This window comes from Procambarus clarkii, chromosome 80, assembly GCF_040958095.1.
Source record: "Procambarus clarkii isolate CNS0578487 chromosome 80, FALCON_Pclarkii_2.0, whole genome shotgun sequence".
NCBI classification, from domain to species: domain Eukaryota; kingdom Metazoa; phylum Arthropoda; class Malacostraca; order Decapoda; family Cambaridae; genus Procambarus; species Procambarus clarkii.
This window is the reverse complement of record NC_091229.1, coordinates 17,043,141-17,115,229: the sequence shown is the minus strand read 5'-3', so window position 1 is coordinate 17,115,229 and position 72,089 is coordinate 17,043,141. Positions and strand designations below refer to the sequence as shown.

The 72,089-nt window shown below is 39.9% G+C and overlaps 7 protein-coding genes across 7 annotated transcripts in view; 1 reads left to right on the top strand and 6 right to left on the bottom strand.

The window, feature by feature from the left end:
- Positions 1-2,264: 2,264 nt before the first annotated feature.
- LOC138357770 (ctenidin-3-like) lies at positions 2,265-3,979 on the bottom strand. The gene is made up of 2 exons (XM_069314816.1): positions 3,954-3,979; positions 2,265-2,918 (listed from the first exon to the last, which is right to left on the bottom strand). The coding sequence occupies exons 1-2, from the start codon at positions 3,963-3,965 to the stop codon at positions 2,343-2,345; spliced, it is 588 nt and encodes a 195-aa protein (XP_069170917.1). The 5' UTR covers positions 3,966-3,979; the 3' UTR covers positions 2,265-2,342.
- Positions 3,980-15,840: 11,861 nt separating this feature from the next.
- On the bottom strand, positions 15,841-18,622 carry LOC123746378 (pupal cuticle protein Edg-91-like). The gene is made up of 2 exons (XM_045727883.2): positions 18,589-18,622; positions 15,841-16,665 (listed from the first exon to the last, which is right to left on the bottom strand). The coding sequence occupies exons 1-2, from the start codon at positions 18,598-18,600 to the stop codon at positions 15,919-15,921; spliced, it is 759 nt and encodes a 252-aa protein (XP_045583839.2). The 5' UTR covers positions 18,601-18,622; the 3' UTR covers positions 15,841-15,918.
- An 11,753-nt stretch (positions 18,623-30,375) lies between these two features.
- LOC123746185 (shematrin-like protein 2) lies at positions 30,376-31,716 on the top strand. The gene is made up of 2 exons (XM_045727507.2): positions 30,376-30,771; positions 31,049-31,716. Exons 1-2 carry the CDS (start codon positions 30,760-30,762, stop codon positions 31,631-31,633), a joined length of 597 nt encoding a protein of 198 aa, XP_045583463.2. The 5' UTR covers positions 30,376-30,759; the 3' UTR covers positions 31,634-31,716.
- Positions 31,717-35,782: 4,066 nt separating this feature from the next.
- Positions 35,783-44,832, bottom strand: LOC123746391 (collagen alpha-1(IV) chain-like). The gene is made up of 6 exons (XM_069315063.1): positions 44,691-44,832; positions 42,532-43,566; positions 41,828-41,844; positions 40,937-41,123; positions 39,982-40,138; positions 35,783-36,348 (listed from the first exon to the last, which is right to left on the bottom strand). Exons 1-6 carry the CDS (start codon positions 44,700-44,702, stop codon positions 35,903-35,905), a joined length of 1,854 nt encoding a protein of 617 aa, XP_069171164.1. The 5' UTR covers positions 44,703-44,832; the 3' UTR covers positions 35,783-35,902.
- Positions 44,833-56,159: 11,327 nt separating this feature from the next.
- LOC138357778 (pupal cuticle protein Edg-91-like) lies at positions 56,160-57,023 on the bottom strand. Its single transcript, XM_069314829.1, has 2 exons — positions 56,969-57,023; positions 56,160-56,549 (listed from the first exon to the last, which is right to left on the bottom strand). Exons 1-2 carry the CDS (start codon positions 56,978-56,980, stop codon positions 56,247-56,249), a joined length of 315 nt encoding a protein of 104 aa, XP_069170930.1. The 5' UTR covers positions 56,981-57,023; the 3' UTR covers positions 56,160-56,246.
- Positions 57,024-61,766: 4,743 nt separating this feature from the next.
- LOC138357777 (keratin, type II cytoskeletal 68 kDa, component IB-like) lies at positions 61,767-62,622 on the bottom strand. The gene is made up of 2 exons (XM_069314828.1): positions 62,586-62,622; positions 61,767-62,167 (listed from the first exon to the last, which is right to left on the bottom strand). The coding sequence occupies exons 1-2, from the start codon at positions 62,595-62,597 to the stop codon at positions 61,853-61,855; spliced, it is 327 nt and encodes a 108-aa protein (XP_069170929.1). The 5' UTR covers positions 62,598-62,622; the 3' UTR covers positions 61,767-61,852.
- Positions 62,623-71,819: 9,197 nt separating this feature from the next.
- The window catches only part of LOC138357893 (probable H/ACA ribonucleoprotein complex subunit 1-like protein), a 306-nt gene continuing 36 nt past the window's right edge, over positions 71,820-72,089 (bottom strand). Inside the window, exon 1 of the mRNA XM_069315062.1 lies at positions 71,820-72,089. This exon is cut by the window's right edge and continues 36 nt beyond it. Coding sequence (XP_069171163.1) covers positions 71,820-72,089 — 270 coding nt within the window.

Genomic DNA, 72,089 nt, shown 5'->3' with positions numbered 1-72,089 from the left:
ACACATGATAATCTCCACGCCTGCAGTAATGTTGATCTCCACGCCTGCAGTAATGTTTATAATCTCCTTGCCTGAAATCATTTGATAATCTCCACGGCTGCAGTAATGTTTATAATCTCCAAGTCTGCAGATATGTTCACAATCTACAAGTCTGTAGACATGTTGATAATTTCCAATTAATTTCGTGGTTAAGTGGAAATTAATGTCAGCATTTATCACTTAAGCATTGGTTCTCCATTGTCATAAACAAGGAAGCCTGTTTGGTTTATGAAGCTCGCTGTAGACCAACTTCTGATCTTCCTCTGTAGGCAACCAACAACAGTTGTCTAACTCCCTGATACCTGTTTGCTGTTAGGGGGAACAGAGGCATCAAGCGAAGAGAAACGTTACCCAAACTCTTTTCTCTTGCAGTGCAAATTGAACCTGTAACCTCACGTCTGTGGTCCAATTTTACTTACTACTGTGCCATATTACTTATTAATACTATTTTATTAAGATATCTGGCGACATTGATGTGATATTTTTATCGATATATATTTTCGTTCGTATTTCAGTTATCATAACACCAATTGCAATGTTCATCTCCAATGTACACATGGGAGATACTTATATTTGGATTGGTTCTGTTAAGTTAAGTTAGGTTAGCTTGGATTTGGCCAGTTCAGGTTAGGTTTAGTTTCGCTAGGTTCGATTAAATTAGATTATGCTTGGTTAGGTTAAGTTAGATTATGCTTGGTTAGGTTAAGTTAGATTATGCTTGGTTAGGTTAAGTTAGGTTTGAGAATTACTCAGCTCGACCTGTTTAAATTGCGTAATACTGGGATATGGGAGTCTAGCTTAGGCTAGGTTAGGTTAGAATTAAATAATATAAGCTCATCCTTCTTATATTATGTAATGTTTTAGATATACTAAGTTAGGCTAGGTTATGCTATGTTTGGTCAGGTTTAAGAAAGATTAAGTTTTTCCTGCAGAAGTTATGTAATATTAGACTAGGCTTAAGGTAAGCTAGGTTAGGTTACGTTAAGATAACTTAATTTTAAGAAAAGCTTAGCGCGTCCTGCTTAAGTCTTTTTAAGCTAGGATAATTTAGGTTCGTCTTGGATATGTTAAACATTTAAAACTATTCATTGTGTATCAAACTTCACATCTAGTTCCAAGAAAGTGACTTAGCAAAGTAAAGTTTTCCATCTGTATCTACATGATTTTGTTGTGACCCAAATGGATGTGAAGAAATTAGGATCTCACTCAACGTATGAGGCCTGCTAAAGCATTTCTCGGTGTATAAATAGGCTGAGTACATGTTGGCTTCTTGGTATGTATCATCTGTCTACCATTCCCGCTTCCATACCCAGCTCATTCATATACAATTCTCAGGTTCAATACGTATACCATATAATGTTAAACTTGTTATCATTAAACACGGCAGCGACTAACGGGCCTGTAAACAAAAAAAGATTAAAGGAACCTGTTAACCAAATTGCAAAGAATCTCAATCCCAAGACTGAATCAACTCTGATTGTCAAAGTTTGTACGGAATTTTATCCAGAAATGAGAACTTGGAGAGGAGGGTTTTAGCAGAAGTGTGAAGGAAAAGGAAGAGGGGGAGGGAGTCAGAAAGATGGAGGGGGTAGCAGAAGGGGGAGAAGTGAAAAAGGGGGAGGAAATTGGGGGAAAGGGTTGAGAGGGGAGGACAGGAGGGAGGGGACAATGTGTGTGAGAGGAGAAAGGTGGAGAGACTGGAGACAGAAAGAGTAGAGGAAAGGGGAAGAGGAGAATGTTGGGGGGGAGGGAGAAACGAGGAGAAAGGGAGAGGGGGAAGAAGGATGAGAGAGGGCGGAAGGAGTAGAGAGATGAGAGAGAAGAGAGAGAGACCCAGACAAAGCGGAGTGCCCCATAATATTAATTCATGTTAATGTTTATCAGTGGTAGATTTCCTTATCAACTTATACATAACACAATGACACATTTTATAATGATATACCACCAATAGCACTGATTACGTGTTGAGGTTTACACAAGTCAATCCACTAACTTGGGAGTCATATAAACAAGATTAGATAGTAGCCTGACAGATTTTGGCCATAAATCTATAATAAGTTCGTCTGGTCGTGTAGAATTAAATAATTTTTATTGTATACAACTTCTTAATTGATTGTGGATTATGTAAGTAAAAGAACAGTTACATACTATTTCTGCAATACTGTCAATGAAATATATATTTTCACCGGAAATACGCAATGGAGTACCGAAAGAAAATCATGGGAGAAATTTGTCGTCTTTTAATTTATATATTTTACATTTTAAATCTCAATCATAATAAGTCAGCAGACAGTTGCTGATGTTCAGCCATAGTATCCATAGCCCCCATAGCCTCCGTACCCTCCATAGCCCCCTCCAAAACCTCTGCCAAAGCCTCCAATTCCGCCTAGGTAACCAGGCTCAGCGCTCCTCTTTCCACGATAGAAGCCTCCGTATCCTCCATAACCTCCACCATAGCCTCCATATCCTCCCCCGAAGCCTCCAAAGCCTCTGAAGCCGCCTAGGTAACCAGGCTCAGCTTCAGGCTCAGCGCTCCTCTTTCCACGATAGAAGCCTCCGTATCCTCCATAACCTCCACCATAGCCTCCATAACCTCCACCATAGCCTCCATATCCTCCTCCAAAGCCTCTGAAGCCTCCTAGGTAACCGGGCTCAGCTTCAGGCTCAGCAACAGGCTCAGCGCTCCTCTTTCCACGATAGAAGCCTCCGTATCCTCCATAACCTCCACCGAAGCCGCCGTATCCTCCCCCAAAGCCTCCGAAACCACGACCGAATCCCCCTAAGTAGCCAGGCTCAGCAACTGGGGAAGGCTTAGCAACTGGGGAAGGCTCAGCGCTTGTGGCCACCAAGCAGAAAGCGGCCAAGGCGGCAACAATCACCTGTTAGATCAACACAAACATTACTTCAATGTGATTACACGTAAATTGAGGGAAGCTTAAAATATTTTCAGTTACAACAAGTAGAATTTTATATTCAGTAATTATATATAATTCAAACAACTAAACGATTGCCTTCAAAATCAATAGCGAAAAGATAACTAAACACAGGAAACAAGAGATGGGTATTCCTATATATACCTAACTAAACTTCACATTAAACGCTCCAGCTATGCCCCGTCTGTTATGTTTTCCGGAAATATGTTCCATAAATCAAGAATCCCTATTTCCGAACCAATGTTTACCGGAGAAGCGTTGGAGGCAGCACTTCTGGACCATTGCCATAGTGCTTGGGGGGCAATGCGTGAAACCCAGATTGGGCTTCAGCGGAAGCCTCAGGACATCTAGAGGATTCAGTTGAATCCCACATTGCACGGTTTTTGTCAGTGTCGTGGTGTAGTGGTCTATGGCGGGTGCTATGCGGTCTAGTGCATAGGGGTTTAGAGGAGTTTCAAGTGTACGGGTGGCATATTACTGACTCTTCCTGTAATGAATTCTGATCTACTTTCTTGTAATATTTTAAACATTATTACATCGATTTCTTAGCTTAAAAATCCAAACTAATCATGACTCCCAGATGTCTACTCATTCAGATTTGGCAATATCAACACTGTTCAGTTGGTATCTGGTAACTAACTTATCGTTGTCCATGTCTATAACCCTAAAATACTGTGACTAGATGTACTGGTAAGGATATATTTATAAATACAATCAGCAAATAGCATGTAAGAGAACAATATAACTTTTAATAGTAAATGTATGATACTACGTCTAAGAGGCTTAAGAAGAAGAAAGTGTTGTGCCATAGACATTATTACCTCTGGAGGGTAGTTAAGGTCACGACAATAGCTTTAACAACATAGCAACTATTTGCTCAACATTGTCCATGACCAAAGTAAGCTCTCAGTGTATGTATAACGAGGAGCAGGGTACACTTGTCGGTGTAAATGTATCTCGTAGGACGGGTGTATAACTCACCAGGGACGTCATGACTGTGGGGTGACTGTCGGCTGACTGTGTCCAGCTGGAGCCAACGCGTCCTTTTATACCGCTCAGTGAAGGCCAACAGTTTCCAGTGTGATTGTTCCAAAATTAAACATTTATTTATATTCCATACGGAAGCCTCACTTTACCTACAGTACTCACATGCTCGTTCATCTACACCCAGCATCACCCACAGTGCTCACCCGCCCACTCACATGCAGCGTCATACACATACTAACACCCAGCGTCACCCACAGTACTCATCTACCCACACCCAACGTCGCCCACCGTTCTCACTCACCCACAACCAGCGTCACCCACAGAACTCATCCATCCACACCCAGCGCCACCCACAATACTCACTAACCTACATTAATCACCCATCCACTTATTCACGCCATTCTTCTTCCACCCACTCATATACACACTAAATCACTCGCAGTTCTCACCCACCGTCACTTAAAGCACTCATTCATCCACACCCAGAGTACTCACCCACGCCCTGCTTCACCCACAGTTCTCATCGACTCATGGTACTCGCCCACTCTTACATCCACATCCAGTGTTTCCCCTAAAATAATAGAATAGAGGATAGACAACATTTTCAGTAAATATAACTTTACCAAAATAATTAGAATTCATAACAGAAGTGATTAAAAGAAAAATAACAATTATGAAATATGTATTGTAATGTTAATTCCAAAGTAATTTCCCATATATTATTAAACCGAAGTCAAGAGAAAATGTAGCAGAAAATGAAGAATAAATAAGTGGTATCTGGAATATACAGTCCTATTTATTTGAAAGGTCCCAAGTGTAATTGTACAACTTCACAAGTGGTTCAGGTACAATCTACCAGTACAGCATACCAAGAGACCATGTCTAGCAGTATAGCGTCCCAATTGATATATCTATCTGTAAAACGTACCGAGTGTCTGTATCTAGCAGCATAACTTCCCAAGTTTCTGTAGCCAGCAGCATAACGTACTTAGTGCCTATATTTAGCAGCATAACGTCCCGAGCTCATGTATTCAGCAATACAGCGTCCTAAGTGTCAGTATCCAACAATACAGCGTCCCAAGATTTTGAGAAAATAAATTAATGAATAAATGTTTGAAATAAGGGTGATAATAAAAAAAAAAATGAAGAAGTGTTAGTATTAACACATCTACAGTTTTTCTTCAGGTTTACTAGGTAACCTCATTTGGTATGTAATTCAATTTCAGGCACCGTATTAGAGAATGGACATATTCTTTACGAAGTTTACAGAGAACGGCGACAAAGTTAATCTCGGACCAGTAAAACTCCTTTATGAGAGAGATGTGAAAGCTTACATTATCTGGAAATACAAAAATTAACAGGTGACATGACTGACGTATGCAAATGGATAAAGGAACATAACCGGGGAACCTTAGGAATAATTTATAAATTGTCAAGTTTAGATTAAAAAAAAACTGGGTGTGGAAATATAATTTGAATCCCTAGAATGGTTCAAACGAAGGTTGGACCTAACTGACATAGCTAATATTCCTTTTACAGCTTCGTTTACTTCTATGTTCTTATCGATTTATCTTAATGATATCATTGAGATAAATACTTATTTGTTTGTCCTATATATAACATCTTTACAAATCTACTTCCTATAATTGATCGATTTAAGCCACATTAAATTTAAGCACACTCTAATAGAAGTAATTTTTGTGTTTATCCAATAAGTGAGTGTTGCCCCCATACTGCTTTGTGTACACAAGCGCTGAGCCTTCCTTACTTGCTGAGCTTTCCCCAGTTGCTAAACCTAGTTACTTAGGTGGATTCGGAGGCTTTAGGGGAGAATATGGAGGCTTTGGTCGTGGCATGGTTTTGTGGAGGCTACTTCCGCGGAAAGAGAAGCCTGAAGCTATTCCAGGTTATCTAAGCGGTTTAGAGGCCTCAGTCAAGGTTTTGGAGGGTTTTGGAGATGGTATAGAAGCTATGGAGGTTTCAGGGAGGATATGAAGGCTTCTATCCTGGAAAGAGGAGCTCTGAACATAAAGCTAATCCAGGTTACCTAGGCGGTTTTGGAGGCTTCGGCCGAGGCTTTGGATTAGGATATGGAGGCTTTGGAGGTTGTAGATACATTGGTTGAATATCAACAATTGTCAGCTGACTTTATTTTTTATTTACTATAACAGAAATTTAATTGTGCAAAACTATACGTATCCGTAGCACACAAACTTCCACCCGTGATTTTCCTTTCGACCCTCAGTGTATTTTCGCTAAAATACATTATATGGATCACTAAATTATATTATGGAACCACTAATTCACTGAAAGTTTTGAAATTCGATGTAGGATTTGTCCGTTTTTCTAATACATAAACAATTTAAAAAATTGCATTCAGTTAAAATAATTCATTTATATGCAACCATAATTTATTTATATGCAACCAGACGACTATATCTTGGTATAGATTTATGACTTTTTTTCACCCAGAGTACTGTACTTTTACCTGAATGGCTTCACGGCCAAGAGAAGTTATTTTGTATGAACATTAATACGACTCTGGCACTGTTGGTGAGTATCGTTTGTAAAATATAGGTCATTGTACTGTTTATAAAATGATTATATCTTTCAAAGTTAAAGTAAGCCTAGAATAACATATCTTTTGTTAATCTTCACTCTGGTAGTAATGTTGGTAATCTCTACGCCTGTAGTCATCTGATAATCTTCACGCCTCCAGTAATTTTAATATTCTCCACGCCTCCAGTAATTTTAATATTCTCCACGCCTGCAGTAATGTTGATAATCTCTACCCCTGCAGTAATGTTGATAATCTCCACGCCTGCAGTAATGTTGATAATCTCTACGCCTGCAGTAATGTTGATAATCTCCACAAATGCAGTAATGTTCATAATCTCCACGCCTGCAGTAAAGTTCATAACCTCCACGCCTGCATTCATTTGATAACCTACACGCCAAGAGTTATTGAATAATCTTCACGTCTGCATTCATTTGATAATCTCTACGCCAGGAGTCATTTCATCATTTCCACACCACCAGTCATTTAATAATCTCCACACCTGCAGTAATGTTGATAATCTCCATGGTTGCAGTAATGTTTATAATCTCCATGCTTGCAGTAATGTTGATAATCTACACGTCTGCAGGCATGTCGATAATCTCTAATTAATCTCGTGGGTATGTGGAGATTAACGTCATTATTTATATAATAAACATTGGTTCTCCGTTGTCGTAAACAAGGAAGCTTGCTTGGTTTATGAAGCTCTCAGTTGACCAACTTCTGATCTTTCCCCGGACGCAACCAACAACAGTTACTTAACTCCCTGATATCTGTTTACTGTTAGGGGGAACAGTGGCATCAGGCGAAGAGAAACGTTACCCAAACTGTTTTCTCCTGCAATGCAAATTGAACCCGCAACCTCTCGTGTGTGGTCCATTTAAACTTACTACTATGCCACATTAGAGATCATTATTATTATATTAAGATGTCTGGCGACATTACTGTGATATTTTAATCGATATATTTTCGTTCGTAGTTCAGTTATCATAGCACCAAGTGAAATGTTCATCTCCACTGTTCACGTAGGAGTTACTTATATATGGATAGGTTGTGTTATGTTATGTTAGGTTAGCTTGTGTTAGGTCAGGTTAGGTTAGGTTTAGTTTCGTTAGGTTCAGTTAAGTTAGATTATGTGTGGCTAGGTCAAGTTAGTTTTGAAAATGAGTCATCTCACATCTCAATGAGTCACATTATGTCTGGGAGCCGGTCGGCCGAGCGGACAGCACACTGGACTTGTGATCTTGGGTTCGATCCCAGGCGCCGGCAAGAAACAATGGGCAAAAGTTTCTTTCACCCTATGCCCCTGTTTCCTAGCAGTAAAAATAGGTACCTGGGTGTTAGTCAGCTGTTACGGGCTGCTTCGTTGGGGTGGAGGCCTGGTCGAGGACCGGGCCGCGGGGACACTAAAAAGCCCCGAAATCATCTCAAGAATCTCAAGATCTCGTCCTGTTTAAATTGTGTAATGCTTGGATAGGGAAGTCTAGCTTAGGCTAGGCTAGGATAGGTTAAGGTAGGTTAGGTTACGGAAATATAAGCTCATCCTTCTTAAGTTATGTAATGTTAAGATATTCTAAGCAAGGATAGGTTATGCTAATTTTGTTTAGGTTTTAGAAAGATTAAGCTTTTCCTGCTTAAGTTATGTAATATTAGAACAGGTGTAAGGTAAGCAAGGTCAGATTATTTTAAGATAAATTAATTTTAAGGAAGACATAGCTCGTCCAACCTAAGTCATTAAGTTAGGATAATCTAGGTTCGTCTTGGTTATATTAGACATTTAAAACTATTCAGCTGTATACCGAACTTCACATTTATTTCCAAGAAAGTGACTTAGCAAAGTAAAGTTTTCCATCTGTATCAAATTCACTTTGTTGTGTCCCAAATGGATGTGAATAAATATGGATCTCTCCCAAAGTATGAGCCCGGTTGAAGCGTTTCTCGGTGTGTATGAATAGGCTGAGTACATGATGGTGTCACATTATGTCTCATCTGTCTACCATTCCCGCTTCCAAACCCAGCCCATTTATACACAATTCTCAGGTTCAGTAAGTATACCTTATAACGACACACTTGTCTGCATTAAACACAGCAGAGACGCACGAGCCTGAATAAAAATCGAACTATTAAAGGAACCTGTTAACCAAGTTGCTAGGAATCCCAACCCAAGATTTCACCAATTCTGTCAAATTTAGTTCAGAATTTTATCCAGAAATGAGAACTTGGAGAGGGTGGCTTTAGTAGAAGTGGGAAGGAAAAAAAGGGGGGTTAAATTGGAGGGGTTCAATAAGAAGGAGAAGTGAAAGAGGTGTGGAAAATTGGTGGAAAAGGGTTGAGAGGGGAGGACAGGAGGGAGGGTGCAGAGGGGGCGAGAGGAGAAAGGTGGAGAGAGGGGAGGAAAGGGGAAGACGATGATGGGGAGGGGGGGGGGTTAACGAGAAGAAGGTGAGAGGGTGAAGAGGGATGAGAGATGGGGGGGGGGTAGGAGTAGAGAGATGAGAAAGAAGAGCGGAGAGCGACCCAGGCAATGCCGAGTGCCCCTTAATAATTCATGTTTAGTTTTCCACCGGTAAATTTCCTTATCAACAATATTCATAGCATAATGACCAATATTTTATAGTGATATACCACCAATAGCACAGGAGTCCTTTTGAGGTTTACATAAGTCAACCCACTAATTTGTAGTCATACAAGCAAGACTAAACAATCCTTTGACAGATTTTGGCCATAAATCTATACTGAGTTCGTATGGTCGTGTAGAAATAATTTTTACAGGATACAACTTTTTAATTGATGGTGGATTACCTAAGTAATAGAACAGGGGCAAACTATTTCTGCAATGCTATCAACGATAAATATATCTTAACCGGAAATACGCAATTGAGTATCGAAATAAAATTCATGGTAGAAAATTTGTCGTCTTTTGATATATATATTTTACCTTTTAAATGTCAATCATCTACATCTACGTTAAATCTACAAGTACACTATCCCAAGAGTCTATATCTAGCAGTATAACGTCCCAATTAATATATCTGTCTGTAAAAAGCACCGAGCGCCTTTATCCAGCAGCATAACATCCCAAGTTTCTATATCCAACAGTACAGCGTACCAAGAGTCTGAATCCAAGAGTACAGCGTCCTAAATATCTGTATTCACCGGTACAGCGTCCCATGATTTTGGGAAAATAAACCAATGTATAAATGTTTGAAATAAGGCTAATAATGCAAAATTATAACAAGATGCTTCCTGGGGGTGGAGGCCTGGTCGAGGACCGGGCCGCGGGGACACTAAAGCCCCGAAATCATCTCAAGATAACCTCAAGATAGATGTGTAAGTATTAACACATGTACAATTTTTATTCAGGTTTACTAGGTTTATTCCTTATTTTGTATGTAGTTTAATTTCACGCACCGTATTATAGAATGGACATTCTTCACAAAGATCGGCGACGTACGTAATCCCGGAACTGTAACACTCTTATGAGAGAGATTTGAAAGCTTATATTCCCGAGAGAGGCAAAAAGTAACAGGTGACGTGGCTGACGTATGTAAATACATACGTCAGCCACAACTGAAGGAACATAAAAGGGGGAACCTTAGTAATGACATATAAGTTGTGCAACTTTAAATTGAAAAAAGACCTGGGTTTGGGAATTGAATTTGGAACCCTTGAATGGTTCAAGCGTAGGTTGGACGTGACTGGCATGGGCTAATAGGCCTTCTGCAGTTTCATTTACTTCTATGTCCTTATCGTTTTATCTTAAATATATCATTGAGATGAATAATTATTTGTTTGACCTATATATAACTTCTTTATTTATAAATCTACTTCATATAATTGATCGATTTTAAGCCATTAAATTCAAGCATACTCTCATAGAAGTAATTTTTGTGTTTATCCAATAGGTGATTGTTATCGCTTACTGCTTGGTGTACACAAGAGTTGAGACTTCCACACTTGCTGAGCCTTTTCCAGTTGCTAAGCCTAGTTACTTAGGTGGATTCGGAAGTCTTAGGGGAGGATCTGGAGGTTTTGATGGTGGATATGGAGGTTGCGGAGACTATTACCGAGTAAAAAGGAGCCTGAAGCTAATCCAAGTTATGTACGTGGTTTCGGAGGCTTCGGTAGAGGTTATGGAAGCGTTAGAGGTTTCTGGGGACGGTATTGCGGCTTCGGAGGTGGATATGGAGGCCTCAGGGGCTTCTATCATGGAAAGACGAGCGTTGAGCCTGAAGATAATCCAGGTTATCTAGGCGACTTTGGCCGAAGCTTTGGATTAGGATATGGAGGCTTCGGAGGTTATAGATACTATGGTTGAACATCAGGAATTGTCAGCTGACTGTCCTTTTTATTTACTATAACAGAGATTTAATCATGCAAAATTATATATATTCATTGCACATAAATTTCACCCGTGATTTTTCTTTGTTCACCTCTGTGTATTTTCGCTAAAAGTATATATTATATTATATTGATCACTCAATTATATTATGGAACCACTAATCTACTGAAAGTTTTAAAATTTGATATAAGATTTCTCAGTTTTTTCTAATACATGAACAATTTAAAAAATTGCATTCAGTGAAAAAGATTCATATATATGTAACCATAGGTTCTTATCTTGGTATAGATTTATGAAAAAAATTGTCACTCAGAGTATTTTGCTCTTTCCTGAATGGCTTTAAGGCCAGAAGAAGTTATTTTGTATGAACCTCAATACGACTCTGGCACTGTTGGTGGGTATCGTTATATAATATAGGTCATTGTACTGTTTATATGAGTTTCATATCCTGCAAAGTTAAAGTAAGCTTAAATTAACATATCTTTTGCTAATCTTCACACCTGTAGTAATGTTAGTAATCTCCACGCCTGCAGCAATGGTGATAATCTCCACGCCTTCAATAAAGTTAATAATCTCCAAGCCTGCAGTAATCTTGATATTTTCCACCCATGTAGACACATGATAATCTCCACGCCTGCAGTAATGTTGATCTCCACGCCTGCAGTAATGTTTATAATCTCCTTGCCTGAAATCATTTGATAATCTCCACGGCTGCAGTAATGTTTATAATCTCCAAGTCTGCAGTCATGTTCACAATCTACAAGTCTGTAGACATGTTGATAATTTCCAATTAATTTCGTGGTTAAGTGGAAATTAATGTCAGCATTTATCACTTAAGCATTGGTTCTCCATTGTCATAAACAAGGAAGCCTGTTTGGTTTATGAAGCTCGCTGTAGACCAACTTCTGATCTTCCTCTGTAGGCAACCAACAACAGTTGTCTAACTCCCTGATACCTGTTTGCTGTTAGGGGGAACAGAGGCATCAAGCGAAGAGAAACTTTACCCAAACTCTTTTCTCTTGCAGTGCAAATTGAACCTGTAACCTCACGTCTGTGGTCCAATTTTACTTACTACTGTGCCATATTACTTATTAATACTATTTTATTAAGATATCTGGCGACATTGATGTGATATTTTTATCGATATATATTTTCGTTCGTATTTCAGTTATCATAACACCAATTGCAATGTTCATCTCCAATGTACACATGGGAGATACTTATATATGGATTGGTTGTGTTAAGTTAAGTTAGGTTAGCTTGGATTTGGCCAGTTCAGGTTAGGTTTAGTTTCGCTAGGTTCGGTTAAGTTAGATTATGCTTGGTTAGGTTAAGTTAGATTATGCTTGGTTAGGTTAAGTTAGGTTTGAGAATTACTCAGCTCGACCTGTTTAAATTGCGTAATACTGGGATAGGGACGTCTAGCTTAGGCTAGGTTAGGTTAGAATTAAATAATATAAGCTCATTCTTCTTATATTATGTTATGTTTTAGATATACTAAGTTAGGCTAGGTTATGCTATGTTTGGTCAGGTTTAAGAAAGATTAAGCTTTTCCTGCAGAAGTTATGTAATATTAGACTAGGCTTAAGGTAAGCTAGGTTAGGTTACGTTAAGATAACTTAATTTTAAGAAAAGCTTAGCGCGTCCTGCTTAAGTCTTTTTAAGCTAGGATAATTTAGGTTCGTCTTGGATATGTTAAACATTTAAAACTATTCATTTGTGTATCAAACTTCACATCTAGTTCCAAGAAAGTGACTTAGCAAAGTAAAGTTTTCCATCTGTATCTACATGATTTTGTTGTGACCCAAATGGATGTGAAGAAATTAGGATCTCACTCAACGTATGAGGCCTGCTAAAGCATTTCTCGGTGTATAAATAGGCTGAGTACATGTTGGCTTCTTGGTATGTATCATCTGTCTACCATTCCCGCTTCCATACCCAGCTCATTCATATACAATTCTCAGGTTCAATACGTATACCATATAATGTTAAACTTATTATCCTTAAACACGGCAGCGACTAACGGGCCTGTAAACAAAAAAAAGATTAAAGGAACCTGTTAACCAAATTGCAAAGAATCTCAATCCCAAGACTGAATCAACTCTGATTGTCAAAGTTTGTACGGAATTTTATCCAGAAATGAGAACTTGGAGAGGAGGGTTTTAGCAGAAGTGTGAAGGAAAAGGAAGAGGGGGAGGGAGTCAGAAAGATGGAGGGGGTAGCAGAAGGGGGAGAAGTGAAAGAGGGGGAGGAAATTGGGGGAAAGGGTTGAGAGGGGAGGACAGGAGGGAGGGGACAATGTGTGCGAGAGGAGAAAGGTGGAGAGACTGGAGACAGAAAGAGTAGAGGAAAGGGGAAGAGGAGAATGTTGGGGGGGAGGGAGAAACGAGGAGAAAGGGAGAGGGGGAAGAAGGATGAGAGAGGGCGGAAGGAGTAGAGAGATGAGAGAGAAGAGAGAGAGACCCAGACAAAGCGGAGTGCCCCATAATATTAATTCATGTTAATGTTTATCAGTGGTAGATTTCCTTATCAACTTATACATATGTTATGATCTCAGCCTGCAGGAGAAACGAGTCTCCCTCCTTGAGAGTTATTCATCAAGCCTGACCTGATTAGAAGGTCTAGCATATATTGAGGTGATAACCCATATGAAAAATAGTATGGTGGATTCAATGAGCAGTTTAAGATTATGGGCAGTAAGTAAGGAAATAGATAAATGACTGGCTAGGAGATGTGGACATTTTGCTGGAGGCGTGAGGCTCGCTTCTGGAGGGGCTTTGACCTCACTTGAGTGCCAGACATCGCAGGGGAAAGCTGCGCTCCGTTGAGCTCCTGCCAGAAGGGAACCCCTAGTGATATATCTCGAAGAGAAGAGAAGTGTGCAGACGTACCAGCTGTGGAACCGAGCTGGGAACGTTGTGGTCTCAAGTCCTGGTCGACGAAGTGTTTATTAAAGCGCCCAGAGGCATTATTGTGGGCCGTGGAAGCGCCGTGACCAGACGCCGTCAGAGGGAGAAGCGCCCTCGACCAGTTAATCTGTGGTAAGCACGATATACGCCAGTTCATAGTGATTGCTTGTAGTTGGTCGTGTGCCCAGCGACAGTAGCGATGTTTATTTATAAGTTAGACATGTTTTAATAAGGCAGAAAGCCTGAAATAGGAGAGTGAAGAGGGAGGAACACGGAGCGACGTCCGTCCCCTCTGAGCGCTGGCAGGCGACTGAGGGAGCCCGGCTCCTGACGGAGGAAGACCCTCCCAGCGAGTGAGGACCGCCGCCGGGCGAGGTGGAGTATGGACCCGCCCAAAACGGGGGAGTCCACTCTCACTGTATGTTGAGGACAGATAGAGGTTTGAGGCAAGCATATTGTGTGGTTATTTTTGTTTATGTGTTAAAGGGGAAACATTTTTATTGGAGTGTCGATGGGTTGCAGGTTTGTCTTTGGGGAAGAAGTTGCTGAGGACTTCGAAGCCAGCCTAGATGAGGTAAGTGATGAGACTCCAAGGTAGTGAAGCAGAGGACCTCGACCTGGGAGGAGAAGCAGTGAAGAGGAGTGTCACATGCTTCTGTAAAGGTGGAGAAGCACCATAGTTGCTCGAGGAAACTTCATGGTGTAGCAGCCAAGAGAGCTGTGTGGAGGAACCTAGCAGAAGGGTGAAGCACCGTAGTTGCTCAAGGAAACTTCATGATAGCAGCCTGGAGGAGCTGCAGAGGATCCCGGTAGTGAAGCCCGGAAGAACCTGAAGCTATCAGGGTAGTGAACTTCCAGAGGTGGAAGGGAAGTTCTGGTGGATTACTTGTAGGGAGTTGATAGTGTTTGGTTGTCATTAGTGTGCAAGACGTAGTGAGAGGTGAGTGGTTGTTTGCATTCTCAAGTCAAGGAGTGTTTTATTCTGAAGTTTAGAGTTGCAGTCGTAGGCTGGATTACCTACAGATGTATGTGTTTGAGGACTGATAGAGTGATCGATTGATCATTGTTGTGTACCAAGGAACATTTATACTGATATATGTTATTGCATTCACAGGTTGATTTTCATTGTACACATTTATAGATACATATATATATTCTCTTGCTGATGGTACAACAGTGTATGTAGACTTGATCAACTTGAGGAGGTTGATAGTGTCAGGTGGTGAACCAGGAGATAGGATACCACTTGATAAGCTGATGGTAGAGTTCTGATGGTGTTGGAGTGCAACCTGATTGTAATATTATAGAGTATAGGATTCATTATTATTATATGTGTGTATGTATCGTGTATGTGCTTTGTCCAGTAAATTTATTCCAATTTGCTGGTGTTTGCCCTTGTCCTAGTGAGGCTTCCCAGGAGGTAGTAAAGAAGGAGAGAGAGAGAGAAAGAACCAAGAACCACTGCTCTGGACAGGGTAGAAGGTAGTATTAATAAGCCAAAAGGGGATCGAGGAGATCATATTACCTAAGGAGAGAGTGGGGAGTCACAGCGGCTCGAGTGGGTGTGTGCACGTGACAACGAGGCTAGGTGTGGGAGCCGCATCCCCTAAATGTGTGACGTTGAGCCCCTCTCCAAGGGCCAGAAGCGCCTAGTGTGATCTCCTAGTGAAGTATAAGCACTCTACCGAGTTGTGGGTTGGGTTGTCCGTAGAGAAGGATCAACGACGACAACACCAACCAACCCACAAGTCTATAATAAATAACACAATGACACATTTTATAATGATATACCACCAATAGCACTGATTACGTGTTGAGGTTTACACAAGTCAATCCACTAACTTGGAGTCATATAAACAAGATTAGATAGTAGCCTGACAGATTTTGGCCATAAATCTATAATAAGTTCGTCTGGTCGTGTAGAATTAAATAATTTTTATTGTATACAACTTTTTAATTGATTGTGGATTATGTAAGTAAAAGAACAGTGACATACTATTTCTGCAATACTGTCAATGAAATATATATTTTCACCGGAAATACGCAATGGAGAACCGAAAGAAAATCATGGGAGAAATTTGTCGTCTTTTAATTTATATATTTTACATTTTAAATCTCAATCATAATAAGTCAGCAGACAGTTGCTGATGTTCAGCCATAGTATCCATAGCCCCCATAGCCTCCGTAGCCTCCATAGCCCCCTCCAAAACCTCTGCCAAAGCCTCCAATTCCGCCTAGGTAACCAGGCTCAGCGCTCCTCTTTCCACGATAGAAGCCTCCGTATCCTCCATAACCTCCACCATAGCCTCCATATCCTCCCCCGAAGCCTCCAAAGCCTCTGAAGCCGCCTAGGTAACCAGGCTCAGCTTCAGGCTCAGCAACAGGCTCAGCGCTCCTCTTTCCACGATAAAAGCCTCCGTATCCTCCATAACCTCCACCATAGCCTCCATAACCTCCACCATAGCCTCCATATCCTCCACCGATGCCTCCAAAGCCTCTGAAGCCGCCTCGGTAACCAGGCTCAGCTTCAGGCTCAGCAACAGGCTCAGCGCTCCTCTTTCCACGATAGAAGCCTCCGTATCCTCCATAACCTCCACCATAGCCTCCATAACCTCCACCATAGCCTCCATATCCTCCTCCAAAGCCTCTGAAGCCTCCTAGGTAACCGGGCTCAGCTTCAGGCTCAGCAACAGGCTCAGCGCTCCTCTTTCCACGATAGAAGCCTCCGTAGCCTCCATAACCTCCACCGAAGCCGCCGTATCCTCCCCCAAAGCCTCCGAAACCACGACCGAATCCCCCTAAGTAGCCAGGCTCAGCAACTGGGGAAGGCTTAGCAACTGGGGAAGGCTCAGCGCTTGTGGCCACAAAGCAGGAGGTGGCCAGGGCGGCAACAATCACCTGTAAGATCAACACAAACATTAGTCAATGAGATTACACTTAAAATGAGTGAAGCTTAAAGTATTTTCAATTACAAGCAGAATTTTATATTCAGGACTTATATATAATTCAAACAATTAAACGATCACCTTTAAGATCCCTATTTAGATTAATGGCTCAAAGATAACTACAACTACAATACAGGAAACAAAAGATGGGTATTCCTATATATACCAAACAAAATTTCACATTAAACGAACCAGCTAGCCCATGTCTGTTATGTTTTCCTGAAATATGTTCCATAAATCAGAAGCCCCATACATCTGAACCTATGTTTACCGGAGAAGACTAATGCAGTGTCTGGCATCATCCCAGGCGTAATTTCGAACCCTAATCACGGACCTTGTGGATTTGTTCAAACTTTGGAGGTGTCGTGGTGTGCTGGTCTAGGGCGGGTGCTAGGTGGTCTAGAATGTAGTGATTTCAGGGAGTACCAAGTGTGTGGGTTCGAATCTTCCTCATGATTCGAAATTTTCATGATACTGATTTTCACATTTATACACCACGTTAATGTGATTTCATTGTACATATACCGGAATCGTTTCTGATTCTATTTTTTTTCAATTTGCTTCCAATGTTACGTGTTCTATTTTGAGTTCATTTTGATCATAGATTTCGTTAAACCCTTTAATTGATTAATATACATCAATCATGTCACCTCCTACTAATTACCTTTCGAGTGAATGTAAGTTAATCCTTTCTAATTGCTTTCATATGGTAGGTTTCAAACAGGAAGATAAGTAAATCTTAATTTACGTTTATTACAGACGCAATTAGTAAGCTTTCCTAATATCTCTCATAAGGTGGTTTCTAATTCCAGGATTAACTTTGTCATCAGTTATTACTTTTCTAAAGAATTTAGAATTACGCGATTTAAATGGGACCAAACAAAGAAAATCAAAAGCTAGATAAAACTAAACAATAATATGTCTTAGTTTGGGCTTAAGACCTATCAACTTCTGGAGGGTTATTTATAAACCACCACAAGTGCTTACTGACCAACCAGCAACCATACTGTAGCCTTAAACATAGTCCTGGACTAAGGTAAGCTCTCAGTGTATATCCACCGAGCGGCGGGGACATCTCTCTGAGTATACATATTCATTGATGACATATTACGGACTCTTCCAGTAATGAATTTTGATCTACTTTTTGGTTCATATGTAAAACATTTATACATCGATTTCTTAGATTAAAAATCCTAACTAATCATGACTCTCAGATCTCTACGTATTCAGATTTGGTAATGTCATCACTGTTAAATTTTATCTGGTAACTTACTCATCGTTTTCTATGTCTAAAACCCTAAAATAATGTGACTAAATGTACTTTTAAGGAAATATTTATAAACACAATCAGCAAATAAAATGTAAAGGAACAATATAACTTTCAATAGTAAATGTAAGATACTAAATCTAACAGGCTTAAGAACAAGAAAGTGTTGTGCCATAGACAACACCCTGAAGAGGCCTGACGGCTGAGTGGACAGCGCTCGGGATTCGAAGTCCTAAGGTCTGGATTCGATCCCCTGCTGAGGCGGAAACTAATGGACAGAGATTCTTTGACCCTGATGTTTATGTTCACCTTGCAGTAAATAGGTACCTGGAAGTAAGACAGCTGCTACGGGCTGCTTCCTGGGGGATGTGTAACAACAAGGAGGCCTTGTTGAGGACCGGGCCGTGTGGACGCTACGCCCCGAAATCATCTCATGATTGATCTTTTTACCTTCGGAGGATAGTTAAGGCCACCACAATAGCTTAACAACATAGCAACTATTTCCTCAACATTGTGTAGGACCAAGGTAAACCCTCAGTGCATGTATACCAAGGATTGGAGTATACATCTCGGTGTACATGTATCTCGTAGGACGGGTGTATAACTCACCAGGGACGTCATGACTGTGGGGTGACTGTCGGCTGACTGTGTTCAGCTGGAGCCAACGCGTCCTTTTATACCGCTCAGTGAAGGTCAACAGTTTCCAGTGTGATTGTTCCAAAATTAAACATTTATTTATATTCCATATGGAAGCCTAACATTACCTACAGTACTCACATGCTCGTTCATCTACACCCAGCGTCACCCACAGTGTTCATCCACCCACACTCACATGCAGCGTCATACATATACTAACACCTGGCATCACCCCACGGTTCTCACCCAACCACACCCACAGTGGCCCACAATAATTACCTCACTCACACTCAGCGTGGCCCACAGTTCTCATCCACCCGCAATAGCGTCACCCACAGAACTCATCCACCCACACCAAATGTCACCCACAGAATCACCAATCTATATTATTCACCATCCACTTATTCACGCCATTCTTCATCCACGCTCTCATATATACACTAAATCACTTGCAGTTCTCACCTCGCATCACTTACAGCACTCATTCATCCACACCAGGAGTACTCACCCACGCCCTGCTTCACCCACAGTTCTCAACGACTCATGGTACTCGCCCACTCATACATCCACATCCAGCGGATGTGGATGATGTTATTTATTTCCCAAAATCTAATGGAATAGATGCATAGAAAACATTATCAATAAATATAACTCTACCAAAATAATTAGAATTCATAACAGAAGTGATACAAAGAAAAAAATATGAAATGTGTAATGGAATGTCAATTCGAAAGTAATTTCCCATATGTTATTAAACCGAAGTCAAGTGAAAATATAACAGAAAATTAAGAAGAAATTTGTGGTATCTGGAACATACACTTTTATTTATCTGAAGGGTCCCAAGTGTAATTGTTCAACCTCACAAGTGGTACTGGTGTTCCACTTGTGAGGAATATATCTACCAGTTCAGCATCCCAAGAGTCCATATCTAGCAGCATAACGTCCCAATCGATATATCTGTCTGTAAAACGTACCGAGTGCCCGTATCTAGCACCATAACATCCCAAGTTTCTGAATCCAACAATACAGCGTCCCAAGTGCCTGAACCCAACAATACAGCGTCCCAAGTGTCTGTATCCAACAGTACAGCGTTCCAAGTGTCTGTATCCAACAGTACAGCGTCCCAAGTGTCTGTATCCAACAGTACAGCGTCCCAAGTGTCTGTATCCAACAGTACAGCGTCCCAAGTGTCTGTATCCAACAGTACAGCGTCCCAAGTGTCTGTATCCAACAGTACAGCGTCCCAAGTGTCTGTATCCAACAGTACAGCGTTCCAAGTGTCTGTATCCAACAGTACAGCGTTCCAAGTGTCTGTATCCAACAGTACAGCGTCCCAAGTGTCTGTATCCAACAGTACAGCGTCCCAAGTGTCTGTATCCAACAGTACAGCGTTCCAAGTGTCTGTATCCAACAGTACAGCGTCCCAAGTGTCTGTATCCAACAGTACAGCGTCCCAAGTGTCTGTATCCAACAGTACAGCGTCCCAAGTGTCTGTATCCAACAGTACAGCGTTCCAAGTGTCTGTATCCAACAGTACAGCGTCCCAAGTGTCTGTATCCAACAGTACAGCGTCCCAAGTGTCTGTATCCAACAGTACAGCGTTCCAAGTGTCTGTATCCAACAGTACAGCGTCCCAAGTGTCTGTATCCAACAGTACAGCGTCCCAAGTGTCTGTATCCAACAGTACAGCGTCCCAAGTGTCTGTATCCAACAGTACAGCGTCCCAAGTGTCTGTATCCAACAGTACAGCGTCCCAAGTTTCTGTATCCAACAGTACAGCGTCCCAAGTGTCTTTATTCAACGGCTCAGCGTCCCAAGTGTCTGTCACCTAGAGTACAGGTGCAGACAGGGGATTAAAAAAATAATTAAATAAACAATGGAAGAAATGCTATCCAGTCTTTGAATAGTACAAAAATATATATTTTATTGAATGTGTTCCCATTAAGGTTAGAGTTCCCAGACAATAGCGCAAGGGTCAGGGTGAGACTTTTTTTTTTTTATTCCACAAAAGCAATTAAAAAAGTAGACAAAAATAGTTAACATTTGCCGGTAACAACATGGGTGTCAGTATCGATCCTGGTGGCGCCTTAATTACTTTCTATTCTCTGCTTAATAGATTTTTACTCAACTTGTAATACTTTGTTTCCTGACTGGCAGGTATACCCTTAACCATTAATAAATTTAACCTTTAAGCTCCGGAGCTGGAGCCTCTAGGGCAGTTCGTTGTTGCCTTCATCCTCGTTCTGACAGTTCCTGCGACGGCGCTGGAACCAATCGTATTGGCGTTTGCCTTTCCATTGGAGACTTTCGGCGCCGTGGAGAGGGGCGGACCTGCTGCATGGGTAACAGCTTCTCCTCCGTATCAACCTACCCTGGCTTTGCTCGCTGGAGATTAGGGGGGGGGGGGGAGACCTGCTGCATGGGTAACAGCTTCTCTCCCGTATCAACCTACCTTGACTTTGCGCCCTGGAGAGGTCACTCCACACCGACAACCAGAGCGCAACTCCATAGTCTCCTGAGACTGATCGATGTTTACTACTATTAATATCCTTTTCGAGTGTGGATGTTTGAGCTCTATTTTTAAGTAGTCGTTTGATTAATGTAAAGACTCTATTTACTCGTTTTGTTTTTATACATTACTTAAAGTTTTTGTCTTGAGGTTGTTTCAGGCGCTACAGTGAATATGTTCTTTGTATTAACAATTGTTATGCTAAGGATGTTTTTTTGACGTCTCTGTAGCTTCTCTATGCCTGTACTTTTCATCGTTGTCCCTTCAATTTGCTGCTTCTCTAATTGAAGATTTTAACTTCATCGAATTCCCCTAAAATTGAATGTAATATAATCATGTCATTCCTGTTTCTTTAACATCATTGATTAGTTTTATACTGTTTAAGGCAGAGCGACAACGGAGGACAGAGTGCGACACAGTTTTCACAATCCCATGAATGGTAGCTATTTTCCTGTCATTCGTTTCACTGGCATTGGTTTAGTCAGGATCGACGCTGCTGGGTTTGGGTGTAGGTATATGATGTGATTGCATTCTAGCTTATGAGTGATTCTTTTCTGGCGGTAAGGGTTTATCGAACCCCTCTATGGGGTTTATTTAAACCCCATAGAGGGTTCCATGGGGTTTTAATTAGTAAGTCTCCCGAATTCCTTGTGGTATTAGTTGTTTTCCCTTTCCTTTGTTTCTAAAGATGCCGAGCTTGAACATTTTTGAACTTATAATAGTTTAACGATTTTACGTCGATTAGTTAATCACATAACGAAACTAAGAATGGTCAATACCTGTAGTGATTTTCAGTAAAGTAAGTCAATAGATAAATTATTCTTATGAGAAGGAACAACCATAAGTGAAGTGGTTTAAAGTGCCACTTTAAACTCATACCCCAGAAGTGATTCGAACTCATACTGCCAGAAGGAATGCATCTGATGTACAGAAATGCATCTGATGTACAGATGCATTGCTGCTGGCAGTATGGGTTTGAGTCACTTCTTGGACGTGAGTTTTCAGTTGCATATATGCCTGGAGACCGTTCAGACTTGTTCACATTTGTGTTCCTCACGTGTACCCCAAAGAATGAGGTGATTTGATAAAATACCATGCCCAAGATTTCCAACAGAGTGCCGGCGGGGGAATGGGAAATTAGCCTCGGCTACCATCCTTTTTTTGTTCGGTCGTGTCGGTCGAGTGGTTAAGGGATCCTGTACATCAGATGCATTGCTTCTGGCAGTATGGGTTCGAGTCACTTCTGGGGTGTGAGTTTTCAGTTATATATGAAAACTCACACCCCAGTAGTGACTCGAACCCATACTGCCAGGAGCAACGCAACTGGTATTCAGTCGCATATAGTCCTGGGGACCATTCAGGCTTGTTCACATTTGTGTTCCTCACGTGTGACCCAAAGAATGAGGTGATTTGATAAAATGCTATGCCCAAGATTACCATCCGAGTGCCGGCGGGAAAGTGGTTCAGATAGCTTCGGCTATCACTTCCTTATGTCCGGTCATGATGGTCAACTGGATTAAGGCGTCCTGTTGATACCAGTTGCGTTGCTCCTGGCAGTATGGGCTCGAGTCACTTCTGGGGTGTGAGTTTTCAGAGTCATATATATATATATATATATATATATATATATATATATATATATATATATATATATATATATATATATATATATGTATAATATATATATATATATATATATATATATATATATATATATATATATCTATACATATATATATATATATATATATATATATATATATATACATATATATATATATATATATATATATATATATATATACATATATATATATATATATATATATATATATATATATATATATATATATATATATATATATATATATATATATATATATATATATATATATATATATATTAGTATATTTTGGTAGCAGTCTTTCCTGTAGACATATATTATTAAATATGACCGAAAAAGTAAGATTAATAATTCTAACACGAATTTTCTCAATCTTTCGTACATTACGCTTCACTGTTGGAGGTAAATCAAAAATCAATTCTCCAAAATTCATTTTTATTTCTAGTCTGACGCGACACGGGCGCGTTTCGTAAAACTTATTACATTTTCAAAGACTTTAGTTCACAAATACACAACTGATTAGAACTTACGTATCTCCGATTTTATATCTACATTTGAGTGAGGTGGGAGGGGTGATGTGGCATTAACACAAGACAGAACAAGAGGGGATATTAATAAGGTATTAAAAGTATCAACACAAGACAGAACACAAACAATGGGTATTGAATAGAAGTGTTTGTAGAAAGCCTATTGGTCCATATTTCTTGATGCTTCTATATTGGCGAAAGCGACTGCCAACAGCGACTGCCCTGACAGGTACAAGAGGAGTGTTGTTAACGCATCACCAATTTCTTCTTCGACACCAAGCTCCAGCACAAGGTTTCCTGGAGACACCCCAAGTGCAAGCACTAGCACCAACTCGACCTGGTGCTTACAGGGTGTAACAATCTGAGAAACGTCAAACTGACCCGCAGCTTCCAGAGCGCAGATTGTGACACCGACCACTCTCTCGTCGTTTGCAGAGTAAAGTTCCAGCCCCGGAAAATCCACAGAGCAAAGAAGGATGGAAGACCACGCATTAACGTAAACAAGACCCGTGACCTTCACAAGGTGGAGGAATTCACTGCGGCGTTGGTAAATGCCCTTCCTGTTCCACCGTGTGATATCGCAAGTGAGAGGTGGCCACATGTCAGGGGTACTATTTTCAACACTGCCATTGTCCACTTTCGGTAAGAGGCAGAACAATTCAGCAGATTGCTTCGAGGCCAGTGCAGAGGAACTGTTACCCCTCGTAGAGGAAAAGAGACGAGCTCTCTCATCCTACAAGAACCTGCCCTCAGAAAGTAACCTACAGGTCCTCCGTACTGCCCGTAGTAGAGGCAACAAACTTCCAGACTGCGGCCACTGTCGGCAACATAAGAGGCATGTACGAAGGGATCAAACAGGCAACAGGCCCTACACACAAGAGGATGGCTCCTCTGAAGTCAGCCACTGGAGAGTTCATTAAAGACCGTGATCAACAGATGAATCGCTGGGTGGAACATTACTCTGAACTCTACTCCAGAGAGAGAACTTGGTCAGCATAGAGGCTTTGGATGCAATCGAGTGCCTGCCCGTCATGGAAGAACTTGATCTTGAACCAATTGTGGAAGAAGTTGAGAAAGCAGTAGATTCACTTTCCTCAGGGAAAGCCCCAGGAGACGACGGGATTCCACCTGAAGTTCTCAAGTGCGCTCGTGGAACACTTAAAACTGAGCTCCATGAACTTCTGTGCCAGTGCTGGAGGGAGGGCTCGGTGTCACAAGACATGAGAGATGCAAACATCATCACTCTCTACAAAAATAAAGGTGACAGAAGCGATGTCAACAACTATCGCAGCATCTCCCTCCTCAGCGTCGTCGGCAAACTCTTCGCCAGGGTCGTCTTGGTCAGGCTTCAGATTCTTGCCGAAAGAATGTACCCCGAGTCACAGTGTGGTTTTCGAGCTTAGAGGTCGACCACTGACATGGTGTTCTCCCTGAGACAGCTTCAAGAAAAGTGCAGGGAGCAGAGAAAAGCCTTATACATCGCCTTCATTGACCTTACAAAGGCCTTCGACCTCGTGAGCAGGGACGGACTCTTCAAGATTTTGGCCAAAATTGGCTGTCCACCCATACTGCTCAGCATGATACAATCGTTCCACAAGGACATGAAGGGGACAGTCGTGTACGACGGCTCAACTTCTGAACCATTCAACATCAACAGTGGTGTTAAACAGGGGTTTGTTCTTGCTCCAACCCTGTTTGGCATCTTCGCGATCCTCGTCAAGCATGCCTTTGGAACAACCACAGAAGGCATCTATCTCCGTACAAGATCTGATGGAAAGCTCTACAATCTATCCAGACTCCGAGTAAAGACAACAGTACAGATGACGAATCCTCAGGGAGTTCCTCTTCGCCGACAACGCAGCGATCACCACACACACAGCAGAAGGCCTGCAGCAGCTACTCAACCGCTTTGCCGCAGCCTGTTCCGCATTCGGGCTGACAATCAGCCTGAAGAAGACACTGGTGATGGGACAAGATGTCAATGAGCTACCCTGTATAAATATAGCAGCCTATGTGCTGGAGGCAGTTCACGAGTTTGTGTACCTGGGCTCCACAATCTCAGACACCCTTTCCCTGGACACTGAGCTCAACAGGCGTTTCGGGAAGGTCGCAACAACACTGGCCAGGTTCACAAAGCGCGTTTGGGAAAATGCCAAACTGACAGTGCACACCAAGGCACAAGTCTACATGGCATGTGTGGTGAGTACATCTCTCTCTCTCTCTCTCTCTCTCTCTCTCTCTCTCTCTCTCTCTCTCTCACTCTCTCTCTCTCTCACTCTCTCACTCTCTCACTCTCTTTCTCTCTCTCTCTCACTCTCTCACTCTCTCACTCTCTCACTCTCTCACTCTCTCACTCTCTCACTCTCTCACTCTCTCACTCTCTCACTCTCTTTCTCTCTCTCTCTCTCTCTCTCTCTCTCTCTCTCTCTCTCTCTCTTTCTACGGCGTCGTCAGGGGTCCACTTATGGTAAGGTGTGGCACCACGAGCGAAGTTTCCCCCTCTGGATGACTCAGATATTTCAAGGTGAGAGTTAAACTCATTGACTGATTTCCCCGTACTCTCACACAGTACACAATGCATTTTGACGTCAAAATACCGAACGGAAAAATCAAGGAGTACTCTGCATCACAAGGGTTCACAAACATTAACGTTTTCTATGCCAGGGTTAATAGGTTAGGTTAGGTTCAAGCGTTTAAGTACATTATTTCTGTCCATTGTGGCAACTCCAGAACACAGGCTGGATTGTTAGTGTATGGAAACATTTATATAAGTTGATGAAGCATAGATTGTCAGTCAATGTTGCGTCCTCAAATTGCGAAGCAATAAGAAGGTACATATAACGTTATTTACAATTTGAATAAAATAATATGAATATAATATTTCCAGCCGAAGTTTTAAGACAAAGCGAAATTTATCTGAATGCTTCCTCTATTCTTGTTCTGATACGTCTCTCTAGTATCTTACAAAGCTTATAAGTGGCGCTGTTATGTAGTTTAGTGACTCCTGATTTTTTATCTTTTAGGTAAATAAATAGCATATATCCTGATCTCCATACTCTGGTAATTCAGTTATTTGCTGTGATGATTTGAGGAGTGCAGCAAGGTGTTTGCTCAGCACAAGGTCTGCCTCTTTTGGTATTCATAGTGAGATTCCGTTTACTACTATTGTTAGGAATTAAAACTTCATTGAGTTCAGGGTGGCGAAGGGTTTTGTTACGTCAAGTCGATGGCAATGTGAACTGTATGTTGCCAAATATCTTACTATAGCTGGCATTTTTTTAACAGTTTCTTATCATCACTCGTTATCAAATCAGTATTGTTGTGCTGCTGTCTTATTGCATATCTTTGGACCTTTACTACTTTCATTTGAGGTTTTTCCAAGATTTTTTCTTCAGTGATATATTAGAGGCTTTATAAAAGTGTACAAATACTGTATCCACTAAGAAACCACTGTAATCTGATGCTTTGCATCTGTAATAAATATTATTATTATTATCATCATTTAATAAATAATTTATAATGCATAAGCTGTATATACAGAGCTGAAGAGTTGTATATTTCTTTGAAATATACATTATCATATTGTTGTATTGTCAAGAAGACATTATCATACTATTGTATTGGGATGACGTGATACTAGTAATTACAACCATAACATTGGTGGTATGCTGATAATGCAAAGGGATCTGCAAGCATATCTGGGATGAAGTCGAACACCAGTCGACTTCATCTCATGCAAGTGCACAGTTATAAGTATACGGTGAGTCAGGAGATGTTGGAAGAACAGATGAAAGTGAAGACAGCTTCCTGAATGAGTGAAGGATCTGGGATGATGTGAGACAAAAGAACCCAGTTTAAAGCAACAAGGGTAAGGTGTCCAGAACATCTTATCCCAGTTCCTACACGAACAAGCACAGTACAGAGGTGAGGAAATGAACAAAGCCCGGTCTGCTGACACAATGCTAAAATTATAAGTTGTCCAAAAGTCCTTGAAAATCGAGGCCCACAATTCCGTAGAAGAGAGCCCCGCCCCTACTGGGGATCTTTTTATTTGTTTTGTTTTAGAATCGTTTTAAATCACCGTTTTTCCCGAAACGCTTTGCGTAATAGTCGCTTCATTACTTTGTGTTACTGCTGTGATTACCACCGTAAGCAGCTCTTATGTTCTATATACACACATTCTCTTAAAAAAAATTGGAACTGGAATTCAAATAATTTTCGAGGTCATTATGATTTTCTTTTCATCATTTTAATTTAGTGAGGGGAAGATTCAGTTCCCCTCTAGTCAAGTGTTCTTAACATTTCTCTACAATTACATATGTCCAATGGATTACCCAATACGTCCCCATACCCAATTTGACAGACTAAAAAACATCATTAGTCCTATGACATACCAGCATGACTTCAAAACCTTCAATATCTTGTTTTTACTTTACATATAGATATCTAGGACCAGACCAGTTTAAAGCCAATAAACAATATTTTATCATGTATGTTTATAGTGTGACGGTAAAGTGTTGTAGTGTTGATGTTCGGCAGTCCTCCAATGGCAGGTGGCAATGCCTTGTCACACTTACAGAAAAAAAAGAGACTGCTTGCCTGTTTATCTGTGGTAAGGTAATGGGAAGACACGCAAAACACAAAATATAAACAATGAAATTTTAATTACTTTAGAAAACAAGATATGAACAAAGACAATCCCTTGGCTTACGTAAAATTCAAAACAAGTCAACAAACAAAACATGAATAATTAATAAATGTGAAAAATTACTCTAATATAAAATAAAGTGCAAGACAATAATAATAATAATCAGGTGCTGAGAATATTGGCTAGAGCTGCCACCTCCCTTAGTACACGACAGCTAGGGCTTAGTCTACCAGAGAGAGATGTCAACTTCTAAGAGCACAAAGATATTCTGAGGAGGACGGCGTGAGCTGGCCCAGACGTCGACTCAGGTAGAGGGCGTGAGTGCAGGGGCAGGTGTTGTCGGCGATACACCAGCCAATCAGGAGCAGGCAGGCGGAGAATGGGTAGTTTGCTCGTTGACGACGGGTGGAGAGCCGGCGTGTCTGGTGGTGCAAGGTACGCTTTGCTTCCTGGGCAAAACGTTTTGTGATACTGGTGGATATATCTTCAATATAGTATCTTGTACTTGTAGAATGACGTAAATGATATAGGGAAGAGCAGGCTAAATCTCTCTTGAAAGAGATTATCGTCACAATAGAAACACAGCAGATCATATAGTGGTAATTTTTGCTATTGTGAAATCAAAACACGGAACCGCTTTAAATGGTACTGATAATTGTACTACTTAATTATAATTTAACTGTTCTTTAAAAGTGTTCAGAGACAATACCCTCATAATTAGCTTCCTATACCCCCAAGGGTATATGGATACCCCTGGTTAAGATCCCCTGCTTTTAGTGATCATCTGCTATGTGTAACTTGGCGTCGTCAGAGGTCCGCTTATGGTAAGGTGTGGCACCACGCGCGGCTTTTCCCCTCTGGATGACTCAGATATTTCAAGGTGAGAGTTAAACTCATTGACTGATTTCCCCGTCCTCTCACACACAGTACACAATGCATTTTGACATCAAAATGCCGAACGGACAATTCAATGAGTACTATACATCACAGTGGCTCACAAACATTAACGTTTTCTATGCCTGGGTTAATTGGTAAGGTTAAGTTAGGTTCAAGCGTTTAAGTACATTATTTCTGTCCATTGTGGCAACTCCAGAACACAGGTTGGATTATTAGTGTATGGAAACATTTATATAAGTTGATGAAGCATAGATTGTCAGTCAATGTTGCGTCCTCAAATTGCGAAGCAATAAGAAGGTACATATAACGTTATTTACAATTTGAATGAAAATAGTGTGAATATAATATTTCTAGCCGACATTTTAAGACACAAAGCGAATATTTATCTAAATGCTTAAACTGTTCTTTTCCTGATACGTCTCTCTAGTACCTTACAAAGCTTATAAGTAACGCTGTTATGTAGTTTAGTGACTTCTGATTTTTTATCCTATAGGTAAATAAATATCAAATCTCCTGGTCTCCAAATTCTGATAATTCAGTTATTTGCTGTGATGAGTTGAAGAGTACAGCAAGGTGTTTGCCCAGCACCAAATCTGCCTCTTTTAGTATACATTGTGATACTCCGTCTAATACTATTGTCATGGATTGAAACTTCATTGTGTTCAGGGTGGCGAAGAGTTTTGTTACGTCATGTCGATGGCAATGTGAACTGTATGTTGCCAGAGATCTTACTATACATGGTATTTGCTTAACAGTTTCTCATCGTCATTCGTTATCAAGTCAGTATTGTTGTGCTGCTGTCGTGATGCATATCTTTGGAACGTTACTATTTTCATTTGAAGTTTTTTTGAGGGATACATTAGAGGCTTTATAAAATGTACAAATACTGTATCCACTAAGAAACCACTGTAATCTGATACTTTGCATATCTAATAAATATCATTATTATTATGGTTATCCAAATTATTTTATAATACATAAGCAATATATACAGAGCTGCAGACTTGAATATTTGAACAAATCCACAAGGGCCGTGGCGAGGGTTCGAACCTACGTCCGAGAGAATCCCAGACGCGCCTTAACCGACTGAGCTACGACATGGTAAAAGAATTGCAACCGGGAAATCAACTGCAGGAAAAGAGACTGCAGGATCCGTGGTAGGTCAAGTTGATTTCCCGGTTACATTGTTTTATCATGTAGCTCAGTCGATTAAGGCGCATCTGGGATCCTCTCTGACGTAGGTTCGAACCCTCGCCACGTCCCTTGTGGATTTGTTCATATGATACATCACGCTATAGTGATTTTTGTGTATAAGTTGTATATTTCTCTGAAATATACATTATTATTGTATTGTCAAGAAAACATTATTATATTTTTGTATACGAATGACGTGATAATAATAATTACAACCAGAATTATGAACCAATTCGTGGCACAGTTGACTAAGGCGCAGCTGGGAACATCCTGTGCGTAGGTTCGAACCCTAATCACTGCCCTTGTGGATTTGTTCATTTGATATATCACGCCATTGTGATTTCAGTGTGTACAACCAGAACATTAGTGGTATGCTGAACATTAGTGGTATCAGTTATGCTTGCAAAAGTATTTGCAAGCATAACTGAGATGAAGTGAAGTGAAAACAGCTTCCTGAATCAGTGAAGGACCTGGGATGATATGTAAGACAAGAGAACACAGTTTAAAGCAACCAAGGGTAAGGTGTCGAACACATCTCATTATCCCAGCTTCAACACGAACAAGCACGACACAAAGGTGAGGGAAAGAACAAAGGACGGTCTGCTGTCACAATGCTAAAAATATATGTTGTCAGTCCTTGAAAATCGAGGCCCACAAGTCCACAGGAGAGAGCCCCGCCCCTGCCTGCCGGAATAAAAGGACGCGCTCCCTCCACCTGGCCACAGTCAGCTGATATTCCACAACTATGAAGATCTTGGTCAGTAACACTCTAGCTATCTTACAGAATTTCATAGTCATATCGGCTTTGATACGTTCTATTTGCTGATTAAAAAAATATATAATTTTCTTTGAATCATAATAGCAACACAGTTTTAGTATCTTGTTGAAAACAATCCAACGTTATTAGAGGAGTTTCATTCTCTTCATTATACATACCTCTTTCGAATACAAGAATGCTTCCTATGCTAGCCTATTTAAACTCCGTTTTAGTTAGTATAACTACATGTAACATAACATGTTGTATCATCCAACAGCTCATTGTTGCCGCCCTGGCGGCCTTCTGCTTGGTGGACACAAGCGCTGTTCCTGCCCCAGATGCTGAGCCCGGTTTCCTAGGTGGCTATAGAGGCTTCGGCCGAGGCCTCGGCTTTGGAGGAGGATATGGAGGCTATGGGGGAGGATATGGAGGCTACGGGGGAGGATATGGAGGCTACGGACTCTACGGTCGTAAGAAGAGGAGCGCTGAGCCTGCTGCTGAGCCTGAAGCTGAGCCCGGTTACTTTGGAGGTTTCGGCCGAGGCTTAGGAAGCTTTGGAGGCTTCGGAGGAGGATATGGAGGCTACGGGGGAGGATATGGAGGCTACGGACTCTACGGTCGTAAGAAGAGGAGCGCTGAGCCTGCTGCTGAGCCTGAAGCTGAGCCCGGTTACTTTGGAGGTTTCGGCCGAGGCTTAGGAAGCTTTGGAGGCTTCGGAGGAGGATATGGAGGCTACGGAGGCTACTATCGTGGGAAGAGAAGCGCTGAGCCCGGTTACCTTGGCGGATTCGGTGGAAGATACGGAGGATACGGAGGATACGGAGGCTATGGAGGGTATGGAGGCTATGGATACTACGGCTGAACACAGGCTATTATCATCTGGCTATCCTCTTCGTTTTGAGGAAATAAATAAAAATGTAAAATAAATCATAACAGTACAGATCATCTTAATAGTGTTATTATGCCCATTCAATGTGAATTGTTATTGGAAAAAAATAATTCATGTAATCCAGTTGGAATTAATTTGGAAACTAATTTATAGACATAATTCAGATATTTAAATTACAACCAATTCTAATTGATAATAACATAATTTGGGCTTTGGATGCTGTACTGTTGGATACAGAAACTTGGGACGCTGTACTGTTAAATACAGACACTTGGGACTCTGTACTGTTAAATAGAGACACCTGGGACTCTGTACCGTTAAATACAGGCACTTGGGACTCTGTACTGTTTAATACAGACACCTGGGACTCTGTACTGTTTAATACAGACACCTGGGACTCTGTACTGTTAAATACAGACACTTGGGACGCTGTCCTGTTAAATACAGGCACTTGGGACTCTGTACCGTTAAATACAGGCACTTGGGACTCTGTACTGTTTAATACAGACACCTGGGACTCCGTACTGTTAAATACAGACACTTGGGACGCTGTCCTGTTAAATACAGGCACTTGGGACTCTGTACTGTTGGATTCAAATAAAAGGATTTCAGAAACCAACAGACACTTGGGACGCTGAAGTGTCCAATGCAGTCACACAAAGGAAGACAGAGATGTTACGTCAAACATTGAGGTTGCAAGCATTTACGACAGTCAAGCGGTGTTGTTGCAATCATTTAAGACAGCCATGGAGTGCTGTTGCAAACTTTTAAGAAAGTCAGATAATATTGTTGCAAACATTTAGGACAGTAAGGGAGTGTTGTTGCAAACATTAAGACACTGAGGGAGTGCTGTTGCAAACATTTTAAACAGTCAGATAGATTGCAACGATTTAAGGCAGTGAGGGTGTGTTGTTGCAAACATTGAGATTGTGAGGGAGTGTTGTTGCAAACATTTTAAACAGTCAAGGAATGTTGTTGCAAACATTTAAGACAATCAGGGAGTGTCGTTGCATGCATTTTAAACAGTCAGACAATATTTTTGCAAACATTTAAGGGAGCAAGGGAGTGTTGTTGCAAATATTGAGATTGCGAGGGAGTGTTGTTGCAAACATTTTAAAGTCAGGGAATGTTGTTGCAAACATTTAAGACAATCAGGGAGTGTTGTTGCAAACATGTAAGACAGTCAGGGAGTGTTGTTGCAAACATTTTAGACAGTCAGGGAGCGTTGTTGCAAATGGTTAGGACAGTCAGACAGTGTTGTTGCAATAATTTAAGACAGGCATGGAGTATTGTTGCAAACGTTTAAGACAGTCAGGCAGTGTTGTTGCAAACATTTAAGACACTCTGCATCCACTGACTTACTTACTAATCACATGGGTGTAAACACTTAAGACACAAGGGTGCAGGGTATTATTGTAAGAAGTCAGTAGGCTACACAAGGGTGTAGCAACTTAGCTTATCACTAATAGTCAGTTCACACGTCTCTACTTACAATTTATGGGGCGGTTGAGTTCCGTAAGTCAAACACGAGACTTACAGCAAGGCCTGTAGACTGCGTTCATCCCATGTGCTAATTCCCAAGGCTTCAGTAACTTAAGTTAAAATTTTTCACCAGAGAGTGTAATTTATTATGGAGGAACATATTAAGATATTTACCCAGCCCTATAACTAATGCGTCGCTATGTTACGTTATGGCAAACAACGTTTCAAATGCAACAAGTGCTATGAAAAGTAGGGGGCTCAGAAAATTACATACTTTTCTATCCATCGGCTAGTTAGGTTAGGGAGGTTGTTTGGGTTCGTGCTTTCTTGATTAAATCAGGAAAAAAATTTCTGTTATGGATTGGTACCTAGTCAATCTTACCCGGCCAGGATACGAACCTAGGTCAAATCGCTGGCGAAGTGCGGGGCGACTGTGTTACCACTACGCTACCATGGACTCATATTGTGCCAATTCAAAATAACGGCCTGAATACATAAAGGTTTAATTTGAAGTTAGTATAATTTGTAATAGACGGAAGGAGTAGAGGAATATCTACATCGATAAGTCTATCTCTCTGTGTGAATATATTTATTAAAGTTTACTCTAATCCTGGACTATGTTCAACAGAGTTGAATTGAGTATATATATATATATATATATATATATATATATATATATATATATATATATATATATATATATATATATATATATATATATATATATATATATATTCACACACATATATATATATATATATATATATATATATATATGTATATATATATATATATTTATATATATTTATATATATATATATATATATTCACACATATATATATATATATATATATATATATATATATATATATATATATATATGTATATATATATATATATTTATATATATTTATATATATATATATATATATATATATATATATATATATATATATATATATATATATAAACGGCCATATACTGCAGGTATGTTGACGACATTTTTACACAGGTACCTGATGTCAGACATCTGCAGGAGCTGAAGGAGGCATTTGAGCAGATTTCTGTGTTGCGTTTCACTTACGAGATGGAGAAGGATAGGAAGCTGCCCTTTCTAGATGCAACAGTCATGGAAAGGAGCGGAGTTTTCCACACTGCAGTCTACACTAAGGAAACAAACATAGGAATGTGCCTGAATGCCAACAGTGACTGCCCAGACAGGTACAAGAGGAGTGTTGTTAACGCATATGTCGACCGTGCTCTCAGCCACAGCTCAGAATGGAAGCAAGTCGACGAAGAACTCTGTAGGGTAAGGCAGGTCCTAGTCAACAACGGCTTCTCCAATGGTTTCGTGGAAGACATCATAAGAAGGAAAGTGAAACGCCATGCAACCTCTGAAGAGACAACTAACACAACACCTATACCCCTATTAGACTATTTTACAGAAACTTCTTTTCCACAGCCCATAAAACGGAGGAAAGGGTCCTGAAAGATATTGTTAGTAGAAACGTTATCCCTACAGACAAAAATCAGAAGATACAACTGACAATTTACTATAAAACCAAAAAAACGGCCAGCCTACTCATGAGAAACTCTCCAGACACAAAGCAGAACGCTTTAAAAGAGACCAACGTCGTCTATGCCTTCAAATGCCCTCTTGGGGACTGTAAGCCTCAAAAAACTCAGAATATAGGCAAGACAACAACATGTCTTTCCAGGCGTTTAACGATGCATAAGCAACAGGGCTCCATTAAGGAACATAGTCTCTTCCCACAACCAAACCATCACTAGAGAAATCTTAGCAAACAACACAGAAATCATCGATAGATACAGCGATAGCAGGCGGCTTGACGTCTGCGAGGCACTACACATCAAGAAGTCAACACCAGCAATCAACAGCCAATTAATGCACAATTATATTCTACCCACTTCAATACTCCGCTCCAATATAGAATCATCAAGAAATATGGGCCAATAAAAATAGGCATTCTGCAGTTACCTACCTTTAATACCCATTTTCTCGTGTCCTGTCTTGTGTTAAAAGTTTATTTTCACCTCATCCAAAACTATTGTAACATGTCACCTCACCCAAATGTAGGTATAAAAACTCGATGATGTTTCAGCTCTATTCAGTTAAAGTTGTGTGTGTGTGTGTCAACTAAAGTCTTTGAAAATGTAATAAGTTTTACGAAACGCGCTCAAGTGTCGCATCAGACTAGAAATAAAAATGAATTTTGGAGAATTGGTTTTTGAATTATCATCAACAGTGAAAAGAAATGTAAGAAAGATCGAGAAAATTCGTGTTAGAATTATTAATCTTACTTTTTCGGTCATATTTAATAATATATGTCTAGAGGAAAGACTGCTACCAATATATATATATATATATATATATATATATATATATATATATATATATATATATATATATATATATATATATATATATATATATATATATATATATATATATATATATATATATATACTAGTAATTCTTCTGACTATGCACAAGGCGGATAGAATAAAAAGAGTGAAGGTAATGTAAAGGATTAAAATATACTAAAATTATAATGGTACGCAAGAGACTAAATCATGTAACATGTCGATTTACGTTTAAGGGAAAAATGAAAATGAGATTCAATTTACAACATTTTTATTGTAATACTTACTATATATTTATTGTAATACTTAAAATGTCGGATCGAAATCAGGAGTCATTGTCTGTGAACATTGCGGCGGTAGAGTGAAGTCAATATTTAGCCGTAGTACCTACGACCTCCAAAGCCTCCGAAGCTTCCGAAGCCTCCACCGAAGCCCCTGCCACCGTAGAAGCTGGGATCAGCTTCAGGATCAGCCTCAGCACTTCTCTTTCCACGATATCCGAAGCCTCCTCTGTTACCACGGAAGCCTGCACCGAAGCCCCTACCACCGTAGAAGCTGGGATCAGCTTCAGGCTCAGCAATGGCTTCAGGATCAGCCTCAGCACTTCTCTTTCCACGATATCCGAAGCCTCCTCTGTTACCACGGAAGCCTGCACCGAAGCCCCTACCACCGTAGAAGCTGGGATCAGCTTCAGGCTCATGCAATGGCTTCAGGATCAGCCTCAGCACTTCTCTTTCCACGATATCCGAAGCCTCCTCTGTAACCACCGAAGCCTCCACCGTAGCTCCTACCACCATAGAAGCTGGGATCAGCTTCAGGGCTCAGCAACGGCTTCAGGATCAGCTTCAGCACTTCTCTTTCCTCTAAATCCGTGGTGTCCAAATCCTCCACCATAATGTCCGAAACCTCCACCGAAACCTCTCCGGAAATAGCCTGGCTCAGCATCTGGGAAGGCTCAGCATCTGGGGAGGGCTCAGCGCTTGTGGCTGCCAAGCAGAAGGCGGCCAGGGCCACAACATTAACCTGATGAAAAGATAAGAAAACGTGAATTTACATTATATAATGAAATCAAAATTTCTCAGCAACAGGTTTTTAATTAAACTAATGAACAAAATTGTTAACTTTGTTTTGTTGTCTTATTGACTAAAACAAATATGGTTAAACAAAATTAATTTTTTTCCTAGAGTAGAAATCTCTTGTTTAAATAATCTCATATTATTCAAGCAAGTGTCCAAATCTTGAATTGTTCGTTTAAAGAAATAAATTCTAGATTTTAGTTTCTCTTTCCCAAATAGAACGTAAAATATAATTTCCCAAGTAGATTTTTGTGCCCAGTTCAGGACTTAAGCGTTAAGTTCAGATAAATAAATTTTGTCTGGATATATATCCCTTAATTAACCTTAGATTTGCATATAGCAAAACATCTAAAATAGCTGAAATTATGGATTCGATAATAATTTTTTGTTCAGGTTCATTATCGATCATAAATACTGATGTTAATGTATATAATGAGTACTCTAACTCAACCATATTTTTAGTATTTTATAGCATCATACAATTTCCAAATCTGGAAAAGCGAGAACTAAATCTTATTTAAAAATGGAATACGACTGAAAAGTTCCCCTTCACTTTACGGTAATGAATTTGATTAAAAACAAACAGAATACTTGAAAATTACTTAAGAATAATTAAGGTGTAAATAAGTTGATATATGAAAATAATCAACTCAGAAACAATTACTTCAAAAAGGTTTTTATATAATTTAACCTGGAACCTTTGGGTGAAAATATTTGGTTCTTAATATTTTGATAATATAAAACATCAAATAATAAACGACTGCCTGCCAGGGGACATGGAGAAACAAGTTATCAATATCACTGTGTGTGAACACTGAGAAGTAGCAAATCACTTAGCATAAGAAACTTATGTTAAATTATGTTTTCCTTCAATTGTAGCCTAAGGCCTATGAACCATGATTATTATGTTCATCAAACTGTAACTGACCAAGCAGCAACATAGTTCAGGACTAAAGTAATCTTTTAGTAGGTATACAATGGGAAACAGTCGACACTGCCAGTTATATATATTCTCTGATCAAAAAGAATAACTCACCAAAGTCTTCATGGCTCTGGAAGACGACTATGTCGACTGTGGTGATGTGGAGGAGATCCGTCCATTTATATTATACGAGGGATCTGCGCACGCGCTGAGTTCCAGTGATGCCATCACCTGGGACCAGTTTTTGTGTGTGTTTTCCTTGCGTAAATGCTAAGTTTTCCGTCTTTTTTCATTGAGTTTAGTGTCCGTTCTGAGAAGATGAACCAGCGGGAATCCAAAGAATTGAGATGAATACGTATGTTTACAATGTGTGTGTGAGAGAGAGAGAGAGAGAGAGAGAGAGAGAGAGAGAGAGAGAGAGAGAGAGAGAGAGAGAGAGAGAGAGAGAGAGAGAGAGAGAGAGAGAGAGAGAGAGGAGAGAGAGGAGAGAGAGAGAGAGAGAGAGAGAGAGAGAGAGAGAGAGAGAGGAGAGAGAGAGAGAGAGAGAGAGAGAGAGAGAGAGAGAGAGAGAGAGAGAGAGAGAGAGAGAGAGAGAGAGAGAGAGAGAGAGAGAGAGAGAGAGAGAGAGAGAGAGAGAGAGAGAGAGAGAGAGAGAGAGAAAATGTGTGTCCCTTAAATCTCAAATCGAACAATCCACCCCATGTTCATTTCGAAACAACCTGACCACCCCACCCGAGCAATGCTGACTAGAATTCCCCACAACGGGCTCTCCGTCCCTGCTTGCCAGGTCTAGAAACTGGCTTTAAACCTTCAGAACTATGATGCTAGTTCTACTGTCCCACACGCAGGTTTTCATAAATGTTTACATTCCCAGGGATCGAGCTATTGTGAAGGCCTCAACGTATGTTCATATGACCCCTCCAGGCTGTGGAAGCCTGGAGGGGTCAAATAAGGGAGGTGTCACAACGATGATGGCGGTGTATATCTTTACATAACGAACTCAGCTACCTCAGATTTTCTGGGAAAAACCTCGCTTGAATATTTTCATCAGTCGTCATAACTAAGAGAAGAAATGTAGACATTTATATACCACAGAGTCTATCACAGATTATGAAACTAATTAGAAACAGCAATGCAAAAGATGTACAGTGACCACAACAGAGCAGTTGCAACATCAGGATCTGCGGGTTGGTACAAGAATTCAACCAACTACGAACCATTTAGTTTGATGAAAGGGAGCAGTAGAGCAACAGAAGTGCACTTACATCGCATCAGGCTTGGATACCCATGTGCATGGGAAATAGGCTTACAGATTCCGGAAGATGAGAGGAAATGTCAACACTGTGGAGAAATGCCAGACAGTCCACTGGAACATTATCTAACACAGTGCACAGTTACAGCCACAACAGACCACTGGAACATTATCTAACACAGTGCACAGTTACAGCCACAACAGACCACTGGAACATTATCTAACACAGTGCACAGTTACAAACCCACTGAGATTTCAACTTAGATTCAACAGAGCAGAAGAAGTTGTTAAACACATATGGCAAAATCTTACTGAAGCGACCATACGAGTAATAAATACTCATACTTCTCCCAAGTAAAACAGAAACAAGCAACACTTAGTGGGCCAGTCAGAGGCTTAGGGCCCGCGCAGGAATATCCCTGCAAAAAAAAAAAAAAAAAAAATCAGTCGTCGTTTGGAGGAAATCAAAGAGAGTATTTGAATCTTAGCACCTGTCTTATAACTGGATCTTATCACCTATCCCTGAAGCAACCCGCCCACATGCAACATAAAACTTACAATCTGAAACAAATGTCATGACGGATCAACAACCATCAAAGCTTGAAACAATACCTGTCTTTGAGCAATACCAGCCTCGTCGTCCCACCAAGAAGAGACAAGTCACTAGTGTCATCGGTCAACGCTATTAATGAATCTCCCAGAGAAGATAACCAAGGTCGTCTTTCTCTTCAAGGGAAAATAACTCGCCATAGATATGTAAACAATGTCATACGAACCTCTTCAAATCAGAGCACAATTTAGTAATGAAATAGGAAAAGTAATTGCGGCATGTACAGTTCAATTTATCATTACCTAGGACAAAATTGTTCTAAGAGATACTGACTCAGCACAAGCTCTATAGGATGAACACTGTTTCAGAGCTCATCAAGACAATCACCTTACAAGAGCTTTACGAGATAAACAAACACTCGTAAAGATTAGTATGGTAAACACCTTCAAGAGCATTATGTGATAAATATCCCCCAGTGCTCTATAATACAATGGCCCTCCAAGATCTTCGTAAGACAAACAGCGTTCCGAAGATCTTCAAGGACTCTCCGAGAGCTCTATGAAACAATAGCTTTGCATCTAAGAATGGCACCAGAACAACACCGTTAACCCTTGAAAATATCTGTAATCATGAAGTCTATTTGTCTTTCTCACCTGCACATGAAAACGGCTTCAGGGAACTAAGACTCCGGCACATCAAACACCTGAGGGTGTTGTGCAAGACTCGACGGAACACACACGACTCGTCAGCGTATTGCCTGGCTGGCGAGGTCCCCGAGGTCATAAAAGTGAGGGACTCTGTCGAGCCGCTCTGAACATGAATAGTTAAAAAAGAAAATTGAAATCTAAAAAGAAATTACCAAGTACGTATAGCAGAGCCGAGGAAGGCAAATATTTTTTTTCTTATTAATATATAAAAAAAAATTGTGGAAAATACTGAAAAAATAGAAAAAAAAGAGGTTATGAAACTGATAAAAATGCTGACAAAAATGAATGGTAGGAATGTAGAATTCACAAGCTCAAATCTTTTTTTACGAACAGATTTAATACATTTATGAAGATATACAGAATTTAAGGTGAATAGTTGGGGCTGGAGACATAAAGTATTGTGATGGTTGGGGACGTGAAGTATTGTGGGGGTTGGTGACGTGAAGTACTGTGGGGGCTGGTGACGTAAAGTATTGTGGGGGCTGGTGACGTAAAGTACTGTGGGGGCTGGTGACGTGAAGTGTTGTGGGGGCTGGTGACGTGAAGTGCTGTGGGGGCTGGTGACGTAAAGTACTGTGGGGGCTGGTGACGTGAAGTGTTGTGGGGGCTGGTGACGTGAAGTACTGTGGGGGCTGGTGACGTAAAGTACTGTGGGGGCTGGTCACGTGAAGGGTTGTGTGGACAAGTATCGATAAAGAATGTGAGGATGCGTTTAGTGAAACTTTGCATGTTTAAATATCATGAGTTGAGAAGAGTTCCTGGTCCTAGGAGTTTTGGGAATTGGAAGTGATCACTTGCATTGAACATTTTGTCAATTATCTCCCCATCTATTGTGCGAAATTGGTTGAATCTGAAAACACGAAAGCGTTTTGTAAACATCTTGATAAATATAAGTTAATACAGGATGGACAACATGGCTTTGATGCTGGATGTGTGGTTGAGAGGTGTGGTGTAGAGGTGTGATGGAGAGGTGAGAAGGAGAGGTGAGGTGAAGAGATTTGGTGGAGACGTGTGGTGGAGAGGTGAGGTGGAGTGCAAAACTGTCATTTCCAATCACATTCTCTTTGGGACTATGCTTGAAGCAATACCTGGTCAGAAAGATAAGTTGTCTTTGCTTATGACGAGTAGGTGACGAGTAGGTGACGAGTGTAGGTGTTAAACTAGGAGAATACTGCTTGGCGCGAGAACTCACTCTCCTTTGAGGGCAACGGGACCACGTACAATACAGCAAGCCTTGATTCTAGAAAATGGGTTCTGAATAGGGTTCGAAGACAACCATAATTTAGACATATTAATTAAATTAATAATTCGGATCCCAAGCACATAGTTGGCGTTATGTGCTGGTAAGTTATTTCTTAAATGCGTAACTCTGCAGGCTGATGTGCATTCGTCCGTTAATGTGACCATAGGATGGCCAATTGCCTGTTTTACTATTTGGGACTTGAATGTAGATCGGACATCACCATTAACGGGACAAAGTTTGAATTCTCAAAGTTTCGATTCTAATTTTTTCATTTAAATAAATAACTATATTTATAAATAAATTAATAGTGATGGTATAAAACAGTTTCCTTAACCATTTCTGATTTAATATTAACTTACACTAATTCCTTGAGTTTGTTGTAAAAAATACGTCACCGAAAAATTTATTTCATAGGATGTTTAGACAAATGTATAGTTGTAACTTTTCACCCTGTTGTCTAATTTATTGTGCATTATTGTATCACATGTATTATTATATCAGCCCGTTGTCTCAACTAATATGTAGCTTTGATACTTTATGGTAACCAACGTTCCAAATGCTGTGTCCTATGAAGAAATACTCATAAAAATATACTTTATATAGCTTGGGTTCGTGCGTTTCTGGTAAGGTTAAAACGGTGGATATTAAACGTTGTGGCAGATCATGAGAATTGTCTGAATATATAAAGGTTCAATATATAGTTCTTTTATTAATAAATACGTATACACCAGTAACAGGATTATAGACATTGATGTCTATTATTCTATATACATGCACACGTAAATCACTCTTGTCTTAGATTATGTTCATCTTATTTGAATTAAATGACCTTATTCGTAAATAAAGAAGTGCTTACATTTATATGTTAAAAACTTTGATTAATAAAATAGTTGCGAATTGATAGATGACTTAGTTTACAAAATTTCAAATTCATTGGTTATTTTGTTTACAAGACCACGTTAATATTAATAGCTCAGTAAACAATATCTTACAATAGATTCATCTACAAAATAAAGATATGCTGAACGCGATAATACTAGTAATTCTTCAGACAAGCACAAGGCGGATAACATAAAAACTGTGAAGATAATGTGAAGAATTAAAATATATTAAAATTCTAAAGCTATGCAAGAAAGGGGTGAAGAAAATTTGAATTAATTTGCTATATATTTATTGTAATATTTAAAGTGTCGCATCGAAATAAGGAGTCATTGTCTGTGAACATTGCGGCGGGAGAGTGGAGTCAAAATTTAGCCGTAGTACCTACGACCTCCAAAGCCTCTGAAGCCTCCACCGAAGCGCCTGCCCCCGTAGAAGCTGGGATCAGCTTCAGGCTCGGCAACGGCTTTAGGGTCAGCCTCAGCACTTCTCTTTCCACGATATCCGAAGCCTCCGAAGCCTCCTCTGTAACCACCGAAGCCTCCACCGAAGCTCCTGTGACCGTAGAAGCTGGGATCAGCTTCAGGCTCAGCAACTGCTTCAGGATCAGCCTCAGCACTTCTCTTTCCACGATATCCGAAGCCTCCGAAGCCTCCTCTGTAACCACCGAAACCTCCACCGAAGCCCCTGTGACCGTAGAAGCTGGGATCAGCTTCAGGCTCAGCAACTGCTTCAGGATCAGCTTCAGCACTTCTCTTTCCACGATATCCGAAGCCTCCGAAACCTCCTCTGTAACCCCCGAAGCCTCCTCCGAAGCCCCTGACACCGTAGAAGCTTGGATCAGCTTCAGGCTCAGCAACGGCTTCAGGATCAGCTTCAGCACTTCTCTTTCCACGATATCCGAGGCCTCTGAAACCTCCTCTGTAACCACCGAAGCCCCTGCCACCGTAGAAGCTGGGGTCGGCTTCAGGGTCAGCAATTGCTTCAGGATCAGCTTCAGCACTTCTCTTTCCACGATATCCGAAGCCTCCGAAACCTCCTCTGTAACCACCGAAGCCTCCACCGAAGCCCCTGCCACCGTAGAAGCTGGGGTCGGCTTCAGGGTCAGCAATTGCTTCAGGATCAGCTTCAGCACTTCTCTTTCCACGATATCCGAAGCCTCTGAAACCTCCTCTGTAACCACCGAAGCCCCTGCCACCGTAGAAGCTGGGGTCGGCTTCAGGGTCAGCAACTGCTTCAGGGTCAGCCTCAGCACCTCTCTTTCCTCTAAATCCGTGGAGTCCAAATCCTCCACCATAGTGTCCGAAGCCTCCACCGAAACCTCTACGGAAGTAGCTAGGCTCAGCATCTGGGGAAGGCTCAGCGCTTGTGGCCACCAAGCACAAGGTGGCCAGGGCCACTATACCAACCTGATGAGAAGGTAAGAAAACATGAATTTACATTATATAATGAAATTAAAATTTCTTAGCAACATTTTTTTAATTAAACTGACGAACATAATTTGTAATTTGGTTTTGTTTTCTTATTCACTGTAAAACTAATATGTTTAAAGTGAATTTCAATCCTGGAGTTGAAGTCTCTTGTATAAATGATGTCATATTATTGAAGCAAGTGTCCAAATCTTTAATTTTTCGTTTAGAAAAAGAAATTATAGATTTTAGTTTCTCATTCCCAAATAAAAAGTAAAATATAATTTTCCAAGTAGTTTTCTGTGCGCAGTTCTGGACTTGAACGATAAGTTCAGCTTAATTAATTTTGTTTGGATATTTATCCCTTAAGATAACTTTAGACGTGCACAAAACAAAACATCTAAAATAGCTGAAATTATCGATTCGATAACAATTATTCGTTCAAGTTCATTATCGATCATAAATACAGATGTTAATATATGTAATGAGTACTCTAACTCTTCCATGTATTTAGTATTTTTATACATCTTACAATTTCCAAATCTGGAAAACCAAGAACTAAGTCTCATATGAAATGTAATACGACTGAAAAGTTCCCCTTCACTTTAAGGTAAAGAATCTGATTAAACATAAAGAGAATAGATGAGAATTACTAAAGAATGATTAAGTTGTAAATAAGTTGTTGTATGAAAATTATCAACGCAGAAACAATCAGTTCTACAAGGTTTTTATATAATTTAACGTGCAACCTTTGGATGAAAATATTTGGTTCTTAATATTTTGATAATATAAAACTTCAAATAATAAATGCCTTTCTGTCAGGAACCAGGAGAAACAACAGTTATCAACGTCACTGTGTGTGAAAACTGAGAAGCAGTAAATAATAACTACCAATTGGTTTATAGAACAAATAAACCAATCTAACGTAAGAAACTTATGTTGGATTACGATTTGGTTCAGTGTTGGGCCTAAGGCCTATGAACAATGATTATTATGTTCACCAAACTGTAACTGACCAGGTAACAATATAGTTCAGAACTAAAGTAAGTTTTCAGTAGGTATACATTGGGAAGCAGTCTACACTTCTCGTTGTATATATCCTCTGATCACAAGGAGTAACTCACCAAGGTCTTCATGGCTCTGGAGGACGACTGTGGTGAGGTGAAGGAGACCCATCCATTTATACCATGCGAGGGACTCGTCTGAGCACGCGCCGAGTTCCAGTGATGCCAAGATCTGGGATCAGTTTATGTGTGTGTTTTCCCTTGCGTAAGTCATCGGGAGTCTTCGGGCGTAAATACAAACTTTTCCGACTTTTTTCTTTGAGGATAGTGTCCGTTCTGAGGAGATGAACCAGCGGGAATCCAAAACATTGAGATGAGTACTGATGTTTACCCTGAGGAAGAAAGACAGAGAAAGAGAGACTTGTGCTTGCTTGTATGTGAGTGTTCCCTGAATCTTAACCCAGTCCATCCTAACCCCGTCTACACCTAACTAACCAGAGCACCCACCCACCCAATCACTGCAGGCCAGAATTCCCCACAACGGGCTCCCCCCGTACTTGCAATATCAGGGTTATACACTTGCTTCAGACGTTCAAAACAACAACAATACATAGTTTAACTGTCCAACACACAGATGTTCTTCGAAATGTTATACATTCCCAGGCATCAAGCTATTGTGAAGGCCTTAACGGACAGCCAGGCTTCCCCTGCCTGGAGGTCCAAATGAACACCCGTGAAATATATATTTATTGAGTGTAAGATAACGCCTGATGTCTTAACGATGATTTCAGTGTATATCTTTATAGTACGAACTTATCTTCCTCAGATTTTCTTGGAAAAAACCTCAATTTACTTTTTTTTTCTCGTCAGACGGTCGTTTGGAAAGAATCAATGAGAGTACTCATGAGTAAATCATACCACCTATCCCTGAAGCAGCTCGCCCTCATGCAACATAAAACTTACAATATGAAACAAATGTCATGACACATCAGCAACCATCAAAGTATGCCACAATTTCCTGTCGTTGAGCAATACCAGCCTCGACGTCCTACCAAGAAGTCACTAGTGTATTCAGTCAACGCTATTAACGAATTTCCCAGAGAAGATAACCAAGGTCGTCTTTCTCTTCAAGGGAAAAACACCTGTCATAGAAACACAAACAATAAGTCAACGAACCTTCTAAAATCAAAGCACAATTTAGCAATAAAAAAGGAAATGGAATAGCGGAAGGTACAGTTCAAATTATCATTACCTAGGATAAAATTGTTCCCAGAGACTGTCATTATATTTACAGAGTTCAGCATATCTTAACCCAGGAGATCGGGGAAGTCAGTCAATACGGGACATTGAACAATATAATTTTCGAGCGAATGCTTTTTTTTTTTACTCTTTCACAACGTTCACAAATGGTGTATTTGACACTTGAGTTTTGGGAAAGCTGCTAAGTACGTCTGTATCCCAGGCTTTCCCCCGGTCACTGAAACATCGCATTGCGGAGTTCTGCCATGCTGGTGATGGTGTTTACGATCTTTCTTGTTTGCTTTCTGCGTTAATTGTTGAAGCTAACATCCGGACTTTGAATTATTTATGAGGAGAAAGAATTTCCTCAAGTATTTAACTTAGTAAAGTATATCGACAATTGCAAAACGTTTTGCTTGTTCATTATAGAATTCTCGCATTGACTTAAGGCAATATCATGTTGAAACTGATCAATATCAATGAACATAAATTACCATTTAATTAAATTTGTATTTAAATAAACTAGTAATATATTGCTACCAATTCATTACATAAATTCCAGAAAGTACGTTTTTATCAGATACCTTTTTATTTGCTGAGATTCTCCAATCGGCAAACACCATAAAGTTTATTTTAACATTGTTTATTGCTCCTCAAACTTTGTTATAAATATCAAATTGAATATAAGAAAATACAACTTACGAATGAGTATTGTGTATAATGGTGCAACTGAGCTACAGAATGGAACGTAACTAATCAAAAGGGGAAAAAGGAATACCTTTAGATGGACACCCCCGGAACCTCCAGTTGTTGTTCATTGTATTGCTTCCTTTATGGAAGCCCTGGTTTTTGTTCACTGTATTGCTTCACTTTACGGAAACCCTGGTTGTTGCTCCCATGTTTTATTCGATCGCTTGAGTCCTGCTTCGTCCTCAAAGACGTACCATTGCTCGCAGCACAGGTCAGATAATGATTGTCGCCAGGGTTTTCCGCGTTTGTGATAGTCTGTGTCTCGCACGCTACAGTCTCACCTGCAAACGAGACAGCTTACAGAAAACGAGGCGTCGTCGCCCTTCCGGCTGGAGTAGGATCAACACGTATGAGAGCAGTAAGTACCATCTTTACGTCTTTACTGCTCTTCAAGATGCAAGAAAATGTATATGTGCTGGTTAGCATCATAAATTAATGCCTAGGTATGTGCTTGACAGTTAAATAAAAACACAACCTAATCTCTCTTAAACTTTTCGAAAATAAGAGATAACATTTTATTTCTCAAGAGTGTCAATAAGGTGATATTATCATTATGATGTTAGAATTTTCATGTCGGTGCATTTTTCAACGGTTGTGGTGATTTTAGGAAGAACTCTCTGTTTAGTAAACTTTGTCCAGTATGTACCCCCATACCCATCCTCTGAGTGGTGGTGGAGGGCAGTTGTACCCCATACCCATCCTCTGAGTGGTAGTGGAGGGTACTTATACCCCATACCTATACTCACGTGGTGAAGGGTATTGCATAAATATATAACAGTTAGTGGCTTTGTTTTAAATATTTGGGTGTTGGTTTTAGAGTACGGTAAGCCCTTTGAAAGCTCGCGATCATTTGATTTGATTACCCATTATCAGCGGAATGGAGGCAACGTAGGCTTATTGAGGCCTTCTTCCCCCCCCCCCCCCGCGCCCTTTCTAGGCCAATGACGTCAAAGAAACCTCAGTCTCGAATCACTGACATTCGCATGAAAGAATATGACAACAACCTAACTAGCCACTTTGATAATTTATATAAAGAATTCTAGCTCTAATATTTGTAATCTTGGGCCTAATGTAATACATATACTTTTTTAGGCCTAGGATAGGTCAAGTTACGCTGTTGCCTACTTTTATATAACAAATTGAATAAAATGTGAGCTTGTTACGCGCTCCTATGAACAAAAGTCGACTTTTGTCGATACATTCCCGGTCATAAACGTGCTTTTATTTTTTGACAGAAACGTTCTCTGAAGAATGCCAGTGAGGAGAGGATCTCAGGGACGTTCCCGGTCACTTAACTTTGATGGTAAAAACTGGTACGTACTGGAAGCGTGTTTTGGGCGGTGGGAGGGGATGGGGGTAGGAGGGGAAGAGTGGGAAATTGTGTGTTGGGGGAGGAGTGGGGGTGGGGGTGGGGGGGGGGGGGTGCTAGTAGAATGTTGTTTGGTGGGGGGGGCGGGGTGGTCACTCTCCACACCGGTTTGTGTTACCTGGAAATGTGTCGAAACAGAAGCTTGGCATTTCCTGCATCCCCGCGGTCAGCTCACCTGTTGATGTTGCTATATGGCGTACACACACACACACACACACACACACACACACACACACACACACACACACACACACACACACACACACACACACACACACACACACACACACACACACACACACACACACACACAAACACACACACACACACACACACACAGGGGTCTGGTAGCTGAGTGGACAGCGTGTGGGACTCGTAATCCTGTGGCCCGGGTTCAATTCCCGGACTAGGCGGAGACAAATGGGCAGAGTTTCTTTCACCCTGATGCACCTGTTACCTAGTAATAAATAGATACCTGGGAGTTAGACAGCTGTTACGGGCTGCTTTCCTGTGTGTGTGTGTGTGTCTGTGTGTGTGTGTGTGTGTCTGTGAAGAAAAAAAATTAGTGGTTAGTAACAGTTGATTGACTGACAGTTGAGAGGCGGGCCGAAAGAGCAGAGCTCAACCCCTGCAAGCACAACTAGGTAAACTAGGTGAATACAAGGTCTCGCGGTTGAATGAACAGCGCTCTGGGGTCTTTGTCCCAAGGGCCCGGGTTCGATCTCCGGCGGAAGCAAATGGGCAGAGTTCCTTTCACCCCGATGCGTCTGTTCACATAGTAGTAAAATAGGTACCTGGGAGTTAGACAGCTGCTACGGGCTGCTTCCTGTGGATGTGTATGTATGTCTTAGAAATAAATATATGTAGTAGACATAATAGAGGAAAAATAGATTGATTAAAAAGGCGGGGTCCAAGAGCTAAGTGTGCTGGTTAGCATTCGCGAATCCCAATCGAAAAGACTCGGGATCGATTTTTTGCCGAGACATTAAACAATTGGGAAGAGTTTTCTTTCTCATGATGCCTCTGTTCGCCTAGCAGTAAACAGGTACCTAGGAGCTACTGACAGCTGTTGTGGGATTCATCCACAGGGGATGAGAGAGAGAGAGAGAGAGAGAGAGAGAGAGAGAGAGAGAGAGAGAGAGAGAGAGAGAGAGAGAGAGAGAGAGAGAGAGAGAGAGAGAGAGGGAGAGAGAGAGAGAGAGAGAGAGAGAGGGAGAGAGAGAGAGGGAGAGAGAGAGAGAGAGAGAGAGAGAGAGAGAGAGAGAGAGAGAGAGAGAGAGAGAGAGAGAGAGAGAGAGAGAGAGAGAGAGAGAGAGAGAGAGAGAGAGGGAGAGAGAGAGAGAGAGAGAGAGAGGGAGAGAGAGAGAGAGGGAGAGAGAGAGAGAGAGGGAGAGAGAGAGAGAGGGAGAGAGAGAGAGGGAGAGAGAGAGAGAGAGAGAGAGAGAGAGAGAGAGAGAGAGAGAGAGAGAGAGAGAGAGAGAGAGAGAGAGAGAGAGAGAGAGAGAGAGAGAGGGAGAGAGAGAGAGGAGAGAGAGAGAGAGAGAGAGAGAGAGAGAGAGAGAGAGAGAGAGAGAGAGAGAGAGAGAGAGAGAGAGAGAGAGAGAGAGAGAGGGAGAGAGAGAGAGAGAGAGGGAGAGAGAGAGAGAGAGAGAGAGAGAGAGGGAGAGAGAGAGAGAGAGAGAGAGAGGGAGAGAGAGAGAGAGAGAGAGAGAGGGAGAGAGAGAGAGAGAGAGAGAGAGAGAGAGAGAGAGAGAGAGAGAGAGAGAGAGAGAGAGAGAGAGAGAGAGAGAGAGAGAGAGAGAGAGAGAGAGAGAGAGAGAGGGAGAGAGAGAGAGAGAGAGAGAGAGAGAGAGAGAGAGAGAGAGAGAGAGAGAGAGAGAGAGAGAGAGAGATGTATATAATTTACATGACAGAAAAAATAGGGAGTCAGCGTATTATTATGGTGCTGTATTTTGAAGCTGCTGTTTTATGATGCTGCATCATTATAATGCTGCTATATTATGATGAAGCTGTATTGTGATGCTGCTGTATTATGATGCTGTTGTATTATATATGCTGTTGAATTATGAACCAAAATCCCAGCAAAATAAAGAAAATCTCAGCCAAAATGCACTTGAACTCCCGCCTCCGGCAACCCAGTCTCCTCCCTGTCCCCAACTGAGAGTTGCAGCTTCCAACAGTCATTTTTCATTGCAAGCTGAAACACTTAGTCATCTTCCATTACAAGCTGCAACATTCAGTCATCTTCTATTACAAGCTGCAACATTCAGTCATCTTCCATTACAAGCTGCAACATTCAGTCATCTTCTATTACAAGCTGCAACATTCAGTCATCTTCCATTACAAGCTGCAACATTCAGTCATCTTCTATTACAAGCTGCAACATTCAGTCATCTTCCATTGCAAGCTGCAACACTCAGTCATCTTCCATGACAAGCTGCAGCACTTAGTCATCTTCCATTGCAAGCTACAACACTCAGTCATCTTCCATTGCAAGTTAACCACGTACGTGTAGGGTTGAGAGCAGGTGCTAGGAAATCCACGGGGAAGACCCACGGCCACTTGAGGTCTCTTGATGGCCCGGGGGCGACCTGCCGGCGAAGCAAGATTTTAAGGGTATGTTTTAAGAAAATGGCGCGCGTCTAAGGTGACCCAGGACACTGGTTCGATCCCTCTGTCCAGGTCCTAAGGTTTTTAATGGATATGTTACGTTACTGTGACATAATTCAGTATTAATATGTTAAATTTGATAACAAGGTGGTTGAACCGGCATAATGGCAATGTCACACTCGCCACTGTATCAAACTCAACTCCTCTGACCTTGTACACTGTTCCTTTTGACTATCATATACAGAAATTAAGTCACAATAACATATAACAAGACTGACATAAATTCCCCAACAATATGAACACATTAAATGGAAGTGACGACGTTTCGATCCAGAATGCACAGAGATGGACCGGACCGAAGAGCCTCGGTTCTTTGATCCTGCTTCTCAACCATCAGTCAACTGGCGTGCAGGTGCCTGAGCCCAATGGGCTCTGTCGAATATATGTTTGAAACTGTGTATGGAGTCTGTAATAAACAGTTTCTTCCAGGTGTATTACATAGGGTCTTGGTAGTATAGTCGGGTTCGTTCTCAACGCACAATCGAGAATTTCGGGTTCGAATCCCGGGCGGGACAGAAATGATTGGGCACATTTCCTTTCACCTAGTGCATCTGTTCACCTAGCAGTAAGTAGGTACTCAGAAGTTAGTCAACTTGTTGTGGGGTTGCATCCTGGGCGGGGTCAGTAATTCGGCCTTGGCGGGTGGGGGGGGGGGGGGAAATGAGGACCTCGATAAAAGCCAAAACGTGTATGAATACACTCTGGCTTCCTGTCCCCTCGACACAATGAATTATTATTTTCATTATTTGTTAACACCTCTGACATTGAAAAGTTCTTTCTGATGTCTCTGTGGCTCATTTGGGTACTCACTTTCCACTTGTGTCCTCTTGTTCCTGTTCCACCCATGCCAAGCAGGCTTTCTTTATCTACTCTATCAATTCTCTCTGAGGATTTTGTATGGGGTAATCATATCTCCCCTTCCTACTGTCTTCCAGCTAAGTGAGATTATTTGTTTCCAGTCACGTTCTTGAGAATTATTCTCCGAAATATGTTTATTTGTTAATTCGACGACGAAGGACAACGCTGTGTCGGGTGGACGTTTACAGGACAGGGAACAACATGGGGTTACCTTACCTTGAGGTTACCTTGAGGTGCTTCCGGGGCTTAGCGTCCCCGCGGCCCGGTCGTCGACCAGGCCTCCTGGTTGCCGGACTGATCAACCAGGCTGTTGGACGCGGCTGCTCGCAGCCTGACGTACGAGTCACAGCCTGGTTGATCAGGTATCCTTTGGAGGTGCTTATCCAGTTCTCTCTTGAACACTGTGAGGGGTCGGCCAGTTATGCCCCTTATGTGTAGTGGAAGCGTGTTGAACAGTCTCGGACCTCTGATGTTGATAGAGTTCTCTCTCAGAGTACCTGTTGCACCTCTGCTCTTCAACTGGGGGTATTCTGCACATCCTGCCATGTCTTCTGGTCTCATGTGATGTTATTTCTGTGTGCAGGTTTGGGACCACCCCCTCTAATATTTTCCACGTGTAAATTATTATGTATCTCTCCCGCCTGCGCTCAAGGGAGTACAGTCCCTGCAGAACGGGGTTCTGCAGGATTTTATACAGAAGTCTATAGTTTCATATTATTGTATACAAAAATATAACAGCTTAATAAAGATGACAGCCTTTATGTATATATATATATATATATATATATATATATATATATATATATATATATATATATATATATATATATATATAAGGGGGTACCACCTCTGGTGATATTATAGGGACCCACAGCCTCAGAGAAGGTAACACAGAGCATTCAGGGAAAAACTTGCCATTTAACTCTGAATGCGTAAGAGTGTTCGCTTCTCCTACCACCCCCTCTTTTTTATGGTGTACACTTTATTATGCAAGGTTATACAGTTACATATCTGATTTTATACAAAAAATTAACATTAAGAGGACACAAAAAAAAGTTCGCTTCCTAGAGGCTGTAGATTTCCTCGAACTCCTCCGACGCCGGGCAGGAACCGAGGATGTAGCGAGCATTCCCCCCTCTGGATCGCGACACTGAGGCGTTGAAAGAGAAAACTTGCTGCTCTAGGGTCTCTTGTGGTGTCAATGAGCTTGGAACCAAGATCCTTAAGAAACCTTCTTGCACTCTCTCCCCATGGGCCTAGGGTCTCAGACCCTATTGGAACGAAGTTGTACCAATGATCTAATTGCTTGTACTTGGCTGACTTGTCTCTTTCTCTGCATGTCGCCGCGGCTCCTGCTGTGCCGGCAGAGAGGTTGATGTATGTGGTTGCCAGGGTGGATACACATGTATAGTACCATGCCAACTGTCTGCCACCCTTCCACGGTCGCAGTGTGATTCCGTCTGGTCGGCCGGCAAAGCTAACAGAGTCACGGTTCAGTAGGTTGTGGGGCTCTCTTTCCGCTGGACACTGAGCAGAGGCAAGGCTTCTTGTAATGATGTCATTGACTTCGTCGTGTCTAGTGTGCCAACCACCAGATTTTCCACAGTGCAGGCCATGCAATCCATATTCGTAAGCATCTGCCTCGCCGCAAATACACCTATGAACAGTGTGGATAGGGGCAGCAAGACGGAGAGCGACTGCAATACGGAGCTCCTGCGGATCAAGATGTGTGCCTGTTGCAGACATTGGGACTGCCAAAAGGAAGTCCCCTGCATGGGGAGCCTGCACAGCTGTGAGGCGTGCACGATCACTGGGGGTTGTTGCTGCCTCCAGCAAAGCTGTGGCGTCTTTGTCTACAATGGGGCTGTCCCAACTGGATTATATATATATATATATCTATATATATATATATATATATATATATATATATATATATATATATATATATTAATAATATATATATATATATATATATATATATATATATATATATATATATATATATATATATATATATTAATAATATATATATATATATATATATATATATATATATTAAATATGACCGAAAAAGTAAGATTAATAATTCTAACACGAATTTTCTCAATCTTTCGTACATTACGCTTCACTGTTGGAGGTAAACCAAAAATCACTTCTCCAAAATTCATTTTTATTTCTAGTCTGACGCGACACGGGCGCGTTTCGTAAAACTTATTACATTTTCAAAGACTTCACAAATACACAACTGATTAGAACTTGCGTTTCCCTGATTTTATATCTACATTTGAGTGAGGTGGGAAGGGTGATGTGGCATTAACACAAGACAGAACACTAGGGGATATTAATAGGGTATTAAAAGTATCAACACAAGACAGAACAGAAACAATGGGTATTTGAATAGAAGTGTTTGTAGAAAGCCTATTGGTCCATATTTCTTGATGCTTCTATATTGGAGCGGAGTCTTGAGGTGGGTAGAATATAGTTGTGCAATAATTGGCTGTTGATTGCTGGTGTTGACTTCTTGATGTGTAGTGCCTCGCAAACGTCAAGCCGCCAGTATCGCTGTATCTATCGATGATTTCTGTGTTGTTTACTAGGATTTCTCTGGCGATGGTTTGGTTATGGGAAGAGATTATATGTTCCTTAATGGAGCCCTGTTGCTTATGCATCGTTAAACGCCTAGAAAGAGATGTTGTTGTCTTGCCTATATACTGGGTTTTTTGGAGCTTACAGTCCCCAAGTGGGCATTTGAAGGCATAGACGACGTTAGTCTCTTTTAAAGCGTTCTGTTTTGTGTCTGGAGAGTTTCTCATGAGTAGGCTGGCCGTTTTTCTGGTTTTATAGTAAATCGTCAGTTGTATCCTCTGATTTTTGTCTGTAGGGATAACGTTTCTATTAACAATATCTTTCAGGACCCTTTCCTCCGTTTTATGAGCTGTGGAAAAGAAGTTCCTGTAAAATAGTCTAATAGGGGGTATAGGTGTTGTGTTAGTTGTCTCTTCGGAGGTTGCATGGCTTTTCACTTTCCTTCTTATGATGTCTTCGATGAAACCATTGGAGAAGCCGTTATTGACTAGGACCTGCCTTACCCTACAGAGTTCTTCGTCGACTTGCTTCCATTCTGAGCTGTGGCTGAGAGCACGGTCGACGTATGCGTTAACAACACTCCTCTTGTACCTGTCAGGGCAGTCGCTGTTGGCATTTAGGCACATTCCTATGCTTGTTTCCTTCGTGTAGACTGCTGTGTGGAAACCTCCGCCCTTTTCCATGACTGTTACATCTAGAAAAGGCAGTTTCCCATCCTTTTCCGTCTCGTAAGTGAAACGCAGCACGGAACTCTGCTCAAATGCCTCCTTCAGCTCCTGCAGATGTCTGACATCAGGTACCTGTGTAAAAATGTCGTCAACATACCTGCAGTATATGGCCGGTTTCAAGTTCAAACCGGCCATATACTGCAGGTATGAAACTTGAAACCGGCCATAAACCGACAATGAACAAGTGCCACTTCTACAACAACAGAGAGCAGAGATTCACTGTGAGGAAGAGATCTCAGATTAGCTTGACATCATCAGCGGAGTCTCACAGTATTCTGTACTCGGACCTATCTTGTTCCTTATATACGTGAATGATCTAAAAAGCAACAACTCATTAATCTCAGTGTTTACTTATGATGCTAAAAATTGTAAAAAGGATTAAGACAAAAGAGGGCAGCAAGAGGCCACAGGATGACTTGGACAAACTGAAAGAATAATCAAACAAATGGCTACTAGAGTTTAACTCGACCAAGTGTAAAGTGATGAAGATAGGCACAGGAAGCAAGAGGCCAAACACAAGGAATCAGCTGGAAGAGGAAATTCTTCAGGAGTCAAGATGTTAGAAAGATCTGGGGGTTGATATTACACCCGACCTATCCCCTGAAGCCCCACATAAAAAGAATAACATCAGCGGCGTATGTAAAGCTGAAAACAAAGGAACTGTTTTCAGAAAATTGTGTAAGAGTCATTCAGAACTTTGTATACCTCATATTTCATACAAATACTAGAATATGCGGCTCCATCGCGGAGTCCACATCTAGTCAAACACAAAACAAAGTTAAAAAAGGTTCAGTGGTATTACATCAGGCTAGTCCCTTACCTGAGAAGAATGGACTAACAGGAAAGATTACTGGAACTGAACATAACGACACTGGAAGAGAGAGGAGTTAGGGGGAGACATGATCACTACCTACAAAATTCTGAGGATTTGACAAGATAGATAAAGATAAACTGTTTATCACTGTAGGTACGCGAACAAAAGGACAGGTGGAAACTGAGTACACAAATTAGCCACAGGGACGTTAGAAATATCTTTTTCAGTGTCAGAGTAGTTAACAGATGGAATGCATTAGGCAGTGATGTGGTGGAGGCTGACTCCACGCACAGTTTCACATGTAAATAAGATAGAGTCCAATAGGCACAGGAAACTGAACACGATTTGACAGACAGTTGGGAAGCAGAACCAAAGAGCAAAAGCTCAACCTCTGCTTGCACAACAAGGTGAGTACTACATTCTTGATACCCCCCTCCCCGGTAAAATATGACCTTCTCTATAAGACGAAGGGCATCCGGCACCTTCTGGACCACCATTTTGTTAACAAATGCATGCACTATGGATTATTTATGCAAGAAATATTAACTAGGATAATAGTAGGAAAATTCATCACATAATTTTTTATTTATTTATTTTGTGTTTCTAAATTCAGATTTTCTGAACAAAAATCATCAAATAATGTCAGGCTTGATAGCAGATGATCAGCCGTAATATCCACCTCGTCGAAATCCTCCGAATCCTCCTCCAAATCCGCTTCCGAAGCCACCTCCGAAGCCACCACCGAAGCCACTACCACCTAAGTAGCCGGGATCAGCCTCAGCGTCAGCTTCGGCACTCCTCCTTCCACGATATCCTCCCCCGAAGCCACCTCTATGGAAGCCCCCACCGATGCCTCCTCCGAAACCTCCACTGAAACCTCTCCTGAAGTGACCGGGTTCGGCATCTGGGGAAGGCTCAGCGTTTGTGGCCACCAAGCACATGGCAGCCAGGAATGCTACAACGATCTGGCGGATGAACAAATATATTAATTATACCGTTGTTTAATGTGATAGCATCAGAGATAAAAGACTTGGTCATAATCGCTTTCTCCTAATATTGAGTCCCAAAAGAAGTCAAAGTATTAGTTAATGGATATTCAGAGAATGAAATCCACATAAATTTGTAATAAACATAGGTATTGTAAACGAATGAACAAAAAATGTTCATTTAAAATGCAGTAATAATTAAATTAGTTTTTTTTATATACTATTGTATTGAAATAAATTTAGCACATTTAATATGTAAATTTGTAAGAAAATAATATGCAGGACATTGTGCCAGACTTATAAATATTCTTACAAAATATTGTCTCACTTCTTAATAGAAGTAAAAAGTTATGAATAGAATATTTCTCAGTTGATGAGAGCCAGAAGGTGTAACTCACCAGGGTCTTCATGGCTCAGTAGTGTCAGCGTTGACTGAGAAACTGGAGACGGTGCCGCCTTATATACCTACCATGAGACGCGCTCCGTATTCCAGGGTTTTCAAGGCTGGGGGATGACTTTTTGATCTGGTAATGCGGAAATCTCCTGAGGTATAATACAGATCACACAGTTATGAATCCTCTGTTTTTGTTTTAAGTGACAGCACATGTATGTTCTGTCTCTAAACACAAATACCGATAATGGAGACATTTATAAATTGCTTCATTGTGTTGAATGATTAGAAATGATGAGCATGTGTATATGTAATCATGTGTTTGTGTATATTTGTAATATTTAATGTTGCTTTACAAATTGAATTACCATGGGTCAATACCTTATACCCTGTTGAATAAGTCTTGTAATGACAACGCTGTCCACCAACTTGATGTGAGTAATTGCTCTGCATCTGAATGATTGTGCACGTTTCTTTTTTTCCCTAATGCCTCTGTGCATTTGGCAGTAAATAATTATCCTTGAGTTAGGTAACTGTTGAAGGGTTGGAACCTAGAGATGTTTTGTAGAGCGACCATGCGAGACCACCATGCAAGCCTGAAGTACATATATATATATATAGGCTTCGTGGCCCGAAGAAAAGAATTATTATTCTTAAAACTATAAATTTACCCTGCAAACTGTATATTTCTACCATGCAAAACTGTATGGTTCAATCCTACACAACAAAATCTTTCTTATCTTCAAACTGACATATTTTTACCTTCGCAATACTACATATTGCTACCTCGCACATCTGCATATGCTACGCCAGAAACGTATATGGTTCTATGCAACACATATACATATTTCTACCCTAGAAAAATGCATATTTCTACCGTACACAACTACATGCTTATAACCTGCAAAAACTATATTCTTCTACCTAACAAAACTACACGTTTCTACCCACTATAACTACTATTTTCTACCCAACACATTTTTATATTTCAACCTTGCAAAACTATATGCCTTTCTCGGTAGTTACATATTAAAACAATGAAAAATACACATTTGTACTCTTCACAACAATGTTTTCCATACCCTAAAATTTAAAACATTTTTACCCCAAAATCTATATATTTCTACTCTGCACAACTACAAATGTTTAACAAACACAATAACATATTTCTGCCCTACTCATCTATGTACTTCTACTTGACCACAATATATAAATGGTTTTACGAATAAAACTTCTCATTTCTACGCTATTGAAGTGCAATTTTCAACTTTACACAACTACATATTTCTACTCTACATAGTCAGATATGTCTACCCAACAGAACCAAAGGTTTCTACGTCACTAATCTACTTGATTTGGAAAGTTTTCCTAATTCTCTGTGAAAATAACGGGAATGGTTCCTGAACCATTCTCTTCTGTACTGAGGTTATCCTTACTTTCATTAATGAACTGTCACGTTAGTTTTTTTATTAATTTAATTTAATATTTTTATTGTAGAAATATCGTCAAATTCTGAGCGCTTCAAATAAACAATTATAGCATATTAATGCATTAGTTAACCTCCTAGAGTCTTGCTTTGCTAAAACTAAATTATTTATTGCATACAATCCAGGAGATGATCAAATTTAATTTTCTTTATAGGTTATCTTTGCAGCCTTCTGTACACAGAACTACAGTTCTGACCGATCAAGCTCAACGTTGCAGGCTCATACTATATGTACTGTTAATGAATAAAAAATACATATATTCACACACAGTTGACAGTAAACGGAATTATTGAAGTATCTAATAAAAAATTTCAAAGGGGCAGAGGAGGAGTATTTGAATATATATATATATATATATATATATATATATATATATATATATATATATATATATATATATATATATATATATATATGTCGTACCTAGTAGCCAGAACTCACTTCTCAGCTTACTATTCAAGGCCCGATTTGCCTAATAAGCCAAGTTTTCCTGAATTAATATATTTACTATAATTATTTTCTTATGAAATGATAAAGCTACCCTTTTCACTATGTATGAGGTCAATTTTTTTTTATTGGAGTTAAAATTAACGTTGATATATGACCGAACCTAACCAACCCTACCTAACCTAACCTAACCTATATATATAGGTAAGGTTAGGTTAGGTAGCCAAAAAAAGCTAGGTTAGGTTAGGTTAGGTAGGTTAGGTAAACGAAAAAACATTAATTCATGAAAACTTGGCTTATTAGGCAAATCGGGCCTTGCATAGTAGGCTGAGAAGTGAGTTCTGGCTACTAGGTACGACATATATATATATATATATATATATATATATATATATATATATATATATATATATATATATATATATATATATATATATATATATATATATACCTTGAGCACCACTACAATTTTGTCCCCATTGCCTCAGAGACGCTTGGTGCCTGGGGTAAAAGTGCTGCTAGCTTTTTAAAGGAGTTGGGGTCTAAGCTAATCGAAACAACTAGAGACCCCAGAGCTGCCAGTTTTCTTTTTCAGCGCCTTAGTGTGGCAATCCAGAGAGGAAATGCTCACTGCATCCATGGTTCGTGCCCGCCATCTGAGGAGCTGGAGGAGCTATTCAACTTATGACAAGCAGCCTTGTACCCTGTATGTAATCAATATTGTAACTTTTTTTGTGTAATGACATTTTCAAATAAAGTTAGATAAATATACACACTTAACAAAAGAATAGGGGTGGTAGGAGAAGAAAATATCAAAGTGTTCAGTGAGGATCCAAAAGGTCTTCTCTGAGTACTCTTTATTTTCTTCTCTGAGGCTATGGGTCCCTACATTTGCACCAGAGGTGGTACCCCTTCTAGGTATAAAAAAAAAAAAAAAATATATATATATATATATATATATATATATATATATATATATATATATATATATATATATATATATATATATATATATATATATATATATATATATATATATATATATATATATAAATATTTCTTCACTTTCGTATGATAGGGTTGCGCAACATTTAGTACAGAAGTCTATATTTTCATTTTATTGTAAAAAACAATATATCAGCTTAATAAAGATGACAGCCAATTTACCCGATTGTTTGTTTGGAAGGAATTAATTATCACCTCTATGAAATACCAGGTAAGATAAATAAAAATACATTTATTATTCACAGTGTGGTCTCTGACTAATCTGTTGTCGGAAAAATTGCCGTAAATGTTAGAGAAAATGGATAGTAAACTTTTTAAAGGAGATTATTTATTAGAAAAATAAATGAATAAAAGAAATTACATTTTTGCAGAAAAATTTGATTCAGTACACATAATGAAGCCTGTTGATTGACCAACCAAAGAATAATTATATTTTTCAGAAGCTCGAATCACGTAGATTGATATCTTTTAACCGTAAAGAGAACAAATTGTTTTTATCTTCAAAATTAATAAACATTGACATTTTTTCCTTCTTTCTTAAGTGAAATCTTTTCCACCACACCATCCAGCTGTATAAACATCACGTGCACCTGTTCCTCCACGAATTGCACCAGGTTAATGCTCATACATCTGTTACTCCACAATGTACACGTGCCACTTCTACAACAGAAAGCAGAGATTCACTTGGGAGGGGGGGGGGGTGAGACCTCAGACTAGCGTGGTGTCAGCAACGGAGTCCCAGAGTATTCTGTACTCGGACCTATCTTGTTTCTTATATACGTGAATCATCTCCTAAAAGGTATACACTTCTTCCTCGCAATGTTTACTGATGATGCTAAAATTATGAAAAGGATTAAGACTGGGGAGGACAGCAAGAAGCTACAAAATGACCTGGACAGACTGAAGGAATTATCTAACAAATGGCTACTAGAGTTTAACTCAACCAAGTATAAAGTGATGAAGATAGGCGTAAGGAGCAGGAGGCCAAACACAAGGTGTCAGTTGGAAGAGGAAATCATTCATGAGTCAAGACGAGAGAAAGATCTGGGGGTTGATATCACACCAGACTTGTTCCCTGAAGCCCACTTCAAAAGGATAACGTCAGCGGCGTATGTAAGGTTGGCAAACAAAGGAACTGCTTTCAGAAACTTGTGTAAGGAATCATTCAGAATCTTGTATACCTCATATTTCAGACCAATACTGGAATATGTGGCAACAGCGTGGAGTCCACATCTCGTCACACACAAAACGAAGTTAGTAAAGGTTCAATGGTATTCTACCAGGCTAGTCCCGGAGCTGAGAGGAATGGGCTTCAAGGAACGATTACAGGAACTTAACGACACTGGAAGACAGAAGGTTTAGGGGGGAGACATTATCACTACCTACAACATTTTCAGAGGATTTTTCAGGGTAGATAAAGATGAACTGTTTAACACCGTAGGTACGCAAACAAGGGGACAGGTGGAAACCGAATATACAAATGAGCCACAGGGACGTTAGAAATAACTTTTTCAGTGTCAGAGTAGTTAACAGATGGAAGCATAAGGCAGTGACGTGGTGGAGGCAGACTCCATACACTGTTGCAAATGTAGATAAAATAGTGTCCAAAAGGCACAGGAATGTCTACACGAGTTGATAGACATTTGAGAGGTGGAACCAAAGAGCAAAAGCTCAACCTCCACTAGCACAACAAGTTGAGTACTACATTCTAGACCCCCCCCCCCCTCCCTGGTAAAATATATTCTCCTCCATAAGACCAAAAGTACTCGGTACCTCTTGGACCACCATTTTGTTAACAAATGCATGCACTATGGATTATATATGTAAGACATTTGAACTAGGATAATAGTAGGAAAATTCATCACATAATTTTGTTTTACATATTTTGTATTTCTAAATTCAAATTTTCTGAGCACAAGTCATTATATAATGTCAGGCTTGACAGGTGATGATCAGCCGTAATATCCACCTCGTCTAAATCCTCCTCCGAATCCGCTTCCGATGCCACCCCCAAAGCCACCTCCGAAGCCACCACCGAAGCCACTACCACCTAAGTAGCCGGGATCGGCCTCAGGGTCAGCTTCGGCACTCCTCCTTCCACGATATCCTCCATATCCTCCCAGAAAGCCACCTCTATGGAAGCCCCCACCGATGCCTCCTCCGAATCCTCCACCGAAACCTCTCCTGAAGTGACCGGGTTCGGCATCTGGGGAAGGCTCAGCGTTTGTGGCCACCAAGCACATGGCAGCCAGGAATGCTACAACGATCTGGCGGATGAACAAATATATTAATTATACCGTTGTTTAATGTGATAGCATCAGAGATAAAAGACTTGGTCATAATCGCTTTCTCCTAATATTGAGTCCCAAAAGAAGTCAAAGTATTAGTTAATGGATATTCAGAGAATGAAATCCACATAAATTTGTAATAAACATAGGTATTGTAAACGAATGAACAAAAAATGTTCATTTAAAATGCAGTAATAATTAAATTAGTTTTTTTATATACTATTGTATTGAAATAAATTTAGCATATTTAATATGTAAATTTGTAAGAAAATAATATGCAGGACATTGTGCCAGACTTATAAATATTCTTACAAAATATTGTCTCACTTCTTAATAGAAGTAAAAAGTTATGAATAGAATATGTCTCAGTTGATGAGAGCCAGAAGGTGTAACTCACCAGGGTCTTCATGGCTCAGTAGTGTCAGCGTTGACTGAGAAACTGGAGACGGTGCCGCCTTATATACCTACCATGAGACGCGCTCCGTATTCCAGGGTTTTCAAGGCTGGGGGATGACTTTTTGATCTGGTAATGCGGAAATCTCCTGAGGTATAATACAGATCACACAGTTATGAATCCTCTGTTTTTGTTTTAAGTGACAGCACATGTATGTTCTGTCTCTAAACACAAATACCGATAATGGAGACATTTATAAATTGCTTCATTGTGTTGAATGATTAGAAATGATGAGCATGTGTATATGTAATCATGTGTTTGTGTATATTTGTAATATTTAATGTTGCTTTACAAATTGAATTACCATGGGTCAATACCTTATACCCTGTTGAGTAAGTCTTGTAATGACAACGCTGTCCACCAACTTGATGTGAGTAATTGCTCTGCATCTGAATGATTGTGCACGTTTCTTTTTACCCAATGCCTCTGTGCATTTGACAGTAAATAATTATCCTTGAGTTAGGTAACTGTTGAGGGGTTGGAACCTAGAGATGTTTTGTAGAGCGACCATGCGAGACCACCATGCAAGCCTGAAGTACATATATATATATATATATATATATATATATATATATATATATATATATATATATATGACTTATATGATATATATATATAAGATATATATATATATATATATATATATATATATATATATATATATATATATATATATATATATATATATATATATACATATATATATATATATATATATATATATATATATATATATATATATATATATATATATATATATATATATATACAAAACTGTATGGTTCAATCATACACAACAAAATCTTTCTTATCTTCAAACTGACATTATTTTACCTTCGCAATACTACATATTGCTACCTTGCACATCTGCATATGCTACGCCAGAAACGTATATGGTTCTATGCAACACATATACATATTTCTACCCTAGAAAAATGCATATTTCTACCGTACACAACTACATGCTTATAACCTGCAAAAACTATATTCTTCTACCTAACAAAACTACACGTTTCTATCCACTATAACTACTATTTTCTACCCAACACATTTTTATATTTCAACCTTGCAAATTCATATGCCTTTCTCGGTAGTTACATATTTAAACAATGAAAACTACACATTTGTACTCTTCACAACAATGTTTTCCATACCCTAAAATTTAAAACATTTTTACCCCAAAATCTATATATTTCTACTCTGCACAACTACAAATGTTTAACAAACACAACAACATATTTCTGCCCTACTCATCTATGTACTTCTACTTGACCACAATATATAAATGGTTTTACGAATAAAACTTCTCCTTTCTACGCTACTCAAGTGCAATTTTCAACTTTACACAACTACATATTTCTACTCTACATAGTCAGATATGTCTACCCAACAGAACCAAATGTTTCTACGTCACTAATCTACTTTATTTGGAAAGTTTTCCTAATTCTCTGTGAAAATAACGGGAATGGTTCCTGAACCATTCTCTTCTGTACTGAGGTTATCCTTACTTTCATTAATGAACTGTCACATTAGTTTTTTATTAATTTCATTTAAAATTTTAATTGTAGAAATATCGTCAAATTCTGAGCGCTTCAAATAAACAATTATAGAATATTAATGCATTAGTTCACCTCCTAGAGTCTTGCTTTGCTAAAACTAAATTATTTATTGCATACAATCCAGGAGATGATCAAATTTAATTTTCTTTATAGGTTATCTTTGCAGCCTTCTGTACACAGAAATACAGTTCTGACCGATCAAGCTCATCGTTGCAGGCTCATACTATATGTACTGTTAATGAATAAAAAATACATATATTCACACACAGTTGACAGTAAACGGAATTATTGAAGTATCTAATAAAAAATTTCAAAGGGGCAGAGGAGGAGTATTTGAAAATATATATATATATATATATATATATATATATATATATATATATATATATATATATATATATATATATATATATATATATATATATATATATATATATATATATATATATATATATATATATAACTGAAAACTCACACCCCAGAAGTGACTCGAACCCATACTCCCAGAAGCAACGCAACTGGTATGTACAAGACGCCTTAATCCACTTGACCATCACGACCGGACATAATGAGGTGATAGCCTAAGCTATTTGAACCACCCCACCGCCGGCACTCGGATAGTAATCTTGGGCATAGCATTTTACCAAATCACCTCATTCTTTGGGGCACACGTGAGGAACACAAATGCGAACAAGCCTGAATGGTCCCCAGGACAATATGCAACTGAAAACTCACACCCACATATTGTTGCATATTGTCCTGGGGACCATTCAGGCTTGTTCGCATTTGTGTTCCTCACGTGTGCCCCAAAGAATGAGGTGATTTGGTAAAATGCTATGCCCAAGATTACTATCCGAGTGCCGGCGGTGGGGTGGTTCAAATAGCTTAGGCTATCACCTCATTATGTCCGGTCGTGATGGTCAAGTGGATTAAGGCGTCTTGTACATACCAGTTGCGTTGCTTCTGGGAGTATGGGTTCGAGTCACTTCTGGGGTGTGAGTTTTCAGTTGCATATTGTCCTGGGGACCATTCAGGCTTGCTCGCATATATATATACATATAAATATTTCTTCACTTTCGTATGATAGGGTTGCGCAACATTTAGTACAGAAGTCTATATTTTCATTTTATTGTAAAAAACAATATATCAGCTTAATAAAGATGACAGCCAATTTACCCGATTGTTTGTTTGGAAGGAATTAATTATCACCTCTATGAAATACCAGGTAAGATAAATAAAAATACATTTATTATTGACAGTGTGGTCTCTGACTAATCTGTTGTCGGAAAAATTGCCGTAAATGTTAGAGAAAATGGATAGTAAACTTTTTAAAGGAGATTATTTATTAGAAAAATAAATGAATAAAAGAAATTACATTTTTGCAGAAAAATTTGATTCAGTACACATAATGAAGCCTGTTGATTGACCAACCAAAGAATAATTATATTTTTCAGAAGCTCGAATCACGTAGATTGATATCTTTTGACCGTAAAGAGAACAAATTGTTTTTATCTTCAAATTTAATAAACATTGACATTTTTTCCTTCTTTCTTAAGTGAAATCTTTTCCACCACACCATCCAGCTGTATCACGTGCACATGTTCCTCCACGAATTGCACCAGGTTAATGCTCATACATCTGTTACTCCACAATGTACACGTGCCACTTCTACAACAGAAAGCAGAGATTCACTTTGGGAGGGGGAGGGGGGGGGAGACCTCAGACTAGCGTGATGTCAGCAACGGAGTCCCAGAGTATTCTGTACTCGGACCTATCTTGTTTCTTATATACGTGAATCATCTCCTAAAAGGTATACACTTCTTCCTCGCAATGTTTACTGATGATGCTAAAATTATGAAAAGGATTAAGACTGGGGAGGACAGCAAGAAGCTACAAAATGACCTGGACAGACTGAAGGAATTATCTAACAAATGGCTACTAAAGTTTAACTCAACCAAGTATAAAGTGATGAAGATAGGCGTAAGGAGCAGGAGGCCAAACACAAGGTGTCAGTTGGAAGAGGAAATCCTTCATGAGTCAAGACGAGAGAAAGATCTAGGGGTTGATATCACACCAGACTTGTTCCCTGAAGCCCACTTCAAAAGGATAACGTCAGCGGCGTATGTAAGGTTGGCAAACAAAGGAACTGCTTTCAGAAACTTGTGTAAGGAATCATTCAGAATCTTGTATACCTCATATTTCAGACCAATACTGGAATATGTGGCAACAGCGTGGAGTCCACATCTCGTCACACACAAAACGAAGTTAGTAAAGGTTCAATGGTATTCTACCAGGCTAGTCCCGGAGCTGAGAGGAATGGGCTTCAAGGAACGATTACAGGAACTTAACGACACTGGAAGACAGAAGGTTTAGGGGGAGACATTATCACTACCTACAACATTTTCAGAGGATTTTTCAGGGTAGATAAAGATGAACTGTTTAACACCGTAGGTACGCAAACAAGGGGACAGGTGGAAACCGAATATACAAATGAGCCACAGGGACGTTAGAAATAACTTTTTCAGTGTCAGAGTAGTTAACAGATGGAAGCATAAGGCAGTGACGTGGTGGAGGCAGACTTCATACACTGTTGCAAATGTTGATAAAATAGTGTCCAAAAGGCACAGGAATGTCTACACGAGTTGATAGACATTTGAGAGGTGGAACCAAAGAGCAAAAGCTCAACCTCCACTAGCACAACAAGGTGAGTACTACATTCTAGACCCCTCCCCCTCCCTGGTAAAATATATTCTCCTCCATAAGACCAAAAGTACTCGGTACCTCTTGGACCACTATTTTGTTAACAAATGCATGCACTATGGATTATATATGTAAGACATTTGAACTAGGATAATAGTAGGAAAATTCATCACATAATTTTGTTTTACATATTTTGTATTTCTAAATTCAGATTTTCTGAGCACAAGTCATTATATAATGTCAGGCTTGACAGGTGATGATCAGCCGTAATATCCACCTCGTCTAAATCCTCCTCCGAATCCGCTTCCGAAGCCACCCCCAAAGCCACCTCCGAAGCCACCACCGAAGCCACTACCACCTAAGTAGCCGGGATCGGCCTCAGGGTCAGCTTCGGCACTCCTTCTTCCACGATATCCTCCCCTGAAGCCTCCTCTATGGAAGCCCCCACCGAAGCCTCCTCCGAAACCTCCACCGAAACCTCTCCTGAAGTGACCGGGTTCGGCATCTGGGGAAGGCTCAGCGCTTGTGGCCACCAAGCACATGGCAGCCAGGAATGCTACAACGATCTGGTGGATGAACATATATATATTAATTATACCGTTGTTTAATGTGATAGCATCAGTGATAAAAAACTTAGTTATAATCGCTTTCTCCTAACATTGAGTCCCGAAAGAAGTCAAAGTATTAGCTAATGGATATTCAGAGAACGAAATCCACATAAATTTGTAATAAAGATGGGTATTGTATAACGAATGAACGAAAAAAAATTAATTTAAAATGGAGTAATAATTAATTTCAATTTTTTCAAATATTATTGTATTGAAATAAATTTAGCATATTTAATATGTAAATTTGTAAGAAAATAATATGCAGGACATTGTGCCAGACTTATAAATATTCTTACAAAATATTGTCTCACTTCTTAATAGAAGTAAAAAGTTATGAATAGAATATTTCTCAGTTGATGAGAGCCAGAAGGTGTAACTCACCAGGGTCTTCATGGCTCAGTAGTGTCAGCGTTGACTGTGAGAAACTGGAGACGGTGCCGCCTTATATACCCACCATGAGACGCGCTCCGTATTCCAGGGTTTTCAAGGCTGGGGGATGACTTTTTGCTTTGGTCATGCGGAAATGTCCTGGTATAATACAGATCACTCAGTCACGAATCCTTTGTTTTTGTTTTATTAACAGCATATGTATGTTCTGTCTCTGAAATACAGATACGGATAATGGAAACATTTATAAAGTGCTTAATTAGGTTGAATGATTAGAATTGATGAGCATGTGTAGATGTGATCAAGTGTTTGTGTATATATGTAATATTTAATGTTACTTTACAATTTGAATTACCATAGGTCAATATCTTATACCCTGTTGAATGAGGCTTGTAATGACAATGCTGTCCGCAAAATTGATGTGAGCAACCGCTCTGGATCTGAATGATTGTGCACGTTTCTTTTTACCCAATGCCTCTGTACACCTGGCAGTAAATAATTGAGTTAGGTAACTGTTGAGAAGTTGAAGCTTGTAGATGGTTTCTAGAGCGACCATGCGGGCCTACCATGCAAACGTGAAGTACATATTTAATAAGACCTTGTGACCCGACGAAAAAAATATTGTTCTTAAAACTATATTTCTACCCCTGCAAACTGTATATTTATATCATGCAAAACAGGATGGTTTAATCTACACAACATCTTTCTAATCTTCAAAGCGACATATTTTTACCTCTGCAATTCTACATATTGCTACCTTGCGCAACTGTATATGCTACTCCAGAAACGTATTTGGTTCTATCCAACACAAATTCATATTTCTACCCTTGAAAAATGCATATTTCTACCCTACTCAACTACCTGCTTATAACCCGCAAAAACTATATGCTTCTACCTAACAAAACTACATGTTTCAACACACCATATCTACCATTTTCAACCCAATATATTTTTATATTTCAACCTAACAAAACTACATGCCTTTCCCGGTGGTTACATATTTCTACCCTGAAAACTACACATTTGTACTCATCACAACAATGTTTTTATACCATAAAAATTTAAACATTTCTACCCAAAAAGCTGAATACTTCTGCTCTGCACAACTACAAATGTCTAACAAACACATCAACATATTTCTGCACTACACAACTACGTACTTCTACTTAACCACAATAAATAAATGGTGTTACTTATAAAACTTCTCGTTTCTACGCAACCGAATTGCACGTTGCAACTTTACACAACTACATGTTTCTACTCTTCATAGTCAGATATGTCTACCAAACAGAACCAAATATATCTACCTCACTAATCTACTTGATTTTGAAAGTTTTCTTAATACTCTGTAAAAAGAACGGGAATGGTTCTTGAACTATTCTCCTCTGTACTGAGGTTATCCCTACTTTTCATCAATGAATTGTCACGTTAGTGCTTTGTTCATTTCATTTAAAATTTTCATTGAAGAAATGTCGTCAAATTCTGAGCTCTTCAAGTTGATAAATATAGCATATTTATACATTAGTTCACCTCTTAGAGTCTTTTTTTGCTAAAACTAAATGATTTATTAAATACAATCCAGGAGATGATGAAATTCAATTTTCTTGATAGGTGTTCTTTGCAGCTTTCTGTATACAGTGCTACGGTTCTGGCCGACTGAGGTCAATGTTGCAGACTCAAACTACGTGAACTGTTAATGAACAAAAATTACAAATATTCACATATAGTTGAGAGTAAACGGAGTTAATGAAGTATCTAATTAAACAATTTCAAAGAGGCAGAGGAGTATTTGTATATATATATATAATTACTATCGTATGATAGGGTTCTGCAGCAATTGATACAGAAGTCTATAGTTTCATTTTATTGCATGAAAAATATAACAGCTTATTAAAGATTACAGCAAACTTATCCGATTGTTAAGGAATTATTTATCACCTCTATAAAATTCCAGGTAATTTAAACAAAAATACATTTATTATTCAGTGTGGTCTCTGGCTACACTGTGGTCGGAAAAATGGCCGAAAATGTTAGGGAAAATGGATAGTAAACTTTTTAATGGAGAATATTTATTAGAAAAATAAATGAATACAAATATATTGACATTTTGGCAGAAAAATTAGATTAAGTACACATAATGAAATCTGTTGATTGACCAACCAAAGATTAATTATATTTTTTCAGAAGCTCGAATCACGTAGATTGATATCTTTTAACCGCAAAGAGAACAAATTGTTTTTATCTTTATAATTGATTAACAAGAAAATTTTCCTCTTTCTTGAGTGCATCCTTTTCCACCCCGTCATGCACAGCTTTAAACATCAAGTGCAGCTCTTCCTCCACGAACTGCACCGGCTCAATGCTCATACATCTGTTACTCCACAATGTACAAGTCCCACTTTTACAACAACAGAAAACAGAGATTCATTGTGAGGGGTGAGACCTCAGACTCGCGTGATGTCACCAGCGGAGTCCCAGAGTATTCTGTACAAACTGAGGACCTATCTTGTTTCTGATATACGTGAATGATCTCTTAAGAGGTATAGACTCATTCCTCTCAATGTTTACTGATGATGCTAAAATTATGAAAATGATTAAGACAGGGGGAGGACAGCAAGAGGCTACAAGATGACTTGGACAGACTGAAGGAATGATTCAACAAATGGCTACTAGAGTTTAACTCGACCACATATAAAGTGATGATGATAGGCGTAGGGAGCAGGAGGCCAAACACAAGGTAACAGTTGGGAGAGGAAATCCTTCAGTAGTGAAGACGAGAAAAAGATCTGGTGGTTGATATCACACCAGAGCTGTCCCCTGAAGCCCCACAATAAAAGGATAACATCAGCGGCGTATGTGAGACTGGCAAACAAAGGAACTGCCTTCAGAAACTTGTGTAAGGAGTCATTCAGAACCTTGTTTACCTCATATTTCAGACCAATACTGGAAATTACGGCTCCAGCGTGGAGTCCCCATCAAGTAAAACAAAAAACGAAGATAGAAATGATTCAATGATATTCCACCAGGCTAGTCCATGAGCTGAGAGAAAGATTACTGGAACTGAACTTAACGACACTGGAAGACAAAAGAGTTAGGGGCAGATATGTTAACCAAACCACACAGTAGAAAGTAAAGAGAAGTCGACATTTCGGTCCGTCCTGGACCATTATCACTACCGACTTGATAAAGGTCCAGGGCGGACCGAAACGTCGTCGTCTCTTCACTTTCTATTGTGTGATTTGATCAACATTTTTCAGCCACGTTATTGTGACTCCTCATCTACAGGGGCAGATGTGATAAGTAACTACAAAATTCTCCGAGGATTTGACAAGTTTGATAAAGATGTACTGTTTATCATCGTAGGTACGCGAACAAGGGGACAGGTGGAAACTAAGTACACAAATGAGCCCCAGGGACGGTTGAAATAACTTTTTCAGCTTCAGAGTAGTTAACAGATTGAATGCATTAGGCAGAGATGTGGTAGAGGCAGACTACATACACAGTTTCAAATGAAGATAAGATAGGGACCAATAGGCACAGAAATCTGTATACGAGTTAAATCCACAAGGGCCGTGATATTCTCTATCACGAGATGATAGACGGTTGAGAGGCGGAACCAAAGAGCAAAAGCTCAACTTCCGCTAGGACAACAAAGTGAATACTACATTCTTGACATCCCCTCTCCGGTAAAATATATTCTCCTCTATAAGACCAAGGGAATCCGGCACCTTTTGGACCAGCATTTTTTTAACAAATGGATTAACGCTAATATTAACACTATGGATTATATATGCAAGGAAATATTAACTAGGATAATAGTAGGAAAATTCATCACATAATTTTTAATTTATTTATTTCGTGTTCCTAAATTCAGATTTTCTGAAAAGAAATCATCAAATAATGTCAGGCTTGACAGCTGATCATCAGCCATAATATCCACCTCGTCTAAATCCTCCGAATCCGCTTCCGAAGCCACCTCCGAAGCCGCCACCGAAGCCTCTACCACCTAAGTAGCCAGGATCGGCCTCAGGGTCAGCTTCGGCACTCCTCCTTCCACGATATCCTCCATATCCTCCCCCGAAGCCACCTCTATGGAAGCCTCCACCGAAACCTCTCCTGAAGTGACCGGGTTCGGCATCTGGGGAAGGCTCAGCGCTTGTGGCCACCAAGCACATGGCAGCCAGGAATGCTAC

What these genes read in the sequence shown, in the direction of transcription:
- LOC123746391 (XM_069315063.1), bottom strand. An exon ending in AAAGCCATGTTGTCCATCCT is followed by an intron (nt 40,139 to 40,936) that starts GTATTAACTTAT and finishes ATTCATGTTCAG; the next exon opens with AGCGGCTCGACAGAGTCCCT. An exon ending in GAAGCCGTTTTCATGTGCAG is followed by an intron (nt 36,349 to 39,981) that starts GTGAGAAAGACA and finishes GCCGTTGCTGAG; the next exon opens with CCCTGAAGCTGATCCCAGCT.